This window comes from Cupressus sempervirens, chromosome 10 (genome assembly GCF_028749045.1).
Source record: "Cupressus sempervirens isolate cs-2001-9-10 chromosome 10, ASM2874904v1, whole genome shotgun sequence".
Lineage (NCBI taxonomy): Eukaryota > Viridiplantae > Streptophyta > Pinopsida > Cupressales > Cupressaceae > Cupressus > Cupressus sempervirens.
The window spans coordinates 841,934,759-842,006,847 of NC_143127.1; the positions used below are offsets into that span (position 1 = coordinate 841,934,759).

General features: G+C 34.7%; 1 protein-coding gene across 1 annotated transcript; it reads right to left on the reverse strand.

Moving 5' to 3' along the window:
• Positions 1–8,196: 8,196 nt before the first annotated feature.
• On the reverse strand, positions 8,197–37,323 carry LOC149536613 (uncharacterized). Its single transcript, XM_089804370.1, has 3 exons — positions 36,830–37,323; positions 10,036–10,265; positions 8,197–8,765 (listed from the first exon to the last, which is right to left on the reverse strand). The coding sequence occupies exons 1-3, from the start codon at positions 37,143–37,145 to the stop codon at positions 8,487–8,489; spliced, it is 825 nt and encodes a 274-aa protein (XP_089660496.1). The 5' UTR covers positions 37,146–37,323; the 3' UTR covers positions 8,197–8,486.
• Between the last annotated feature and the right edge of the window lie 34,766 nt (positions 37,324–72,089).

Below are 72,089 nucleotides of genomic sequence, written 5' to 3' on the forward strand. Positions count from 1 at the left end.
TTTGAAAGATACCAAAAAGAAAGATATCTTGGACTCTTTTAATAAGTTGTATAGTAACTTCAAACATCAGCAAGCCAAATGATGCATATTCATAGTTGGAATATGAGGGTTCTTGAAATGCCTAACAAGAAATATCTAGTAAGTAGATGGTGTAACAATGTGAAACTCAAAGATATTATTCATTTGCAGGAGATTAAGGTTTTAGTGTTTCAAGCTTATACCATTCTTAAATTCCTTTGAGCCAATCCACTTGGTTTTATTCCAAACATCTCAGAGGTAAGGGGGGTGTTTCTACTTTGGCTAGGCCTCAATGGTCAGATAAGATCTCTGCTAATGATATATCTCCTTGTTAGAGAGCTATATGGGTCATTGTGACATTTAATGACTCCACCATTGGCATATGTAACATTTGTGCCCCAAATGACTATAAGGACATAGCCAAACTATGGGACTGGTTAGTCAGAGGGCTCTCCAAAGCCCATTGGATTTTTATAGGAGATTTTAATATGGTTGAGGGTAAAGAGGAAAAGGGTGGGGGTAATCAGCACAATTGGAAAGGGAATGAATTTTTCTTTTGGTCTAATCTTATAAGGTTTTTGTTGGTAAGAAAAAAATTTTAATGACATTTGGTATACCTGGTGCAATAATCTAAGGGGTCAGTAGAGAGTGTGTTGTCAGTTGGATAGAATCTATATTGATAATTCTACTTTATGTTGTTCTTCAAAAGCAGGCCCTACCTATGTCAAAGTGTCTTATGTGCCTATGTTTGATCATTACCATATCTCCTCTTGTGTTTGTTTAGAGAGTTTCAGTGATGATATCAATAAAAGAATGAGAAAAAGTCTTTTTAAACTCAATACCCCACTTATGAATAATGTAGATAGTAGTGATGCTATTAGGATGGTCTCTACTTTAAAATTTTGCAATCAATATAAGAATCCTAAAGAGAGATGGGGAGGTTTGGTGGCTGCTTGGAGAAAAGTATACCAGATGATTGGAAAAAAGAAAGCATCAGACAAGGTTAAGGAAGAAGGTGAACTTCAAAATAATATAAACTTTATAGAAAAGGAGTTGTAACTATAAAGCTTTGATCACCATTTGGAGAATCAGTTCGTGTATATCAAAGGTAACTTAAGAAGGATCCAATAGTTTAAGATCAAGGCTCAGAAGAGTAGGGCCAGGATGAATTGGTTAAAGGAATGAGATAAAAGCACTAAATAATTTTTTAATATCATTAGAGAAAAACAGAGAAGGGAGAGAATTGAAGGAATTCAAATTGATGGACAATTTTTGATGCAGGAGCATCCACAGGTATAAGGGCAATCCTGTGTCACCCAAAAAAATGTACTTTGACTTAGTCTCTGTTTCATGTCTTTACATTTTTGGATACCCATTTGGCTCAAATAAAGGTTCCAACTCTCATAGTTCAACTATTAGTGCATTTGAAAATCCCAAAAAAATAGGAGCATGCAATTTGGCCATCATTTTGGTGACCTAGAAGGTGTGACTTGGCCAGATGAATGTAATTGAGATTTAGAGCATTCTCGAAAAAGAATCAGGTCAAAAGGCCCCACGGTTTGAAAGTTATTGCAGTTTTTCGGGTTTTGGAGACCTCCTAAGAATGCTTCAAAGTCAAGTTTGGGGCATTAAATGACCTTGAAAAGGGTCAAAAAATGGGGGACGAGCAAAGCTTTTCCATAGGGCTATAGAGCACTTTGAGAGCTTTCCGAAAATGTAAACGGTTCGTCAATCGGAGCTATGGTTCAAAAGTTATGCCTCCCGGAAGTTCGGCTACCATTTCTGGATTCTTCTAGATTTGCACCGACTTCTAACGCGGCTTCTGGAACCTTTTATTTTTCGGTGGATGCCTACTAGCACTTTCTAGAATGTACTCCTAGTCCTTAACCCTCCGGGGTCTATTTAAGGAGATTTTTGGCATTGTAAAAGGCAGTTCGGATTGGAGCTTGAGGGAAGGTGCTAAAAGGAGAAATATTCTCTAGATTTATGCTATTGTAAGCCCATAGGGCATGTTTTGAAGTTTGTTTTCCCTGCACTGTTTGTACTAGCTTATTTTCTCATTTAATATAATTCCCCCTTTCTATTGTGTCTATTCTGTTGTTGGGTTGTGTCCCCATCAATTTTTTGGTGATCTTAATAGTATAAAGGATGCTTTCTTTAACTTTAACAAAATGTTTCTTACATCTGAATATAAGGAATAGAACAGAAGTGCGTTGAAAGAATGCCTAGGCCTCATTCCTAGGAAAATTTCACTAGAAGATGCTAAGAGATTAGACTCCCCTATTAAGTTGGAAGAAATTGAGAGTGTCATCAATTCTTTGGCTAATGATAAATCCCCAAGACTCAATGGATTCCTAGTTGAATTCTATAAACATAATAAGGATTGGATAAGGACTGAACTAAGGGAACTTTATGAAGATGTTTTTGAAAAAGGATCCTTAGGACCTGAGATTAATCAAGGGATTATTAAGCTTCTCCTTAAAGGAGGAGATAAAACTCAGGTGAAGAATTGGAGGCCTATTACCCTATTGAATCTCTCATTTAACATTATTGCCAAAGTTCTTGCTAGAAGAATTGACGGCTTGTTGAATGACTTTATTTCCCCCACTCAAGTTGGTTTTATCAAGGGAAAATTCATACTAGAGAATGTCATTACTACTTGGGAAGCAATGCACTGGGCCAAGTATGAAGACCAAAAAGCAATTATGGTGCTTTTGGATTTTGAAAAGGCCTATGATAGAATTGAAAGGCCATTTTTTTTGGATATGCTTCAAGCTTTTGGATTCCCCCCTTACTTTTTCAATTTGATCAATATCCTCCTTCAAGATGACTCCACTATTATATATAAATATCAATGGTGACCTTTCAGACACCATCTAGCTCCAAAGCTCTATCAGGAAAGGATACCCCATTGCTCCTGCCTTATTTGTCATTGTTGCAAATGCATTACACTATATTCTCAAAGCTTGACACTTAGGTCCTCCTGTTAAGGGTATTATTCTTCCTAATAAAGAGACTCTCCTTAATGCTCAATTTACAGATGATACTGCCCTATTCATTGTTTTCAAGCAAGAGAATTTTGATAATATGTTTAATAGATTGTGGTTCTTTTGTTTGGTCTCAGGATCTAAGGTGGCCACCCACAAATCCTCTATTCTTGGTTGGCAGCTTGAACCTCTGGATTGGATTGTTAGTAATGGTTGGCAGTGGTTGAGCCCTTGCTCTATTGTTAGCTAAATGGGGATTCCTTTTTCTATTGATCCTTCTTTAAAGGAAATGTGGACCTGGTTATTTTCCAAGATTGAAAAAAATATTTGAAATGGTAGACCAATCTTTTTTCCATGGCTAGTAGGATTCAAGTTGTGCAAAAGGTGCTTTCTAGTCACCATATTTTTTTCTCTTCGACATGGTTATTTTCCAATTATCAATCTAATATACTACAGAAAATCATGAGAGATTTCCTATGGTATGATGATTTAGGTAATTAAAAGATATATAGTGTTAAATGGGAATGGTGTTGTATCCTAAACAAACAAGGGGGCATGGGTATTAAGGATCTAAAGGAACATGGTATTGCTTTGGCCGCCAAATGGATTGTTCAATCTCTTTTGGGTGATGAACCTTGGAAAGTTCTAATCAAAAATAATATAGCTAATTTCTCTAATAAGAAAGGAAAGAGTTGGAATAATGTTTCTCTCTGTGATAAGATCTTTGGCAACTTTTAGTTAGTTATGCTTGGGTCTAATGTTTTTCAATCTCTGTGGAAAGTGTGGTCTTATGTTAGGGATTTCATTAAATCTAGGGGGATTTTTGGTGGCTATCCTACATACTCTGTTATAGATAGATCATTATGGTAGGGAGTGGAGGCTAATGGGAAACCTTTAGCCCTTACTCAGAGTTGCTCTGTGAAAAATTGGCATAAACTTGGGATCTCTAAGGTGCAAGACATCTTGATTGAAAATCAGTTAGGGACTTGAGAAGAAATTGTTGACAAGTTGAATATTCCTCATACCCAAAAAAGGACTTTTTCTATTGTGTCTAAAGCAGTTGGTAGTTGCTTTCCTGGTTGGACTATTAATATTGATCTTTTCTTGTAGAAGATTAAATGGAAGGATGGATCTGATTTTGTCAAAATTTCCACTAAACAGATATATGATACGTTGAAAGGAAATCGTTCTTCCTTTGGCAGAGTGAACCATGGTTGGGGGTTGGGTTGGTTTGATTCTAAATGGCATTTTATCTTTGTCATTTTTTGGCATTCCCCATGTGAACCAAAAAAATCCCGTTTTAGATGGATGCTTTTGCTTAAAAATATTGTTGTTGGTTTATTCATTTCTCATGACACAAAGAGTGTTATTATGTGTGAGTTATTTTCAGTTTCTAAAACTTATGAACATTTGTTTTTGAGTGTTCCTATGCCTGGGGCATTTGGTCTCCTATACTTGGAATAGTGGGCCTGGCTTGTCTTGGAGTGAAATCCTTGCAAGATATGTTAATTCATTTTATTTTAGCACTAATATCTTTTGGTTTCTACTAACTTGTGAGATCCTATGGCTTCTTTGGAAGGATAGAAATGGGGAGATAATCAAAGGTGAAGGAGGCAGCATACTAAGTTTGGTTGTAAACTCACACATGTTCACATTATGATACAAGTTTCTACAACATTGGAGATTTCCAAGGTCAAATTCATGGTGTTGATGAGAGAAGGATAACTCTTGATTCACAAGAAGGCCTTGGTATCTTGCCAATATTTCTAAGTTCGCAAAGAAATGCTCAACCAAAGGGAGCTTGATAATCAAAACCAGTTTATAAAGAACCTCAAGATCAATGACAGAATTACTGATGATGGGGACACTCCTTGATCCTAGTAGTACTATTCAAATATAGCTGGTTCTAGTTATCTTTTTTTTGTAATATATATCCATCGAGCTATAAAAACTTGGTCTTTTTTGGGGTTTGTAATCCATATGATACAAGTTGATATGTAAGTTTAAAATTTGAACAACATAGCAATATAGGTTTGTCCCAACATTGGACTATATTGATGTAAATGTGGCTGATGTATAACTAGTTCTTTAACTTTTGTAATATCAAATTGCATAGGCTTTGCCAAAAGTACAAGAATTACCTTCATGTCAATCAAGCTCAAAATTTGGCTTTTCCTTCATTGAAAATACAAGATTTTTTTGGCATTGTTCTTTAAGTGTAGATATCATCTACAAGTTACAATAACATATTAGAGAGAACCTATTTCTATTCTACAAAATAGTTTCCAACCAATGTTCCTCTGAAGCCATTATCTTGTCAAAGAACAATTGGCTCATATAAGTAAAGGCTTGTGTGCAATGTTTCTAATGCTCATTGTTATTTTCATATGCATTCTACTTTGCCCAGTATGACTCTCTATTTATATCTTTCTCATCTTGGACCCTATATTCACTCTCAAATGCACAATCATCCTAATCCTATTGTTTCATTCAAATTTTGATGTGTTCTCTCTCTCAAATCCATTGTCTTACTATCATCGATATTTGACATCCCAAAAACAAGAATTAATTACCTACAACAATTAATATAATGTCCTATTGATTTCATCACTAGTCTATCTATTTTAGCAGAAAATGGTGGTATTTTCATTGCCTTAGCTTGAAAAAGAAAACATTGGGTTACGCACTTCCCAAACTAACTCAATGCTTTTTGTAGCCGATTATGAAGGAGAAGGGTAGGCTGAGCTATGTGACATATGGAGAGATATAAAAGGTGCCCACAATTGGAACAATTTGCTTGATCCCATCCACCCCTTTCTCAAAGTCGAAGTTCTCAAATATGGAGATTTGGAACAACTTTGTTACGACGCATTTGATGGCCAAAGCTATTCTATTAACTATGAGATGTTTTATCACAGTAAAAGAGATATGTTTGATAAGATTGGCATGTTTGAAAATGGCTACATATGCACAAATAAGGCTGAAAATTGCTACATTGGGAATTTTCAAGATGAAAACATAAAACCCTTCACAAACATAAAATCAAACCTCCAAGCCCAACAAGCTACCTTGCAAGCACCCAATTTTAAGGACACACTTCATGCAAAAACTCTTCCTCGCTCCTTTTCTGAGGCAAAATTCCTTGAGAATGATAACCAACTTAGCTAGAATGTATGCAAAATGTAAAAGCACAAAACAAGGCACCTAGACTATTCATGCAATTGTTAGGCCTTCCCTTGTCTTGACACTTTCCTTGCCTCGACTACAACACACTGCCAACTTTACAATGTGTCGACAATGACATAGTTTCTTGTGGCTTCTCTTGCGTTGGGGTTTACAAATAGTTTTTTCCACCGTCTGTAGCACCAATCATAGATGAACAAAATTATTGCCATTAAAAGATGGGGTGAAAAATATTATGACAATAAATAGTTTCTATTATCTTTGTTTGGTATCTAATGATTATCTATTGTAATTTTCTGTAAATATTAGAATGTTTCTAATATTTGGTTTTCTATTTCTAGAAAAGAATGTTTCTATTATTTACAATTGTTTCTTAAGGAAACATTGTTCAGTCTCTTGTATAAAGTGATCTCTTGATCACTATTAATATCAAACAAATATTTTTCAATTACTTCGTAATATAGTATTAGAGCCAATACTATAATTTTTTTTGAAAATAATTATAATTTCTTGGTTGAAATTATCTGTCTTTTATTTTCAAAATTATTTACATGCATATTTGCTTCCAACTCTCTCTATAATCCAACTACAGTTTCTATTCTGAGAAATCTAAATCCACCTACTTCTAGTTTAGTTCTACAACCTATTTCTATTCAGATTTTCTTTTGTTTTTTGCACATTTTTGCCATTTTTGTGGCTTGTTTTGCAGTAGTGTCGTTTATGTTCAAAACCCTCGTTTTTTGTATCAATCAATTTTTGTTCTTAGATTCTCGATTTTTTGAGATCTCAACTGGGTTGTCATATGTTCTTTTGGGTGCCTCAATTTTTGTGCCTCAATTTTTTAGCCAATCGATCTAGAAACTGACAACATATTCTTTTTAAGTTTTTTGAGCTCTCTTCTAAGCCACCCTTCAAATTTTCTTGGTCTCTACTTTTTGAGGGTTGCATATTTATTACATGTACTTGCATGTTGTTTGTATATGTTGTTTTACCATGCAAAATATTGTGTTTTCCCTCCCTTAAAAATTATGGTGGGTTTTCATAATTTATTTTTTCAAAAAAATTATGATTGGTTTTCATATTTTTTCTCTATAAAAAAAATATATATATCTTATGGATTTCTATAAATTCTCCCTTAAAAATATTTGATTACGTAATTCACTAAGTTGTGTGAAATTCCATGATGGGTTTGTAATTTTTTTCCTCAAAAATTATCTATTGGGTTTTATTGTATTTCCTAAAAGAAACAACACTTTGTATTGTCAAATTTTGATTGTTTTTTCACTTCAAAAATCATGTTAGGTTTTGATCGATTTTTCTCCCAAAAAACTGTGTTCGATTTTTTCAATTTTCTCCTAAAAATCATAAATTTTTGCAATTTGTTTTGGACATCATGCTCATCTGCAAAGTTTTGGAGCATTATCCAAAGCCTTATCGAGAGACATCCTCTATTCCAGATTCAAAAGGCTCCTGGAAGAAAAGCATTCAATACAACTATTGCCTTTAGTATGGGCACATGAAGGTTGAATGTCGGAAGCACTTAGCTACCTTATCTACACAATCTGGTTTGCAGCCAACAACGAACAATGTGGAGCCCCTTGAGAAGACAAAATCTATCTTTTATACTTTTTGACAGCTTCGTGCTTTGGATAGATTAACCATTAAGAAAGAGTATTATGATAATAGATAGTTTATATTATCTTTGTTTAATATCTAATGGTTATCTATTGTATTCTTCTATAAATATTAGAATGTTTATAATATTTAGTTTCTTGTTTCTAGAATAGAATGTTTCTATTATTTACAATTGTTTCTTAAGGAAACACTATTCAGTCTCTAGTATAAATTGATCTCTTGATCATTATTAATATCAAGAAAATATTTTCCAATTACTTAGTAATAAAAAATGTGCAACTTCATATTTAGAAAGTGTTGAATAATGCTGAATGGTGATTGGTTGTTAATGTTAACTTCTCTTATGTAGTAAATATAAATGGTGATCTCAAAATGTCGATCAATAGCAAAGTGATTAAATTTTTCAATTTTCAATGTCACATTCCCATGAGGAAATACTGTTTCTACCACATGATACTCCTATTTTTGCATGGGTACATGTATGTCTTTGCTTTCAATTATTAAAATCTTTTCACAAAGATGTACAAATACTTGAAAGATAATTTTTACATAATATTTTAACAACCTTAATAATTAATTTTATCTCGAGTCTGATTAAAGAGAGGTGCCTGCACAAAAACATATTTTTTCAAAAAGAACCGAGGAAATGGCATGAATCCTACATCAGAGTGATGACCATAAAGGAAATCCGGGGATGGTGTGACCACCATCAACAATGAAAATATTTCCCGTGACATAAGAAGATGAGTCGCTAGCAAGCAAAAGCAAGAGACTTGTCAAGTCAGGATCTGTACTTCCCCATCTCTGCAATGGGACAATCCTTTCTGCAACCTTATAAAACCAATCATTCTCAAAAACATCTTTTGTTATCTCAGACTTGAACAATCCTGCAGCAATTGAATTCACTCGAATATTATATCTGCCAAGCTCCAGTGCCATAGCCTGCGATACACAAATGGATTATGTATCAATTTATTTATCATAAAAAAATATAACAGATTAAAACAATGCTTCACTTTGAGAAGTTGCATTACAGACATGATAACCCACAATACTTTGTTACTATATTACAAGCAAAGATAGACATCACAAGCTCCAATCTATCTTAGAATTTAATTCACTCCAAGTCTAATTGAAATCAAATAAGATGATTATAGATGCAGAAAGTATCCAATCAAACTATCATTTCAGTTATGTGCATACCTAAACTACAAGAACACTGCAAAATATTGATGTATTTATACAATATGTTACTACATGAATACCAACAAACATATATTTTACTATTTCAAGCGGTAAGCACATTCAACTGTATATGCATGTATGTGTACAACTTGAATATTACAAAACAAACATCTGACCATTTCAAATGGCAAGCATGTTTGATTTAATATATATAAATGTCAAGTATTAATATGGATTAATATGTAGGCACATGGACAAGTATCGTAATAGTGCTAATATGTGCATCGAGTCATGCAAACCTGAAATCTCGGTTTAGTTCTAAACTTATGTATTAGGGTTTTATGCTGTATATGATGGATCTATTACCAATGTGATTGAAAATTCCAATACATGTCAAGTCACATACTTTTTAATAGCCATCCCCTATCACACATACCCTTAAAATGGCCTCCCAAAAAGTTACTCCAGGATACACATCCCCCAGTCCCCTGCCACCGTAACTTGGAAACTTGATGTAACATGGTTATGATAGACAGCTTTTTGCCAAGTGGAGAGTTCATGATCTATTTATCGTGGCTGAGTGTCACTATGAAATTTGGGTTCAACTATGGGCAACTTAGATCTGTGTATGGGACAGAAAAGGAGTTGACCAGTTAACTATCTCGGAAATTAAAAACATGACATTTCCAGTCAAGATGGGTGATTGACAGAGGTTCTGATACAAACTGAATATATGTTTTTGAATCAATATTTTAGATCACAATCTGTGACTCATCATCAAGAAAAGGAAAAAATTTGATATCTTGGTCATTATTTATTCATGGCCACTATTTATTTATGGATCACATCATCAACTCTTTAAACCCATAGTAGTTTACACCTACCAAATTCTAATGTGTTGCACAGTTGATAATAAAGGATAATACCTAGCAAAACTAGAAGCTCAAATTTTTTCATCCAAAAACAGTGAAAATTATAACAATTTAATTACAAGCAGTTGAAAAAGAGAAGCTTGAGCTGCAGGTACCTTTGTGAGGTGGTTGAGCCCAACCTTGGAGATTGCATAGATCATGGAGCGTGGAAGGTTGCCCCGGTTGACACTGGCAGTAGAAGAGATGTTTATGATGGAGCCCTTTCTTCCTGCATCTCGCATACGAGTCCCAATGGCCTTAGAAACAAGCCAGGCTCCTCTCAAATTGGTGTTCATCACAGTGTTCCATTCTTCCTCTTGATACTGCAGTGGCGATTTTACGCTACCTACCAAAAACCTTTCAAATCGTTAAAATGTTAAATATTATTAGAGAGATGTGATCAATAATAGATAAAAGATAAAGGTTGTTTTAATAGATATAGCCAACACGGCATCAATTGGATTTATGTTTTATCCACTTAAATAGTGTTGTATTCAAATTCTACACCCGTAGACATCAACCTCATTGCAACCAGTAGGAATCAATCAAAACCTCTGAATCCATCTGAACCAGTGATGGCACGGGGACTTGACTTAATGTTTCAGGATCCAGGTTCTTGATTCAATGGTATTCATTGCATAAAAAATGAATAAAATGAACAGATGGGATGTATTGAATTGAAAAACCCAATGCAGAAGCATTAGGTAGGACTGGGCTCATTTTCTTTGAACAACGTTAGTAACATATTTATATAAAATGACTGGTTGATTATCCAACTATGGTATCTAGATACAATTTAGATAATTAAGCAATGTGTCAAGGAGCAGCAGTGTGTGTTGGACTGGAAGAAGGTGATGAATTGGCAGTAAATTAAGGGGAAGCAAAAGAAAAGGTTGGTGAGAGTAAAGGAGTGGGTGGATGTCATTGTCCCATTGCAAATGGGGACCCCCTCTTTTCACTTGTAGTTGTTAGGTTCAGTCAAGTTGCAATGGGTTGAGATAAAATTCCTAAGTTCTATTGTGAGGTTTTCACACTATTGCCCAAAATTTTTGAGGACCCCCTTTTTCGGGTAAGCCTTGGCAATTTTCGCATTGTTGAAAATATTTCGGTTGCTTTCGCAAAATTTGGAGTTGTGCAGAGGTTTTTGAATTGGCAATTTTTACACCTTGGACACCTTCGGGCCAGGAGGAATTCAGGTTTTTTTTTTTCACCCGGTGCAAAACTTGATTTTTCCGGAACACATAATTTTGTCCTTAGGCCAAATAGAATTCAACAACATTTTTTCGATGGTTAAAACGATATCTGGCAGGATAAATGTGCAAATTTTGGACTTAGATTTTTTCTTTGAAAATTTAAAATAATTGTATAAACTTCAGCATTTTCAAAATGAATCTGTTAGATTTAGTCGTTTTGGAAAATCTTGAATATTTTTGGTGAAAAGGAAGGTTTTGATAGTGAAATTGAAATTGGAGTTTGAATTTTGACTGCCAAGAAAATGATTTATTTTATTAAAAAATTGAAATTGTATTGCAAAATTGAAATTGGATTAAATTGCAAAATCTCATTAATTTGGTTGAAATTTTGCCTAGAGGATTTTAGAAATGTTAAAGGAAATTGGTAATTTGGAATTGAAACTTGATTTTGGCTTGCTACATTCGATTTTAATGATATTTTAACTGCCAAAACGTTGTTAAATGAAAATTTTGACATTTCCTAGGCTTACCTTGTTTCTATTTTACAATTCTGGATCAAACTAGCAATTAAATGGGCCAATTTCACTATAGGGCTAAGTAATTTTAATTTTGCATTTAAATTTGGGCCATTAATTGAGGGACTAACTTAATTTTGTTTCCCTCCAGGGAAGTCGGCCCGCTCTAGAGGCAAAAAGTTTGGTATAAGAGGGGCTTTCCCTACTCTTATTTCCTCATTCCTTTTTTCCTCATCCTTGGATGTGCGAATTTTTTCTTCAAGTTGGGCGAATTTCCATTTTTTGGGGTCTTATTTTCCTTTGATTGGCAACGATTTTCTTCTCAGGGAGCAAATTTCTGCCCTAAGGCAATTTTTTGGGGTCTGATTTTCCTTTGCGTGGCAGTTATTTTTTCCTCCTTGGTTGTGCAATTTCTACCCTAGGGCGATTTGGAGAAGAGATCCAATTTTTGCAAGATTGAGCGATTTTTTAAGGTTTGAGATTTCCTTCTTTGGCAACAAATTCTTCCTCCAGCTATGCCGATTTTGTTTGGGGTGGAGGCAAGGCAATTTAAAGTCTGATTTAATTTTTGCAATTGTGGGCGATCTTCTAAGGTCGAAGTTTGATGAAAAGGGTAGATTTTGTGAGTACTTCATTTGCTAGGGCATCATATTTTGCAAAGACGACTGAAATTTCTAAGATCAAACCCGAATTTGAAGGGGCTCAATTGTTGGTAGAAGGCAAATTTAAGGTAAGATTTTCGTCCATTTTTAGAGGTGAAGATTGGTTTTAAAGGCAGATTTTATTCCTTGTTCTTGCTTGGTTCATTTCCCTTAACTTCTTGCACTACTCATCCACCACTTCATCATTTCCATTGATAGGCTGAAGTTGGGAGATATAAGTGTAGATTTCATGATAGGACACTTGGAGAAACAGAAATAAGCTAGACCACCTTAGGATTGAAGTTGGGAGATATAAGTGTAATCCCTCCTATGGTAACGAAGAGGCAGCAATAAGTAGTAATTTGACCCCTAGGAATGAAGTTTGGAGATTGATAAGTGTAGAGATAGGATTTGGAGAGGCAGAAATAAGCTAGATTCCATCGATAGAAAGAAGTTTGGAGATTGATAAGTGTAGTTCATATCATTTAGAATGAAGGGGCAGAACTAAGTGTTTAGGATGGTAGATATTAGTGTAAGAAAAAACCCAAAGGGAACGAATACCAAAAAGGACAAGGAAGACATGATGCCTAAGACCACCTTCTTCTCGAAAGTGAGGCGAATAAGTGATACCGATATCAGCACGGCGAACATGGTACAGTTAAAGGATAGATTGCCCCCATGGCAAGAAAGGTCTACAAGAGCGGAATTGTACATGTGGCGGCTTTCCCTCCTACTTTGCCTTGTGTGGAATTGGTAATGGAGTGTGCATCCCGGTTTGATATTGTGACCAAATTCATCATTTTTTATTAGGGGAAGAGAGTGTTGGCTAACATCAGCAGACAAGTGGTTGAAGAAGTATTCAATATTCCCCAACATAGAGGCATGGTGATGGTAACAATGGATCAGGCAGCCAAGTTCTTTCAAGATAATCAAGAGGCCTACTTCATTCATCTTGGTTACACGAAGGCAAGAAGGGAGATATCAAGTCATCAGAGCTCACTAAGTCAGATTTCAAATTGGAATACGGCGACCTTATTGTGCTTCTCAACTAGATCATGGGTGTGGCTCAAGGTATGCAATTCGAGAACTGAATATACTATTTTATTGATAAAATTGAAAATGGAAAGAGAAAATTTGATTGGGCTAGAATTATAATTTACAGGTGAAAATTTAGAGTTGCAACTAAGGACGATACAAATTCAAAAGCAATTCTACATGGGATCTTATCTTTTCTATCTGATTGCGAGACTATATGAAAATCCTAGACTTAAGACCTTAAGAGTGATTGGCAATGGGTTGGGGCAATGTTTGGTGCATGAGTGCTATCCACAGCTTCATTTGCACAACACCAAAGATTATAATATGTTTTATGAAATCTTTTCCATGAAGACGGTAAGGATATTACAAAGGACACTTGCTAGAAGGCTCTCAATGGAAGCGGAAGTAAAAGTTAAGAAGTATGGGAGTTGGTTCATCCAATTTCCACAATTCGCATATATTAGAGTAGCAGGAAGCACAATTTGTCCCAAGAGACTTCCAAGGTACCCACCAAATAAGATAGTTTTGATGGAGTTGGCTAGGCAACTTGAGCATTATGACAAGATGATGATACTTAAGGATGAGACAAGGATCACCTTCTCATTTGGAATAGGCAATGATACTTGCGCCAATCCTGTCACCTTTGCAGTAGTAGAGAGAGAGTTAGAGCGATATCATCTAGGATGGTACAGAGCAAGACAAGGATTCGATACTAATGGTCTTATTAGGGCATCTCACGGAAACACATTCAAACATATTCCTACTATAGAAGAGTTTTGGGCCAATGCACAGGTGACTTTCATATGAGGAAGCTAGCTTTCTCAAGATTGTCAGTGGGCATGATGAGGGCAATCAGATGGAGAGGCCTTGATATTCCCGATCAACTGGAAGATGATGAAAATGTGCTAAGGGAAGATTATGATACAGTGGATGGAACAGAGTTGGGTCCAGTTAGTTGGGATGATCATCAGGAACCTTCCTTAGAGGCGGTTACAAGGAGAATTGATCTACACATTGAGTCATGGTACAATGAGAAGTTAAGGCAATTACAAAGTCGGACTGTAAACCTTACTTATGAGAAGATGAGGAGTGTAAACCTTACTTATGAGAAGATGAAACTGGAGGAAGAAGGTCCAGTGGAGTCAATTAGATAGAAAGGTGGGGGCAATAGCCGGCAACAAAGAGCAATTAACAGCAAGAAGAGAAATTTGGAGGTTGAAAAAAGGTAAAGAACATCAAGAGCCTCCAACAAAGAGACAAAATGCAGCACCATCAAGGGAGAGCATAATTGAGGCTAGGAGCCAAGAGGTTAATACAAGTGGACAAAGGGTCTTGGTAGAACTGAGCTCTGATTCGGAATCAAATGGTTACAGTGACAGTACCGAGTACTCTCCTCTCTCAGAGGACCAACATGGAGATGGTATGACAGTCACTAGTGAAGAGGAGAACAAGCCAATTGATATTGAGGAAATAAGCCAGGCGCTTGAGGCTGTTGGTGATGCTTTGCTAGTTGAACCAAATCCAAATTTGGGGAGATGCACTGCACCACTATGGTTAAGACAAATGCTTATGCCAAGAGGCGAGGTGGTAACTGTCCAAACAGTTGAAGATATTCAAGGGTCAGTGGAAAAGGAAGACAGTGAGAAACAAAAACAAATTGCAAAAACGGTGGAAAAGGTAATCCGAAGCGATGATGAGGGTCATTGAAAAGTTCAGATTGCTATACCAAAGGTTAGCAAGGCAGTGGATGAGATTGTAGCCCAAGAGTATGAGATAATAAAGCATAACTTGGGAAGAATCATGGATGACATGGAATGTGAGAAGATCCAAGAAGGCATGGTTTCAATTACAGAAAGGTTGAGGAAGGCAAACAAGAGGATTGTGAAGTTGGAGGCTGAAAAAAAATATTGGAGAGATTGCCAGCCTATCCGACAGTTGCATCGGGCAACCCTTCTGCAAGACAGTGGGAGCAACATAGAAGAGATATCGGCTCAATTGCACGAAATCAAAGATTGGATCAGTGATATAATTCAAGATGGGCAAAATTTCTTGCCTTCCTTTATCTCAACATTTAGGTCATTAGTGGCTATTAGAGACAAATTCAAAACATTTGAAGAGGAGTGGAAGGATTTCCTTCCAATCAAGGACTTAGCCATTTCCAAGCTACGAGCATTTATTGGGCTACCGGAGAGATATTTGGAAAGAACCAAGTTGGTGGATGAAGTAGGAATGAGTACGATGGAGTCTTGGTATGTTGCCTTGACCATCAGATTGAGGATACTTGAAGAGATACAGAATGAGATTGTACAATATAGCCCAAGTGTTGGCACTTCCATTTCAACCATGTTGGGTGATGTTGGGGTTGTACTTGATTTTGAAGATATCAAAGAAGAGAATGTCAATGAGATAGAATTTGGATCAAGATGGGATGAGTTGAGGCAAGTTGTCATCACGAAGAAGCATTTGGGCACCCTTGCCTCCCTCAATGTCTTTATCGGATATGCGAGAGAGTATGAGAAGGATCATGAGAAGACACTGTAAGTAGCGAGCAACATGATGAATTTAGTTGAGCTCAAGATGAAGCACACGCCTTGCCCTCCCATGAAGGAAGTCAATGACAAGCTAGCCAAGTTCATTGCCTTGGCTAAAATGATGAAAGGAAAGGGTAGAATTATATTAGAGGATCATTTGATGTAAGCCCATGTGGCAAATTCTCCTTCTTCTTGGGTAGGATAGGTGTCTGATTCTGATTGGCTACCATTTTGGTGCCTTCTCATTGGTTGCCACTTTTCCTTTTTATTCATTGGTCCATTGATGAGGTGGTATCTTCTCATTGGCACATAGGGTGGCAACCCTAATTAGAGTTTCTGGGATTTGATCTAGATTGTTGATTTTGCCTCTTAATCTCTATCATTGGTTGTAATTTTGGCCCCTATATAAGGTCATTTGCTCTCATTTTTAAAGGGTTTAAGAAAATTGTTGCTTAAGATAATACCAAAATTGCTTCGCTTATCATTGTTGTGACTTGCATGGTGATTAGGGACACTTGGTGTTATTGCATAGTTTCTACTTCCAATAGTTAGAGTTAAATCTCATTGAAGTTGTTAAAGTAGATTTTATTTCAAGAAGTTGTTAAGTAACAGTAAAAGTAGATGGATAGTTGTATGGTGATACTAGTGGATGTTTGATAAGGATCTATAAACTAGGCCACTAGCATCCTAGAGGCTGGTTAGGAAGCCTTGCATGGTAATCTAGTCTTTTTTCCTTGAATCATTGCATCTGTGGAGGTAGAGTCCCTAGTAAGCTTTCATCAAATTTGATCTCCGTCCATTTGCTAATCTTTCCATTCATAGGAGTAGAGGTAAAGCAACAAGTAGTTTAATAGTTGGAGTTCAATCAAGAAGAAAGTCAGAAATCAAAGCGTTATTAGCAGACACACTCTCCATCACCATCACCATCACCCTCAACATCATTTGGCACTAGTATACATTGCAAAGCTAGATTCATCACCATCACAGGAAAAGTCCAACATCCTTAAATGAATAATGTAAGCCCACCTATGTGATTAACCAGTAAATCACATTACTATAATTGAGTTAGTATCTACAGGTGTAAGGAACCTTGGAGTTTTTCTCATGTTCTTCATGAGTATTTACTTTTCAAGAGAGGGTTGAGTGTTTGATAGTTCATATCAAGTATTCAATTGCTATATGTTATGTAGTGGTACAACACTGACATCAACAAGTTCATTAATATTTTGGCTAGTCAAATAGTCCAAAATACATTATAAAGGCATATTTTATACATAAGGGCTCTAATATCCTAATAAAAAATAATTTTCATACATGGAATGTGAAAAAAACCTATGAAAATCAGTTTTTCTTAATAAAATTGTATAAAATCCATATGGAAATAGAATTTCCCAACTAAAATTGCATTTTGTCCCAATGGAAATAGAACTTTCCCTCCAAAATTGCACTTTGTCCCAATGGAAATATAGTTTCCTCTCTAAAAATACATTAAAACTAGATGGGTGAAGAATTTCCCTAACCACAAGATAGGAAAATCCTAATGGAAGAAGAATTTCCCTCTATCCAGATGAACATAGAATCTCCCCAAATTTAGATAGTGGTTAGTTTTCCCCTTGAAGGCTATTGTGGATAAATGAAAAATATAATTCAATTTTCCTCTTATGGATAATAAAATAATGTGAATTGGAGCCCAAATGGGGGTCAAATATCCCCTTTATAGATACATCAAGTTGAAAATGCTAAGTAAAAGAGTGGACTTTAATCCATATGAGGGTCGAATTTCCATCTTTGAAATAAAATAAAAAATAATAACAGCTAAGTGTAGGCTTGAGGTTTTATCCCCAAGGGAATCGATTTTCCCTTAATGACATAAAATAAAATAAAAGGGAAATAAATGAAATGCAATGTGCACAAGTTTTCAAGTGACTTTTTAAATCCCACATATGTTGTGATCAGAGAGACCGGCCCAATATTATTTTAGAAGTGCATGCAACAGCAATATAGAAATGCAAGATAGATGAAAGGTTGATTTTAGAGGTCAAAAGTGATCAAAGCAAAAGTCAAGGAGCTAATGGGGAAATCACCCAAGCATAAGGAGCTGAAAATTGAACCATGGGAGGACATCAAAAATGATCAAAAAGTCTGGTATAGTAAGGTTGCTGGGGTAATAATCAGAGTTTCCTTCAACTCCCAAGGAAGAAATCCACTAATGTGAGTTGACAAAGTCTATGAGAATTCAGATTAAAATCCAAAAATTTCCCATGAGGATTTAGAATATTTTCGTCCATCAAATCAACCCAAGATTGGTTGCAGGTTAATTAGAGGGCAGAAATCTCAGTTCCACGACCGAGTTGGGGGCACCAAGAGGCTGTTGATTGGAGAATAAATTCTGAGTTTTAGGACCAAGCTTAAGTATTCATGGGAGCTGAAAATGCATTAGTCCTCAGACTTAAATCTGAAACTTGATAATTGGGCAATTTTTTTAAAATTCATCAAAAAATTAAAAGCCCTTCAATCACGCCAAGGGTTATACTGAGTGTTAAGGTTATGCTGAGTGTTGAGGGGCTGTCCTTGCACCAAAAACATCAAGTTTAGAGGGAAAAATAGTCCAAAAGAGATATGTTTTACTATTTGTCCTCAGAAATCATAAATCATAATTTCTCATGGTGGTTAACTGTGATTTGTTTTTCATGCTTGGCCTATAATCAGATTTTTGACTCATGTTGAAACCTTAAATCATAAATTAAAAAGCATTAAGGTTGTAGCTTCTATCAGATTGATTTTTACATGAGATACCTTGCTGATGGTAAATCATCTTTAAATAAATATCTTATATATAATATATATTATATTACATATATAATATATTATATATGTAATATAATATATTATACATTATATATTATTATATAATAATATAATAATATATTTCATCTATGGCTAACATATTAATATTAAATATATGCTTAAGATGAGTTACATATATGGTTATTTATATTGCTATTATATTAATATAACTAGTGATGTTTAATTGTAGAGACATGTCTCCTCCTCTCATATTTATAAGCCTTCATTTGCATTTGGAACACAATCAATACAATGGCAACTGTTATTACATTTGCAGCGATCCTAGAACTTAACATGGCATCAAAGCCAGGCTGCAAATGTAAGAAATGATAGAAAAATAGGAAGAAAGAAAGATAATAAGCGGACTTGAAAAGGAAGGCTAAGAGAAAGAATATTTGAAGGGATTTTAATAAAACAAAAGAGATACCATATAAATTGAATGGCAGTGTAATTACATTTGTAAAGAACGATCCATATGATCTCAACATGGCAAGTATCGACAAGTCTGAAGGGATGTGATTTAATCAAAAACAAAATTATACAGAAACCACGAATGATGTTGCAAGCATGGCAGATTCATCAATAACAGATGTTTACGGAAATGATGTTTTATTTATCTAGCAAACAATTAACTGCAGAAGGTCATCACCATACACAACCTGTGGCGTTAAACACAAGCGGTGAGAGACAAACCTTAAGCGTGAGCTATGGTGATTGAGAAGACACACTTTATCATTGAGTTTAGTGTAATGTCATGAGTCATCTCTTTAGAGTCAATTCAAATACTTCTAGAGCCAGAGCTTGTTTGAGCGGCCAAGGTGAGAGCAATCCCAGTCCATTCGAGGACAACTACGAAAATCATAAGGCAACCTATTTTGTGTGTATTTTTAGCATATGCCATGACGTCAATGACTAATTGTGGCCTCAAACATTCTAGATTCAGTTATATTAGTTTTGATTCGTGTCTAGTTACATTTTGTGATTCATGAAATGAGATGAAAGAAAATCGAAGCTGATATATCTGGATTAAGTTGCTTTTGATTTGCATCGATATTTCGTTTCAGATCACTTTTGTAATCTGTCACAAGATGAAAGAGAAATGACACATTAATCAAAACCTCCCATCTATAAGAACTTCTCTATTAAGAAGCATGAGGAGCATATAAGGGAGCAATCAGTGCCCACAAGGAGTGACTTCTTAGTACATACATGCATTTTTCTACGGCCTTTCCTAGATCCAGGCCTATATGTTGTACTGAAATTCTTATCAGTTGGGAATCATCACATTTTGTGTAGATACGCATATATCTTTGATTTGAGGGCAGATATTACTAATCGCCAGAGTACAATTTCTCAATGTTTTTTGGTGGCGGCATTTGTTTTTGGGACGACCGATTGTTATATAGAGTGTAACTCATCATTTCGATTGAAGGAGAACATTCAAGAGGTATATATACGGCCAAAACAAAATGGTCAAAGGATAGATATAATACCCACGACAACAGGAAGATTATGCAGCCATGTTTATTACCCACTATAGCTACATCACTGATTTCTTCATGGATGGGAGAAGATAATGTTGGGAATTAAATAATATATTTTCTTAGCGCCAATTTATTACCATTATGGAAACGATTGATATTTCGTCATGGGCTCAATAGTCAACTAGAATGAGGCATTTTCTCTCATGGTCATGGTTGAATATTAATATCTGAATGTCTTAAATGGTTAATGGAAAGTCACATTGGAAAGTTAGATTGATGGCAGTTTGCAGTTAGGAATTGGTTGAAACTTCCTAATATCCTATAGTCAGCCAAAAATCTCTTAGAGATATTATGCATTCTATTAGTAAACAGATTTGTCCCTCCAAAATTAAATACAAAGGATGACTCAAAATGCCTGAAAAGAACAAAACGTACTAACAATTGGATAGATTATCATTTCATTGATAATTTTCCTCTGAATTGAGAGGTATAGCTCCCTCAAAAAAGATATTCAATGAATGTAATATCTGGTTATGTCTTTAACCTAAAGACACGAAAGGATTTCTAACATTCGCCCATCAACATAGGATGAATATGATTACCAAATTTATGAATAAAGAGAGAAGAAAAATAAATAACCCTATGATCACCTATTCAACTTCCCGCATTACAAAAGAGATACGAGGGGTTACAGATATCATTGTGCAAAAATGTGAGTACACGAACCATAAGATTACATGCATCACAAATCTGGCATAATAACACAGGACTATATCTAAAACAGAAAATAAAAGACCACAAGATCTTTTTAAACTAGAAATATGAGTGCACAAACCATAGGATCAAACACACGCATATCCTTTTATCTCAGAAACATAACAGAAAAACAACAGTATTATTTTGCCCCTGCTATTACAATCAGACTGCAAAACAAGTCTCTCTTTCCCCTGTTACAAATAGTACTCCTCTGCAATCACAACTTCAAAACTTACAGACCCCAAAAAGAAGAACTCGGGCTTTTGCTTTCAATTGGGTGTTTATCTTTTTCCGGTCAACTTCTCCTTTGGTTGGAATAACTGATTCTTGTACATAAATTGTCTCATCTTTTGCTAACTGACTCTAAAGGGCAATTAGAAATTCCCCAACCGTTTAATGTTATGTCAAACATTAAGGTCATATGTAAGGTATATGGTCTTTAACTAAGAGTAAGACACTCTTATAATTGCCCATACATGATGAATGTCATCGGGCTGCTTTAGACAATTGACCTTATTTACATCCAATAAGGATTTTGAGGCTCTGTAATTTGCAATTGTAATCAAAATGACTCAATATTGTGAAGCAATATCATTCATTCTTCCTCTCTAGGGCTCGATGTGGAGTCCATGTTTTGTGTGTCTTATTATAGAATCTGCCTCCATAATGGTATTCATGTTCTATCAGCCAATCAAACCGTTTGCATGGGATCTGGTCAGTCAACAAGATCATTCATTTTTCACTGAGTGCTCTGTGTGTTGGTGCTTGTATTTACACACCATGACATAATGCCTTCAAAACCATGATTATGCCCAAATCATGCCCTTTGCTGTCAGTGTTTAGTCAAACAATTAACCTGCATTCCTAACCATTCAATGATGGCGCCTCCTTAACATACTCGGTGAGCTCAACCTTTGGTGGAACTGTCAGTTTCAATAAAGGTATACCGTGTCAAACAGTCCACTTGCACCTTGGGTATACGTGATGGCTTGGTTTGAAGGTTCATATCAGCATATGCATACCTGAATTATGTCAAACACTTAGTAGCTGTCTTTGGCAATCCAAAACCAAAAACAATTTTCATTGTTGCTCATCGGGTCTATGCAGTCAATCCTACCTACGGTCTTTAATATTAGAAATGGCTGGATTTAGAGGTGCTCATTGGGCCTATGTAAGCATTTGAAAGTGACGCCTAGCACTATCAATGTCCCAAGCGTATTTATGACAGGGCTCTTATTGTGTCAAACAGTTGGCAACTGACCTCTTCATATTACCATCATGGCTCGATAATTAATATTACCATCTTTGAAAGGTGGATCTTCTTTCTCTTTTTCGCTTGTAACCCAATAATCATTGTCATGAACTCCTATGTGGCCATTGTAGAACAATGCCCCACCTTTTGCCGAACATGTTACACATCTGATGTGTTCTTCCGTGTGTAACAATAATTGGTTTTGATCCCAAATAGTCGGGTATATGGAAAGAGCATTGGGTGTTTCATTATGAATTATTCTGTGAGACTCATTGATAACTAATTCATAGAGTTTGAACATGAGAGTCTTTGATTCTAAATGAAATTTTAAAGGAGGTCTCCAGCTAGTTTGGCACCGAGAATCATGGACTCCAGAAACTTGTCTTTGTTTGCCACTGGTTGTACCAGATTGTGTCATCGGATTGTGCCTCTTAATTTGTCGAATCTGCCCTTTGGTATTGAATCGTGAAACTAGACCTCTGATTTTGAACTTCCAAACCAATGATTCTGTATTTGCATCTTGAACTTGTCTAAATTTGCAATTTGGGGACCTGTTGTGTTGAGGTCAAAGCACCAGATCATATCATCAACCTGATTTGTTAATCACAACATCATCCCTCGAGCTTATATTTTTCACCTTTACATTAAATTTGTACTTTAGACTGAACTTTGAACTTGAAGTTAAATTATGATTCTGCAAACTAAAGCTCTAACTCAAACTTGAACTTGAAGTTAAATTATGATTCTGCAAACTAAAGCTCTAACTCGAACTTGAACTTGAAACCTTTGGTTCAAGTTCGAGTTCAACTTAGTATCGAGATGCTGCACCCTTCACAAAATGAACTTTACAAGGACAATGTTAGCCATAAAAACCGTCAAGGCACTGAAACAATCAAGAAACTTTACCAGGAAGACTTCCTCTGAAAGTTTAAATCTCGGATGTTGAAAGCAGGCTAACACATTCCTTGATTCGAATGAGTGGAATTGAGATATGTAGAATGAAAGTAATGAAAAGAATATAATAGAAGTGGAAAAAAAAAATTTAAAAGGAAATTAGAAGACCATTTAGAAAGAAGAAAAATTATATATATATATATATATATTTGTGTGTGAGAGAGTGAAGAAAATATGGTTCATCACAAGAGCATGCAAAGCATCAATACACAATAGGGAAGTAGAGTTTCAGCAGTGGAAATATATTGGAGTCTCTATGAGGAGCCAAAGTATGAGTAATCCAAGTGCCTCGTGAAGAGAAGCCATTTCTAGAGATACTAACTCTAAAGGATATTAAGTGCAACTCAAGACAAGGAGGGAGATAAGTATTTTTTGATTAATATATCTTGAGATCTACCTTTATTTACTTTTTGTAGTTAATCTCTTATTTGTATCCATGAATGTACTATTAAAGTTATTTACCTTTTCATTCTTTTCTTCGAACCATGGGGATGATCTTGCAGCAAAAGAAGTATGGTGCATTAGGAGTGTTACTCAAGCACTTGTGTGGGTGATGGTACATTTTGGATTATGAAACAATGTCAAGAAAAAGGGAGCTCCTCCATTGAAAGGGAGTTGACTGCAAGGAAATTTTGTTCAAACCTCAAGATGATCGTAACAGTAGGTCTAAGGTAGTATTAGATCTAGCACTTTTAGCCACATTTGATGATCATGGTAGATTAAGTGAGGCTCTTGAAGTGAATATCCTTGGTGATTGAGATAATGAGTATGCTTCTATATAAAGAGGGAGTATAACACTTCTTCAAAGACAATGTAGAGCTTAGAAGATTGATATTCATAGGGAGTCTAAAAACACATATATGTGAGTGCATGATTTTGATGGGCCTATCCTTGTGTACCTTATGAGGAAGTAACGACTTATCACTAGAGAGTCATATCAAGTTCAGAGGGAGTCCGACAATTTATCATAGGCACCCTTGGACAAAGAGAGCCTCTAAGGTAGTAGCTAGAGGATATAAATTCCCGTGATATTCGTTCAGAAGGAGAAATTTTGAGATGCAATCCTTTGTGGATAATATATTTTCTATGAGGAGAAGTTTCTAAGTGAAATTCTTTGTAATGTGCTCTCCTCTATGAGAGAGAAGTCTAAGGTGAAAATCCTTGTTCCAGCCTCTAGTTGCAGCTATGGAGGTTCATGGTGGATATCATGTAAGTTACTACATGATGTTGTTATGATATGTAATGAAAGGTGACGATTTTTCATCGACATATATAAACAGAAGGTAACCATTGTAAGGTGACGATCTTATAAATGGTAGACCTGTTATCTTGACAGACTTCATTAAATTGTTGTCCCAGAGTGCAAGAAGTCATGATAACGTAGAGACAGAAGGTAACCATTGTAAGGTGGTTATCTTATAAATGGTAGACCTATTATCATGGTTCTTTAATCCGGATTTTGCCGGACACCATAATAATCAACCTGTTATGGTTCTTTGGACCAGATCTTGCCGGACACCATGACATAGTTACTACTATAGACCACACTTAAGGTGGTGTTTTAAAGTTATGGAAATTGCTTCAATTGTGTGTTATGAATGGTGAGAAATTTAGCCTCATAGTAAGTTGAATATCATACTAAAATGATATTTCTTCATATTCTTGAGAGCATAATGTGTTAATGAATCCTCCCTAGCTAAGAGGGAGTGTTAAGGTTGTAGCTTCTATCGGATTGATTTTTACATGAGATACCTTGTTGATGGTAAATCATCTTTAAATAAATATCTTATATATACAATACATATTATATATATATAATCTATATTATACATTATATATTATTATCTAATAATATAATAATATATTTTATATATGGTTAACATGTTAATATTACATATATGCTTAAGATGAGTTACATATATAGTTATTTATATTAATATTATAAAATATAACTAGTGATGTTTAACCGCAGTGACATGTCTCTTCATGAGACATGTCTCTTCCTCTCATATTTATACGCCTTCATTTGCATTTGGAACACAATCAATACAATGGCAATTGTTATTACATTTGCAGCGATCCTAGAACTTAACATTAACATGGTATTAGAACAGATTCAAAGACATTTTCAGACTTATTATATGTAGTCCTCAAAAAAAAAGAGTCTACTTTTATGAGAGGTCTGATTTTTTACATTTAAAAGTCAATTTTTGGTCATTTCAGGGCGTCGTTTACAAGATATTGAAGTCTACTTATACGTAGTTGCAGACTAAGTCCTCAGACTTAGTTTTTAAACTTTGTGTTCAGAAGTTGATGAATTCAAAGTTTTGATTTTCTTTATGGATTCAATACATTTAAGGATTAACTATCTCATTTTGGTAGTGTTGAATTTCATGGAGGATCAATGCAGTTGTATTAAGCACTACTATTGTGTTTGGAATGTGTGTTCCAAATGCAAAATCCTCTTAGATTTATATATAGAGAATAGAGCATAAATAGAGATGCCCCTTCATAGGACATGTCTTTTCATTAATCAGATAATTAATATCATAACTATAAATATATATATTTCTCATATAACAATTGTTAAAGCATGTAGCTTTGGTCGGGCAATAACTATAATCAAAGATCTATATACATATGTATATATACCCATATGATTTACATACTGATATATATAAGTACATATATACGTAATCCCATTGAATGCCATCCTGCTATGATCACTACATCTAAAACCGATGTACATATATATACTTTCATCTGAGATCATATCTCAATCATGATCAAGACATATTCCAATCCCTATTGATTTAGATCATTATCGATCTGTGTAAATATCAGTATCGGGTTGTATATGAAACGAGTTCATTATGATCATTGATATAAGTTTAGACTTGTGCTATGTCTAACTAACTCCGAACAGGCATGATAATCAAACACCGAATAGGTGTGACAGTGAATGGTCATGTCTCCATTTGGAGACATGCCCATTCACTCTCGCACCCTTCCTTGATATATATATACTCGATCTGCCCAATATTGCTAGGCATCGAAATCTATTAATGCAAGCATATCAAAGGAACATAAGCATCACATTTACAAGAATATCTCTGTTATTACTATAGTGCTATACACAAATTCTGAAGTAAATCATATCCATTGGCATCAGTTTTTTGAACTTGCAAACAAAATCGTGCATCAGTCAACGTTATATTGAAATCTGATTAGAAACTTTACAACAATAACCTTAAATCTCAAATATAAAGAATACACACACACACACACACACACACACACACACACACACACACACACACACACACACACATATAAATAAATTATATCTTATGTATAATAGGTTTATCCGACTGAAGCTATCAAACAAGCTTAGAAGGATAACCACATAAAAATATTTATTACTTCAACGTCATATTACAAATAACTATTTTAAGGATATCTCAGAAGATTGCCACCATTTAATATCGCATTTGAAACAATGAGTATTGGTCTTCTAGAATATCAACACATAATATTCACCAAGTACTCAAAATAAGGTCATTGAGATTATAGAATTGTGCCCCAAATCAATATCAAGATATTACAGAGTAGTGTTATTTTCTCGTACATTAACTGGGCTTTGATACCATGTTGAATTTCATGGAGGATTGATGCAGTTGTACTAAGCATTGCCATTGTGTTTGGTATGTGTGTTCCAAATGCAAAATCCTCTTAGATTTATGTATAGAGAATAGACCATGAATAGAAACATCCCTTCATAGGACATGTCTATTCATTAATCAGATAATTAATATCATAACTAATTTAATCATATATGTATATATATAATATTAATTTTTCTAATATAACAATAACCTTATATCTCAAATATAAAGAACACACATATATATAAATTATATCTTATGTATAATAGGTTTATCCGACTGAAGCCATCAAACATCAACAGGTAGTGCACTCAAATATGTCGTTTGGAGCCAAGAAGAGTAATTTTCTAAACCTTGGAATTGAATTTAAGGATAAAATCAAAAGTTTAATGGTTTGAGATCTATCTCTTTATTTAAAACACTTGAGCTATGATGACTTCGAGCTTTGAACAAGGATATGGAAGAGAACAAATGGATAGCAACAAGGAAGGTGTTGATAAAGAAGTTATCAAGGGTGTTATATCCAAACTCCATGACAAGGACATTCTATACGAGTTCCTAGGTGATCTATCTACTAGCAAGAAACATAAGTACCCAAGTCTTATATGCAAGGGCATAATAGGAAATGATAAGGGACAATTTAAGGTGTATAATTGTCATCCAAAGTTAGACCTACATGAAAAAGCAAGCCATAGGAGAGTTAATGATATTTTCACCATGAATAATACATGCACGCTACATAGTGAACTGCATAACGAGGTTAACCAAGTAGGTTGTGACATTGATCGAGAAGTATGGATATTGGTACATCCAGTTCCCCACTTTTACTTGCATAAGGATCCAAGGATTCTTTTCAAAACCTTACAAACTTCCTAAGTATCCTATAGATATAATGGTCTTGTTGGAGGTGGTAAGACAATTGTTAGGTTTTAAAATATGTTGAAGGAGAAGCATAAACATGGAATGCCTTCCTCTATCGCATTGGAGAAAATGCTTGAGACATGCACTTCACTATAGGCAATAGAGACGGTTAATATGGAGTTACAGATCTATCATCTTGGAGGCTATAAGGCAAGGAAACAGTTTAATCTATTCTAGACAATCCATACTTATAAAAAAAGAGATACAAACATAAGATAGACCTTGAGGATTATAGGAAAAATCTAGTGGATGAATATGCTATAAAGAGTATGATGGGATCCAAAATGTCAGTTGATCTCATGAGGAAGCGTAGTATTTCCCTATTCCTGATTAGGTCAAGGATGATGGAAATCATATTCACCCCCATTATGAACATAAAAAGACAAGCCAATCCAACTGCCTAATTGGTCATGTGTTGATGAGCTTATAGAACTGAGCATCTTGATGAGAGAGGCAATGGATAGGTCAAGAGCATGGGTTGACGAGCAGATGAGTAAGTTGAGGAAACAAGGTGTCACCTTCACATATGGAAGGATGCAGAGTGAGGAGTCTTCATCAAAAAGAGATGAAAGGGCTATCAACACTTCAGGACTGCCTACTGAGGATGAGGGACAAACCTCAAGGAAAAGGGACAATACGGTGAGGTATCAAAAGCAACAAGTGAGAGAACTAACAATAAGGAACCTAGAAGCAAAAGGCACATGCCTACCACACCTACTTTCAATACCAGTTCTTCATCAATAAGGGAAGTAGAGATGTAGGATAAGAAGCACAGTTTAAAACAAGGTCGAGATACACAAATTCTACCTCAAGAGGATCAAGGAGCAGCATCATCCAAACAGTTAGTACACAAGGGGCACAGATATTGTCAACATCTCCTACTATGCAGTTCGTAGTTGATTTGGGAGATGATATGAGATAGCCTAGTATCAACACACATGAGGTGGATGATGAGATCTTTATAGATTTGAAAGGACTTGATGAGGATAAGCAGTTAGATGATGGCATAGATTTGTCCATGGTTCTTGATTGGCTAAGGAGAGCATGGAGAAAAGGAGATGAGTAGAGGAATTACTCTTGATGGATGGCATTGACACATTCCTATACAATATTGGCAAAGTGAAGGAGCCTAAAAAGACAAAGAAATCCATAAGATTTCTAGAGATGCATCAAGATCTCGCACTTTGCATATGGGCCTAAGGCAGTCCCTGTTGGTGACAAGATTATAGATGAGATTACTCCAAGTGACTACACATCATCTCATTCAACAATGGGCAAACCACTTGTTGGTTCCCAAAACCGCAGATTGGAATCCTACGAGTCTTGCCAACTTGATGTTGGGATATCCAACCGGTTATGGGCAACTTGACAGGATTGATTGATGCGATCCAAATCCCTTGCACTTCTAGCTCTGCAAAACTAAGGCGTGTGTACCTAATCTTGGACAAAATACTTAGATCCAAGACACTTATAGCAAATTGATCAAAATGTGAATGTATTGAAAGTTTTTCAAACGACAAGGATTATAGAAAACTTTAAACTTGCAAATTATGAACTGAGAATGAATATATGAATGATTTCAAAATAAGAATAAGTATAGATTAATGCAACAAATGAATATATTAACTCTTCAAAGGAAAGATATGAAATAATTGCCAGCATATGGATTGCGAATTATGAAAATTATAAAGACCAGTGTCGAAGGGTGATAGAATCAGGATTATAATTTTAAAACATACAACTTTATAAAATTCTACGCACATCAGTTATAAACAATTTAGTAATCAAGATGTGACAGATCAAATATATGGACGCAATCTTAAAACAGTCTAGAATGTATTTTAACTCCTGTGATTCGGAGACAAACCAGACATAGATTTGGAAATAATTAAATATTTTACAATATCTATGATGTTTGATTTTGAAATGCTATAGTTGATCTTGTCCACTTATCTATCATATAAATTATTTAAATAATAATTATAAAGGACGAAACTATATAATATTTTAACTCTAAAGCTTCCCGCAAATAAAATAAATATTTCTTACTGATCATGCCAGAAATAAAATTACACTGGAGACACTCCTTACAAATGATCCATCCAATGCAGTTTGACTCCAAAATCGCATAAGAATTTATTCAATAATCCAAATTCACGAGCTTAGTTCAAAATTTCATTTCTTCGCCAATAAAAAAATATAATATATCACAATGCATATAGTATGCCAATTTTTAGAAAGTATATATGAATGTGAATTGTATGATTTTACATCTTATATTTATAAATGTGAAAAAGGTGCCAATATGAACCGGCAAATCTCTCCGCATTTCCTAAGCACAACTGCCTAAACGATAATAATAACTTAATGCTTTACAATATGAAATAAAGGCGACTAGGAATATAGAATAAGTTTTCACGGATTTTTCGATGGAACAAATCCATATTTTGAGAAAGGCCTCCCACGGCATATCCAAGACACAGGAATTTCTTCATTTTATTTTCTCTATGTATTTCTAGCCCATGGCTAATCTGAACGGGAGATGAACTCACGAATTCTTGGACGCAATGGCGGACTGGGCGGCATGTGGTGTGTGAAGACATTATACTCCCGTCATATCTTTGTCTGAAGCTGGCTTGCGATGTAATTGTTGGACCATGTTTCTCCTCTCTCGTCCATACTCAAGCTTCTAGGTGACTTCTGTTTCGATTGGCGCCTTATATTGGTGATGCTCCTTCTAATCGCTCATCACATGGACCTGCAATAAAAACAAAACATCATTAGATACTAATTATCAAATAATGATTTGTGGTAGCGAATGTTTCCAGCGGCTTTGCAGGACGTGGAAATTAGAAAACTCCGATAGTCTAGCAAATTGTTTCGAATGGCACTCAATTTGTGTGGACCAGATGACTGCCATGGTTGTAAGTAAAGTATTGAATATTTTCATGGCTCAAATTCCTTGTTCCCTCATTGGTGTACTTCGCTCAGAGACCATAGCCATGGATATTTGTTACCATTGGCCTGTTTTCTAAAGATCAATAATTTAGTGCTCCTGAATATGTGTTGACAAACAGACCATAAACTCATGGTTCGAATTTCATATCCACACCCATGTTTATTTTGTATGTATTTTTGCTTTACACTATACTGACCACACTTATTTCCTCATTTGGATATGTATGATAATCATATTGTGATTATATATGCAGATCACTATCTGATGATAATATCATCACCGTTCTGGGAGATATGAAGGATATAGTTGTCGTGTCCCCAATTATATTTTGCTTCATATTTTACAATTTCTTCATTGGTGCTAAAGATTGTCATTTGATTGATTGTGTTTGACTTGGTCTTTCATCATATTCCTTTGAATAAAACAAACACATCATTCATACACCCTAATTGAATTCAATCTTCAAAATCTGTCTCCATTATAACTCACGTTCCAGAAATCTGATGTCATGTAAGTTCTATCTACAGGTTAGACATCACACCTTCAGACTTCTAAACTTCACGACTTTTTCTTTTGTATACATGACCCCATATGTCTGTCAGAAATGTGATTTGTAATTAAAGTGCTATATATTTTGCCAGTCCCAACAAGCATTTGATTAGATCTTGGTCTGGAATCCTTAGGACAAGATATTTCCTTGAAGAGAACATATGTTTCACTGACTGAGTAAACCTCTATATGTTGTAGAATATTTTACCATTTGCTGAGTATATCCATGTATCACTATTTCTATGTAGACATTATGCAAGCTGCCAATGCTTTACTCACCTTTGCCAATAGTATTATTTCAATTTATATTCATAGTATTTCAACAAGTTTGGCAAATTGAAGGTAATTTCCACTTCATTCAAACAGTGAGTTTGGCTCCTCATACTTCCAATATTGGTAATGGTTACCTTAGCAATCTTGTTCATGCTTATAAATCCTTTGATATCATTAATTTTCAACATCATTTCACAAACGGAGACCTAAATTTTTAGGCTCCATCACCACTAAGAAGCAGGAATTTCAAGAATTAATGGATATGACAAAAGCAATTGACGAAAGGATGGATAAGTTGAAAAAGAAGAAAGAAGTGCTAGAATTGGAGAATATGATGTTGAAGGAGTACATAAACAAGCAAGCATATCAATCCATCAGTTAATGAGTGTTGTACTTGTTCTATAAATCTTCATGTCTTAGGTGTCACAAGATACTAATAATGTAATGAGGAACACATATCAGGAGGTAAGGTTATGGGCAAGTAATATCAAAAAACAAATAGACGATTTCCTTACTAGGATGGTTCGAGCATATGTGAGGACCACAATATTGATGGATAAGGTCCATGAATTGTAGGGAATATGGCAAAAATTTCAACCAATTGGAGACAAGATGATTCGTTATCCTAAGGCATCGAAGGGTGTCCCTGTATCAATATTGATACAAGGAGGAGTAATTGGTAGAGGTGGTGCATATGATTTTGATCACTGGTATTATCGTTCACTGTCTATGAGGTGGTCTACATTTAAGCATGCACAGACTGATTGTCTTGATATTGAAGGTCCTTCCTTGGAGATAAATTAGAAGGTCCTTGTTACAATCAAGGAATTACTTTGCCTTGACATTGATGCTTCCAGTGAGTTGGATTTGGAGAAGTTAAAGGAAGGGATGGAACCAGTTTAATTCAGGGGTCTAAAGTCCATTGAGAAGAGTCATTTGAATGGTTTTCTTTCCCTTTTGATTTCAGTTAATGATTTGCATAAGCATACTTCAGATTGGAACAAAAAAATTGATACCTGCATGGAAGGTTGGAGTTCAGCATAACAGCCTTCCCAGTATTGCATACATGAACATTAGTGCAATTATGGTTAAATTCATTGAATTTGCTACAAAGGAAAAAGAAAAAGGGGTGCATCTTTTGGATGATGAGTTGTACGATGACTAGGCATCCTCCTTTTCTCTTATTGGTCCTCAAGCCATTAAATTTTCTCATTGGCTCATTTTGTGGTGCTTCATTCTCATTGGGTATTTGAGGTTCCCCTAATTAGGCTTTTCCATAGATTAATATTTCCCATTGGTTTTAATTTAATCTTGGTCCTTCATTGTAGTTGAGGCTCCTGTACAAACCCCACTCCTCTCATTTGTAAAGGGGAGATTGTTGGAGAATTGTTGACAATATAGTGCCAAATTTTCTCTACTATCTATCATTGTGTTTCGCTTAGTGAACAACTGTGATCCTTGTTAAAGTATTGGCATGGTGATCCACAATCTTCACTTGGAATAGATTTGATTTCAAGTATTAAGTTAGAAATTACTTTGAGTAGAATAGTTAGATAAGAGTAATTGTGTCTGCATCCTTGCTTGGCTTGATCATAGACCAAACCACTAGCTTCTTACTGATTGTAAGTCATGCCTTGCATGGTTGAATGACATTATTATGAATTTACCTTCAATTAGTACTTGCTAAATGATTTGCATCCATAGATAGATTAATGAAACGGTAGTAATTTGAACATCTTTCACACACCTTAAAAGATTGCACTAGGTGAGTGGATCTAGTAGAGTCCAAGGGTATTCACTCTTACTTGCATCCTTGTTTGTAAACAGAAGTCACTTAGAATCGTAAGTTTAATTGCATTTCATAAGTTGGAAGCTGAGATATATTTTTATTGCACATTGTGAAGCCATACCATCCAAAGCCCAGTTGACAAGTCCTAAGTGAACAAGCGTAAGTCACTCATGATACCAGCATATTACATTAATGTCGTTGTGAGAGTATCCACCACTAAGAAGGAACCTTGGAGTCACCTTTACGATCTTTCATTGCAATATTTAGCATATATATTGTCTATATTCAAGAGAGGATACAACATTTGAGAGTTTCATCCTACATGTTGTAAGGGTATAAAACTTACATCGACAAGTTGGTTTAAAACCCTCACATTGCAAAAGATTTGGTTGAAAATAAATTATTAAAACCATCATCACTTGAGGATAAGAAATCTTGGGGAGGGCAGACTGTAATGCCCCTTTCCGAACATGATACATCACAAAGCAATCACAGCCTTAAATAGAAACTAAACGTAGGTTAGCAAATAGTGCTGACTAGTACCAAAAAAACATGATATAAAAAAATTTGTTTCTGGACCCGATTGTGTGTGTGTGTTTTTTAGCATCAAAATTTCAGTTCACACTCTGTGATTCATCATCAGGATGGGAGAATGCAAGAATCATGGAGTGTGATCCGAAACGTTGATGCTAAAAAAAACACACATAATTGAATCCAAAAACAAAAAATCTCTTGCCAAATGGATTGTGGAAATCTAATACGGTTAAATGATAAAAATTACTGAACAAAATATAATAATAATATTTATTGAAGAAAGCCAACTGATACCTGAAAATAATAATAAATATTAGCAGTTTATTGTGAGAGGCCGATTAGCCCAGAAAAAAAAATGTCTGAAGTTCAAGTGGCCAAATGAATATGGTTATTTAACAGTATTACAATGGCAGCGGTTGGCAAAGGTGGCTATAAGCAAAAAGAAGGGATGTAAATCTTAGATGAGTTTTGTCCTTTGTAATGAATGGGTATGAACTGATTGACTCTTCATCCCTCAATAATGATTCTAAATAGAGGAAACCTGATTGTGGAAAGGCAATGACGAAAGCAAGTCTGATTTGGAAATAAGGAAAACAACAACAAAAGGGAATGAATGATAAAACATGAATCAATCAATCAAGGAATCGAAGTGAATGAGAGATTATATGCAAGCCGTTGAATGGGAATAAGAACAGATCATCAATTCAGATCATTTATTCAAGGATAAATTAAGAAAATCGTGTGTTGAATCAGGAAAGTCTGAAAAGTAATCAGTACATATGTGTAATTTTGGCAATTGACTCAAGAATCAATTAATTAGATTATTCAAGGAATTGGCTGCCAATTCAACAAGAATCTTAGGAATGGTAATTATTCATTTGAATCTCCTACATGCAGTCATATATGGGATTAGTGAGGAAACGGGTTAGGGATCTCCAGCAGTACTGGTTCCCACATTAAGTAGGTCACCCCAAGTTGGTTTGCTTGTGGAACAAGGGGTAGCATTGACTTGGATGGTTGTTCTGTGCTTTTGGGCTTAACTGTAGGGGATAGTCTCTGGGCGTCCTACTGTGCTTTCTCATCCAATTACTGGTATGGTTGGCTGTTGGAAATATGCTATGAAATAGATCCAATGCATTTGAAAGACTGTTTTCAACAGGGATTATTTATGATCGTAATGCTTGATGCTAATTAATTAGAACTTTCTCTAAGCTTACTTGGCATTGTGTAATTTCTTTATAGAATACTCTTTGTAAATACATTGCTTTGTCGGAATTGTTATTTTTGGGAGAAAATATGGTATGTCCCAAAAGGGGACATTACAATTATCGTAGAAAGTTTGTTCAGCAAGATTTATGTCTCTATTTCTCAATTAATCAATATTTCTTCCTTATTCCCTGAAAGAAGAAGATCATAGTCCAATGGCAAAATGGACAAAAGTAAGCCCCGCCTCCATTAAAAGGAAACTGCAATGAATACTTAAGGTCATCAGGTCCAGGGTGAAGGTGAGGTAGCATCCTCCTATTCCATCTAGGTTGAAGTTTAATTTTGACAGAGCCTCTAGATGCAACCCAAGCAGACCTGGGACTGGGTGTATCTTTAGAGACAAAGAATCATGAAGGTAAAATGACTATAGTCTCTTTCATGTTCATCCCCCATGGAATGAACAATAAAGCAGAAGCACAGGCATTGACAATGCTTAAAGTTAGCTTATGACTTCACATCAGATTCTCAGAAATTAGCTTATGACTCCAAGATCTTTATCTTGGAAAAGAAAAAGTCTCCACTCCTAAGTGTGATGAAATTGGATTCTTTGGAAGAGAAGTGTTGGCAGGAAAATTTCACCATGTAAGTTTGCACCCACTGCTTCTAAGAGGTCAACTAACCTGCGAACTTCCTTGCAAACTTTGAAGCCACTCAAATACTTTATCCTCAGTTTCTAACTCTGATGTCAATGATCATTTTCATCTGATTGGATAGTCAATACAAATGCTTCTAGCTACCTGACAATCGAAGGCCCACTCAATCTAAGGTTGAAGGCTTGTGAACTGATGACATCATCTCACACAATAAGGTTTAAGGGATGTAGCGTAGCGCAAGGAGTTCTTTAGCCTCCAGTTATAGGCTACAAGTTAGAAATAAATCATGGAGTGTGATGTTGAAGAGCTGACGCTCCCCTGCCTTCTCTCGTCTACCTCTATATCAGGCATTCGTCCATTGCACTACATCTAACTCTATGAATTCTTGTGCCCCACTTCACATTAAGCCCATGACCTGTTTTATTTTTAAGTAGAAGGAAGTTTACTTTTAAAAATTACATTGATTTTAGTTAGCTGTGCCTGAGCAATCAATTTGGATTATATTCGGAATATATTAGGGTTGGATGGCTAATGTGGTCATGGCTGTGGTGGTCGTATTAGGACAGATTGCGAAGTTGCTGCTGGTCTGGCAGACTTGGAATACGATATACGCGTTCCTATTGGAGACACTCATCCCACCTGTTCTGAGTAGAGGCCGGCTGAATGGATACCAACATTTTCCATGTAAACCAATTTTTATATTTTATAGGCCATTATTTAGCATCCAGTGTTATCAGAAGTTACAATTTATCCAACCTGCAAATGTCCCGTATAAAACTGGTCTTTTATCTATAAACTAAAGACTTGATGGCATCCAAATGTATAAGATGCAATAGATGGATTGCGTTGAATTTGAATATTCACCTCAGAGGCATTGGGAAGTATTGTGCTGACATGTTTGTACCATGGTAGCACCATTTTTTTAAATAAATGTCTACCGTAAATGTGTTTCAGTGATTGTACAGAAGTTAATCCATATTATCCATGTAACTCAGTTTTCTGGTATTCCTATGTGGCGAAGCAGAATTGGTTTTCAACATTTATCAAACCCTGGAAATTATATTTTGATAAAGCTTATAACTAACTTAGATAAATTATTATATACAGTCAATCGAATATGTAAAGAAAAGAAACCCACAAATATTCGTACCTCTGTAACCCGCATTGTTGACAAGAATGTCGATGGAACCAAAGGAATGCCAAGCTTTTTCTACAGCCAGATCAATAAGGGCCTCTGAGGAGCTAACATCCATCTCCACCGTAACAGCCTTTGAAGAGGAATTGAGCTGTTCAATTTCATTGCACAGAGAATGGAGGAGGTCCAACCTGCGAGCTGTGACAACAACATTACATCCCTGCTTTGCGAAGCTCAGTGCGAATTCTCTGCCCAGCCCAGATGATGCCCCTGTTATCAACACTGCCTTCCCTGCCAAATCTGCCAATCTGTTCTCTGTTTCCGATGCCATAGCCTTGAATCCTCTGGCCCCTTATAGCTTCATGAGCAGGGAGTCTCCCAAATAGTGGATTCTGTAAACAAGATATCTTACTCGAAGAATAGTGGATTCTGTAAACAAGATATCTTATGCGAAGGAACATTTATTATTACTCAGCTTTTCCATTTAATTGTTCAATCAGAGGAGTTCATTTTTCATAACATAACGACTTTTTCAACCTAGTATAGTTTTAATATAAACTTTTATAATTTATTAGGGGAAAAAATTATCTCTATTCGTTGAATCTATATCTATTACAAAAATAATTATAATTTCATTTTCTTTATTAATGCGGATACACATTCTACAATAGGGGAGTGGGATGATGTGAACGTGTTAATGTTAACTTTTATTCTTATACGTTAAATTTGACAACCATCTACATGTCAAAAGTTTAAATCTTATTATAAATAGAATGTGCTTTTAAAAATAATTTAATATCCGTTTAAATTATAATATTTTCATCCATTTTTTAAGAAATTAAAATAAAAAGATTAAGTTAGTAAAAACTAAATAAGTAGGGATAAAGAAAATATAAATAATTTTAGATGTAGTAAATTAAATTATAATTAGTAATAGATTTCCAATACAAATTAGTTACAATTTAATTTACTAGATCTAAAAAAAATTATATTTTTTTTATCTTTATTTATTTAGTTTTTACTAACTTAAGCTTTTTATTTTAATTTCTTAAAAAATGGATGATTTATATCTCCAAATATTATAATTTAAACGAATATTTTATGTGGTATTTATTAAATTATTTTTAAAAGTATATTCTATTTATAATAAGATTTAAACTTTTGACATGTAGATGGTTGTCAAATTTAATATATAAGAATAAAAGTTAACATTAACACGCTCACATCATCCCACTCCTCCATTCTTCATTGTAGAATGTATGTGGACATTAATTAGTTTGGAGTGGATATCTATTGGCATTTCTTTAGATAGATTTATGTAAGATATCTATACTAGTTTCTATTTATTTAGTTTTTTACTAACTTAAGCTTTTTATTTTAATTTCTAAAAAAATTCATGATTTGTATCTCTAAATATTATATTTAAAAGAATCGTTGAGTGGGATGGTGTGAACGTGTTAATGTTAACTTTTATTCTTCTAGGTTAAATTTAACAACCATCTGGTTGTTAAAAGTTTAAATCTTATTATAAATAGAAAATACTTTTAATAAAAAATTAATAAATACCACATAAAATATTTGTTTAAATTATAATATTTAGAGATACAGATCATCAATTTTTTTAGAAATAAAAATAAAAAGCTTAAGTTAGTAAAAAATTAAATAAATGGAAATCAAGGAAATATAAATAATTTTAGATGTAGTAAACTAAATTATAATTATTTTGCAGTAGATATTTGTCGACATTTCTTTATATAGATTTATTTAAGATATATATACTAATTATTCATTATTAGTTCTTGCCTTTATATACTAATTATTCATTATTAGTTCTTGCCTTACATAAGGCATGGAGCTTTGATTTAGTAATTTGTGGAAGGAAAAAACATATTTAAAAGTTTGAAAAAGTTCTATTTTTAAAATGGATTTCTATTCATTAATTTCAATTTTGTCATTGGTTAGAGATAATTTTATTGGGGATTAAGTTATTTTTACAATTTAAAAATATGTACTAAAATGTATGGATAACAAAATCATACAAAATAACTTATTTGATTTGCAGTTTTATTGTTTCTCTTTTAAATTTTAAATATGTTTTATTTGGTTTTCAGTGCATTCCATAGACTCCTTTTTAGAAGCACATTTTAAAAATATTTAACATTTATTTATCGGTATTTAGATACTTAATATTAATATTTGGGAAAAAAATGTTACATATTATGATGTGCCATAGGAGGCATCCATAGCCATTGATGGAACATGATCATGCCCAAACCAAATAAAACCCAACCCACCCCCCACCCCTCAAGAAGACATATAACGAAAATTGTTATAACACTTAATAAAAAAATGACCACCAACATAACATGACTGTGATCCATTAGCCAGCTCATCCATGATACAATAAAAAATGAACCCCCTCCCGCCCTCCCGCCCCCAAACCTACCTCACTTGTACCACTATGCATCTTATTTCAAGAAATTGGGGATGCAACGTGTAGCCCCACTTTTGTTTTCTAAGTTATTAGCAAAGTGAGTTCTATGTATTTTAGATGGAGTTAGTTTTGTTCCCATTAATATTTGAGTCTCGGTCTAATTTCCTAAGGCAAGGAAAAGGAGTAGTAGGAGTCGCTATTGTGCAAAAGGCTTTCTCCAATTACTTGGACAAGTTAATAGAAGGATCTTCTAGCCATCAAGATAGTGTGTCAGATCTCCAACAGCTCAATGGATGCATCCATGTGGCACTAGAGGAAACACAAGAATGGTTAAATGCAATCAAAAAACTTGGCAAGAGAACACTCCAAGTAGCTTATTAGATACACCAACATCCATGTCCCCAGACATGAGGAACTTATTCCAATCATTGTTGTTGCCAAGGCCTGTAAAGTGGAGCTAGAAATGGGAAAGAAAGTGAAATGATATTATTCCCGCTCTTTTATATTATGTCATGAAATTGTAACTAATAATTGGCTTCTTGCCATTTGTCATTTTTGAGAAAAAGATGAACTGATTCAGTCCCCTTCTTTTTAATGGTTCATCTCAGAATCCTATATGTATTCAATTGAAAATTAATGAAAAGGTCGGCTAAATTTTGGTGTGAAATGCTTTAGATTGCAGAGACAACTTGAATATGTTATGTGTAAATTATTTACTATTACATTACATGTCATAGTTAGAAACATTTCTTTGTGTTGAGTTAGACTAATGGACAAAAATAACTTTGTTCCCTTGTTTTAATACAACAAACTGAAGATAATCATGGTATTATGAGAAGTAAAAAGAGGCTCATTTAGTATTGTTTCCTAATTTATTTTTCTTCATTTAGAGTTAAAAATCTCTCTATTAAGCATATTAGTCATTTAAATAGAATTCATTATCGCATCACCAAATTTTTTGAGCTCATAACATGTGTGAATTTATAGATTTGGTTAGTATTGTGACCCAATTTCTAGCCTAAGTTAGTTCCTATATAGGCCTAACTTGGTTTTCCTTTCTTGTTCTTTGGTCAAGAACAAACCCCATCTTAGAATTAGGAACAAACGAATTCATTGCATATCACAAACCCAAGGGAGTTGCACCTATAAATTCGAAGGGAAACTAGTCATTTAGTTACAATTTCCCAACTGTTGTAATCAGACATCGTTCATGATTTTTGGGCATTTGAAGAGTTAATTAAAAAGGAACAATCTATTTACCAACATATTTTTGGCAAATCTACTAGGGAGATGAATAGTCGTTAGACCAGAAGAAGTATATGATGAGGGAAAATGGTGCTACCTCATGAGAATGGGTTTCTTGTACTCCAACCTAACCTTGGATTCCAAGACGAAAAGGAAAATATTATCTCATCCTTAAATACATTTGTCTGGAGCTATAGGAGGAACACAATACACTACAGAAATACCAACCAAGTACTGGAAGAAGAAGAAGCTAGAGTAGAGGCTCGGGAAAGAGTTGTTCAGAGGAGAGAGCTTCAAAGAGCACAAAGACAAGTAGAGCAAGAAAGTTAGAGATAAGATTAATTTGGAACCCTAGATTAAGAAAGATTCCTCAGGAGTGCCAAAGACCAAGGTTGACGAGAACTTATTTTTTACAGAACTTGGTTTTCTCATCCTAGAATGCCTATTGGGATTAACTAGAATAATAAAAGGTAAGATTTCTACAATGGCAGAATGGGTGGAGTGCATGGTGTGAACGTGTTAACTCTTATTCTTGTAGGTTAAATTTGACAACCATCTACATGTTAAAAGTTTAAATCTTATTATAAATAGAAAATAGTTTTAATAAAAATTTAATAAATAACACATAAAATATTCATTTAAATTATAATATTTGGAGATATAAATCATCCAATTTTTAGAAATTAAAATAAAAAGTTTAAGTTAGTAAAAAACTAAATAAATGGAAATAAAGGAAATATAAATAATTTGAGATATAGTAAATTAAATTATAATTATTTTGTAGTGGATATCTATGAGCATTTCTTCAGATAGATTTATTTAAGATATATATACTAGTCATTATTCATTGTTAGTTGTTGCCTTATATAAGGCATGGAGCTTTGTTTTAGTAATTTGTGGAAGGGAAAAAACATATTTAAAAGTTTGAAAAAGTTCTATTTTTAAAAATGAATTTATATTCATTATTTTAAATTTTGTGATTGCTTAGAGATAATATTGTTAGGAATTAAGTTATTTTTTCAATTTAAAAATATGTACTAAAATGCATGGATAGTAAAATCAAATAGAATAATTTATTTGATTCAAAGTTTTATTATTTTTCTCTTTTAAATTTTAAATATGTTTTATTTGGTTTTTAGTGCATTCCACAAACTCCTTTTTAGAAGCATGTTTTAAAAATATTTAACATTTATTTATTGGTATTAAGATACTTTATATTAAAATTTAGGAAAAAACTATTACATATTATGATGTGCCATAGGAGGCATCCATAGCCATTTATGGAACATGATCATGCCCAAACCAAATAAAACCCAACCCACCAAAATACCAAACAACGCCCACCCCCCCCCCCCCCCCCCCCCCCACCTGCTCCCCCACCCCCAAGAAGACACATATCGAAAATTGTTATAACACTTAATAAAAAATGACCACCAACATAACATGATTGTGATCCATTAGCTAGCCCATCCATGATATAATAAAAAATAACACACCCCGCCCCGCCTCCCCCACTACCCCCCCCCCCCCCCCCCCCCCAACCTAACTCACTTGTACCACTATGCATCCTATTTGGAGAAATTAGGGATGCAATGTGTTGGCCCACTTTTTGGTGTAGGAGCGCCTGCATAAAGTTATTTTGGACATCATTTCTGCACAAGCCGACTTAAGCAATTCATCCTAATTTCATCATTAGGATAAGATCTTTTCTTAGGATTTGTTCAGACCATTGTGGGGCCATTCTTCCCTATTCTATATCGATCTAGAATTTTCTATAAGTTGTATTGGTGGGAAGTCTCTTTGGGTCGATTTTCCTTTTTTTGTGATAATCTAGAATGTTCCATAGACCATCTTAGCAAGTATAAATAGAGTTTTTAGGTTTAGGTTTACGTCAAGTTTCTTGATACGAAGTTATAGGGAGAAGAAATCTGTAGGAGAGCAAGTGTATATATCTCTTTTTGGTGTTGGTTCCTTTTGTTTTTGCTTCCATTGAGTTTATCTCTACATCATTTTTAGTATCAGAGTTTGGGGAAAGCTCTTGAAGCAATTGGATTTTATGTTTAGATCAGAGTCAAAAGCTAAAATATCAAACATGGTCACCAATGCTGAATTGGCAAAGAAGATGTAAGAACATGAGAAAACCAATAAGTGGTTATTGGATGAATTTGAGAAGCTGAAGGGCCAGATTGGAGAAGAGAGTAAAGGTTTCCTTAGAGCAAGAGGAAGAAAGGGAAGAAGAGGATACCCCTGAGCAGGAGGTGGTCAACTTACCTACAAACCAGAGATACTTCATAGAAGCCCTTGAAAGAGTTGGCAAGAAGGATGCCAAAGGTGACCTACCCATCTTCTTGGGAAAGATGGATGTTGATGTTTTTGTGGATTGGATAGAAGCCTTGAACAACCATTTTGAGTGTGAAAATGTAGCAGAAAAGGACAAGGTAAAAATTGCCACGTCAAAGTTGAAGGGACCAGCCCTCACTTGGTGTAATTTCACCCAAGAGAAAGGGTCAAAGAAGGTAAGAACGTGATAACTTCATGGGAAAGGATGTGTGCCAAGGTGAGAGAAACATACTTACCTTCAAGGATTATGAAATCCAACTTCATCAAAGGAGACAATGTTTAAGACAAAAGGAGCTAGATGTCACAACCTATACTAAAGAATTCCAAAAATTAAGCCTAAGGGCAAAGTAGAGTGAATGTGAAAGTGTAAAAGTTGCTAGATATCTCAATGGATTGAGGTTGAACATTCAAGAGGAACTTAATTTATTGTGTCCTAATATAGTACAAAAATGTTATCAACTAGCATTAAAGGTGGAAGCCAAATTGAAAAGAAGGCAAGAAAAAAATAGAAAAGGAAGAGGAAGAAATCAAAGGGGAAGAGGAAATTTCCAAGGAAGAGGACAAAACCATGAAGATCATAAGGAGATAAAGCAAGAAACTAGTCAAAGTGAAGGAAATTTTAGAGGTAGAAGAGGCAATTCAAGAGGTGGATTTGGTGGTAGAAGGGCAAGTCTAATCATTTGTTTCAATTGCAATAAGGAGGGACATTATGCATCTAGGTGCCCGAATAGAGCTATTTCAAGTTCACAAGGTGAAAGAAGAACACATTTGGTACAAGATGATGAATACCAAGAGAAGGAGATGGTTGACTCAGATAGTGTACTTAAAAGAGGAGAAAGTTCCATGATGAAAAGAACACTTTTGAAAGTTCCTACTACCATGGAGCCACCACAAAGGAAAACTATCTTTAGGGCTACTTGCAAATCCAAAGGTAAGGTATGTAAAGTCATGATTGACTTAGGATCTACTGAGAATTTAGTTTCTCTTGAGATGGTTGAGAAGTTAAAACTTATGAGAATACCTCATCCTTTTCCTTATAAGGTTTCATGGCTATAAGGTTTTCCTCTCCTATTCTCTAGTCAAGAACAAACCCCTTCTTAGAATTAGGAACAAACAAATTCATTACATATCACAAACCCAAGGGAGTTGTACCTATAAATTCAAAGGGAAACTAGTCATTTAGTTACAATTTCCCAACTATTGTAATCAAACATTGTTCATGATTTTTGGGCATTTGAAGAGTTAATTAAAAAGGAACAATCTATTTACCAACATATTTTTGGCAACTCTACTAGGGAGATGAATAGTCATTAGACCATAAGAAGTATATCATGAGGAAAAATGGTGCTACCTCATGAGAACATGTTTCTTGTACTCCAACCTAACCTTGGATTCCAAGACGACAAGGAAAATATCATCTCATCCCTAAATACATTTGTCTACGGCTATAGGAGGAATGCAAAACACTACAAAAACACCAACCAAGTACTGGAAGAAGAAGAAGCTAGAGTAGAGGCTCGGGAAAGAGTTGTTCAGAGGAGAGAGCTTCGAAGAGCACAAAGACAAGTAGAGTGGAAAGTTAGAGATAAGATTAATTTGAAACCCTGGATCAAGAAGATTCCTCAGGAGTACCAAAGACCAAGGTTGATGAGACCTTATTTTTGAAAAACTTGCAGAACTTGGTTTTCTCATCCTAGAATGCCTATTGGGATTACCTAGAAGAAGAAAAGGTAACATTTCTACAAGGGCAGAATGGGTGGAGTGGCATAGTTTGAACATGTTAACTTTTATTCTTCTAGGTTAAATTTGACAACCATCTACATGTTAAAAGTTTAAATCTTAGTATAAATAGAAAATGCTTTTAATAAAAAATTAATAAATACCACATAAAATATTCGTTTAAATTATAATATTTGGAGATATAAATCATCCATTTTTTAGAAATTAATATAAAAAGCCTAAGTTAGTAAAAAACTAAATAAATGGAAATAAAGGAAATATAAATAATTTGAGATATAGTAAATTAAATTATAATTATTTTGTAGTGGATATCTATGAGCATTTCTTTAGATAGATTTATTTAAGATATATATACTAGTCATTATTCATTATTAGTTATTGTCTTATATAAGGCATGGAGCTTTGTTTTAATAATTTGTGGAAGGGAAAAAAATATATTTAAAAGTTTGAAAAAGTTCTATTTTTAAAAATGAATTTCTATTCATTATTTTCAATTTTGCAATTGGTTAGAGATAATTTTCTTGGGGATTAAGTTATTTTTTCAATTTAAACATATGTACTAAAATGCATGGATAGTAAAATCAAACAGAATAATTTATTTGATTCACAGTTTTATTATTTTTCTCTTTTAAATTTTAAATATGTTTTATTTGGTTTTCAGTGCATTCCACAAAATCCTTTTTAGAAGCACATTTTAAAAATATTTAACATTTATTTATTGGTATTAAGATGCTTTATATTAATATTTGGGAAAAAACTATTACATATTATGATGTGCCATAGGAGGCATCCATAGCCATTTATGGAACATGATCATTTTTGGTATCAGAGCTTGGGGAAAGCTCCTGAGGTAATTGGATTTTATGTCTAGATCAGAGTCAGAAGCTGAAACATCAAACATGGTCACCAATGCTGAACTGGCAAAGAAGATGCAAGAACATGAGAAAACCAATAAGTAGTTATTGGATGAATTTGAGAAGCTGAAGGGTCGGATGGAAAAGAGAGAAAAGATTTCCTCAGAGCAAGAGGAAGAAGGGGAAGAAGAGGATACCCCTGAGCAGGAGGTGGTTAACTTACTTGCAAACCAGAGATACTTCATAGAAGCCCTTGAAAGAGTTGGCAAGAAGGATGCCAAAGGTGACCTACCCATCTTCTTGGGAAAGATGGATGCTGATGCTATTTTGGATTGGATAGAAGCCTTGAAAAACCATTTTGAATGTGAAAATGTAGCAAAAAAGGACAAGGTAAAAATTACTAAGTCAAAGTTGAAGGGACTAGCCCTCACTTGGTGTAATTTCACCCAAGGAGAAAGGGTCAAAGAAGGTAAGAACATGATAACTTCATGGGAAAGGATGTGTGCCAATGTGAGAGAAACATACTTACCTGAGGATTATGAAATCCAACTTCATTGAAGGAGACAAAGTTTAAGACAAAAGGAGCTAGATGTCACAACTTATACTGAAGAATTCCTAAAATTAAGCCTAAGGGCAAAGCATAGTGAATTTAAAAGTGTAAAAGTTGCTAGATATCTCAATGAATTGAGGTTGAACATTCAAGAGGAAATTAATTTATTGTTTCCTAATATAGTATAGAAATGTTATCAACTAGCATTGAAGGTGGATGCCAAATTGAAAAGAAGGCAGGAACAAAATAGCAGCGGAAGAGGAAGAAATCAAAGGGGAAGAGGAAATTTCCAAGGAAGAGGACAAAACCATGAAGATCATAAGGAGATCAAGCAAGAAACCAGTCAAAGTGAAGGAAATTTCAAAGGTAGAAGAGGCAATTCAAGAGGTAGATTTTGTGGTAGAAGGGCAAGTCTGGTCATTTGTTTCAATTGCAATAAGGAGGGACATTATGCATCTAGGTGTCTGGATAGAGCTAGTTCAAGTTCACAAGGTGAAAGAAGAACACATTTGGTACAAGATGATGAATACCAAGAGAAGGAGATGGCTAACTCATATAGTGTACCTAAAAGAGGAGAAATTTTAATAATGAAAAGAACACTTTTGAAAGTGCCTACTACCATGGAGCTACCACAAAGGAAAACTATCTTTAGGACTACTTGCAAATCCAGAGATAAGGTATGTAAAGTCATTATTGACTTAGGATCTACTGAGAATTTAGTTTCTCTTGAGCTGGTTGAGAAGTTAAAACTTAGGAGAATACCTCATCCATTTCCTTATAAGGTTTCATGGCTAACAAAGTGTCAACAAGCTCTTGTAAATGATCAAGCATGGGTTGATTTTCAAATTGGAAACTATAAGGACATAATTTTGTGTGATATAGTTGATATGGATGCATGCCACTTTTTATTTGGTAGGCCCTGGCAGTATGCTTTGTAGGCACAACATGATGGAAAACTCAATATATACACCATCAAGAAGGATGGAAAGGTGATTAGATTGATTCCATTTTCTAATCATGAAGAAGTGGAAGAAAATAAAGAGAGGGAAGCCAAAATTATGATGGTTGATAAAAAGGAATTCTTAAGGGACATGAAGGATGAACCTAAGCCTTGTTTTCTTTTGATGCCTAACCCACAACTAGAAGAACCCATTGGAAATGACAGAAAGAAGACTGAAACAAATAATCCCTAATGAAGTGAAATTACTTTTGGATAAGTATGAAGGTTTGATTTCAAAAGGTATGCCAAAGTCTTTACCACCTATATGAGACATTAGTCATTGTATTGATTTCATTCCTAGAGCTACTTTACTCAATAAGGCTGCATACAAAATGATACCTCAACAAAATGAGGAGATTGCTAGACAAGTAAAGGAGTTACTCAATTCTGGCTTGATTGCAAAAAGCTTAAGCCCATGTGTTGTACCTACTGTTTTGGCACCCAAGAAGGCAGGAAATTGGAGGTTGTGCATTGCTTCTAGAGCCACTAATAAGATTACAATTAGATATAGGTTTAATTGAAGATTTTCTTAATTATTTGGGAGGTGCTAAGTATTGCTCTAAGATTGACTTAAAAAGTGGGTACCATCAAAGAAGGATAAGAGCTAGAGATGAGTGGAAGACAACATTCAAAACCAATGACAGATTATATGAATGGAAGGTAATGCCATTTGGACTCTTCAATGCTCCTAGTACCTTCATGAGACTTATGAATGAAATGCTTAAAGACTTCAATGGCAAGTTCATCATAGTATATTTAGATGACATATTAATTTTCAGCAAGGCAAAGGAAGAACACCTAGAGCACATTGACATGGTTTTGAGAAGACTTCATGAGGAGAAATTGGTAATAAACTTGGAAAAGTGTTTGTTCATGCAAGAGTAGCTAACATATCTTGGTTTTGTGATCTCCCAAGGTAGCTTGAAGATGGATAAAGATCAGGTAAGTGCTATACTATCTTGATCACCCCCAAAAATAGTTGGAGATGTTAGAAGCTTTCATGGTCTTACTATATTTTATAGGAAATTCATAAGAAATTTCAGTCCTATATGTGCTCCTATGATAGAAACTATTAAAGAAGGAAGGAAGTGTAAGTTTGCATGGAGTCAATCGACAAATGAAGCTTTTGAATTACTTAAGAAAAGGGTTAGTGAGCAACCAATTCTTTCTTTTCCTGATTTTAACAAAGTTTTCCAAGTAGAATGTGATGCTAGCAAGGTTTCTATAGGGGTAGTTCTTGGTCAAGAAGGAAAACCAGTGGCTTTCTCAAGTGAAAAACTCAATGAAGCCAAGCAAAAATTCTCTTCATATGACCTAGAAGTGTATGCATTGGTTCAAGCTCTAAAAAGGCGGAGACATTACTTGTTGCCAAAGGAGTTTGTTGTGTATATTGATAACCAAGCACTCAGTTTTTTGAATAGCCAAGACAAATTAAATCATAGGAACATGAAATGTGTGGAGAATTTATAGGCCTATACCTTCACCATCAAGCATAAGAAAGGCATATCAAACAAGGTTGTTGATGCTCTTAGTAGAAGAAATTTGACTGTCTCCCAGATATAGCTAGAAAGTGTGAGAATTGAAGTACTCAAGGACATGTATGTAGTAGATCTAGATTTTGGTGACATCTACAAGGTATGTATGGAGTTTGGTGAAAGATACCATGCTAATTTTCCTGATTTTTTGATACAAGATAGACTTCTTTTCAAAGGAGGACAACTATGTGTACCTAGGTGCTCTATGAGGACAAACATTATCAAAGAGAAGCATAGTGGAACAATGGGTGGACATTTTTGTTTGGGTAAAACCTTAGAATTGGTTAGAAGGTACTACTATTGGCCTAAACTTCAGACTGATGTTAGAAACTTTGTGGAAACATTTATGATTTGTCAAAGGGCCAAAGAAAGGACTACAAATGTAGTGCTCTATCAACCTTTGCCAATACCATCTAGACCTTGGGAAAGCATAACAATGGATTTTGTAATGGGGCTACCACTGACACAAAAGGGGTATGATAGCATATTTGTTGTAATAGATAGGTTCAGCAAAATGGCTCACTTCTTACAATGTAAGTCGACCAATGATGCTTCTCATATAACATATCTCTTTTTCAAGGAAGTCATAATGATTCACAGACTACCTTTGAACATAGCTTCAAATAGGGATGTAAACTTTGTAGGACACTTTTGGAGAACTTTATATTAGAAAGTTGGAACCAATTTATTATTCTCATCAGCCTACCAACCTCAAATTGATGGCCAAATAGAGGTAGTTAATAGAACATTGGGCAATTTGTTAAGAACACTCACAAGACAACATGCAGCAAAATGGGATGTAATCCTACCCCAAGTTGAATTTGCATATAATGACTCCATCAATAGAAGTATAGGAAAGTCACCATTTCAAGTGGTGTATGGAATTCATCCTAGAGGGATCTTCAAGTTAAGAGATATGAGTTCACAACAACAAGTTAGTGCCCAAGGAGAAGAATTTGCTACATCCATAAAAGAAATCCATGACGAAGTCAAAGCACAACTCCAACAAACCTCTGACAAGTATAAGAAGCATGCAGATCAGAAACAGACACTTAGAATTTGAAGTGGGAGATTTAGTATGGGAAAATCTCAAGAAAGAGAGGCTACCAAAAGGTAAATCTACCAAGCTCATGATGAGAAAACTAGGTCCTTGTCAAATATTGAAGAAGTTTGGAACCAATGCTTATGAGATTCGATTGCCACCTGATATTGGCATCTCTCTCATCTTCAACATAGTAGACCTCACACCATTCAAAACAACCAATGAAGAAATTGATACAGGATAGATTCTTGATACAAAAGACATTAAACATCTATCGTTTATGAAGACACCACAACTAGAAAGGATACTTGACACCAAAGTCATCAAGCAAACAAGAGGAAAGGAGTCGAAGCAGTATTTGGTAAAACTCAAAGGTTATTTGGATGTAGATGCTGTGTGGATGACCAGAAAAGATATCAAGAAGTAGGGTACCACTCTGTAAGAGCTCATCTCAAGTGGGTTTGAGATAAAATTTCTTGGGGAGTATGGTGCAGGAGCACCCACATAAAGTTATTTTGGATGTGATTTCTGCATGAGCTGACTTGAGGAATTCATCTTGATTTTGTCAATAGGATAAAATCTTTTCTTGGGATTTGTTCAGATCATTGTGGAGCCATTCTTCCCTATTCTATATTGATCTAGAATTTTCTATAAGCCGTATTGGTGGGAAGTCTCTTTGGGTTTGGTTTTCCTTTTTTTGTAATAATCTAGAATGTTCCATAGACCATCTTAGCAAGTATAAATAGAGTTTTTAGGTTTAGGTTTAGGTCAATTTTTTGGATACAAAGTTACAGAGAGAAGAAATCTGTAAGAGAGCAAGTGTATATACTATTCATTTGAATAATCAATTAGAAGAATATTATTATCTATCTCTTTCTGGTGCTAGTTCTTTTTGTTTTTGATTTTATTGAGTTTATCTTTGCATCACTTTTGTTTTCTAAGTTATTGGTAAAGTGAGTTCTGTGTATTTTAGATGGAGTCAATTTTATTCCCATTAATGTTTGAGTCTAGGTCTAATTTCCTAAGGCAAGGAAAAGGAGTAGTAGGAGTCACTATTATACAAAAGTCATTCTATAATTAATTGGACAAGTTAATAGAAATATCTTCTAGCCATTAGGATAGAGTGTTAGATCTCCAATGGCATAGAGGATGCATCCATGTAGCAGTAGAGGAAACATAAGAACAATTAAACACAATCAAATAATTGGCAAGAGAACACTCCAAGTGGCTTATTAGATACAACAACATCCACATCCCTAGGAACGAGAAACTTATTCCAATCATCATTGCTACCAAGGCCTGTAAAGTGGAGCTAGAAAAGGGAAAGAAAGTGAAATGATATTATTCCCGCTCTTCTATATTATGTCATGCAATTGTAACTAATAGTTGGCTTCTTACCATTTGTCATTTTTGAGAAAAAGATGAACTAATTTGGTTCCCTTTTTTTAATAGTTCATCTTGGAATCCTATATGTATTCAATTAAAAATTAATGAAAAGGTTGGCTAAATTTTGGTGTGAAATGCTTTAGATTGCAGAGATAACTTGAATATGTTTTGTGTCAATTATTTACTATTCAATTACATATCTTATTTAGAAACATCTCTTTGTGTTGAGTTAGACTAATGGACAAATAGAGCTTTATTCCCCTATTTTAATTCAACAAACCGAAGATAATCATAGTATTGTCAAAAGTAAAAAGAGTCTCGTTCAAAATTGTTTCCTAGTTTAATTTTCTTTCATTTAGATTTAAAAATCTCTCTATTAAGAATATTAGTCATTTAAATAGAGTTCATCATTGCATCAAAAAAAAATTTGAGCTTATAAGATGTGTGAATTTATAGATTTGGTTAGAATTTTGACGCAGTTTCTAGCCTGAGTTAGTTCTTGTCTAGGCCTAAATTGGTTTCTCTCTCATATTCTTTGGTCAAGAACAAACCCCATCTTAGAATTAGGAACAATCAAATTCATTGCAAATCACAAACCCAAGGGATTTGTACCTATAAATTCAAAGGGAAATTGGTTGTTTAGTTACAATTTGCCAAATGTTGTAATCTGACGTTGTTCATGATTTTTGGGCATTTGAAGAGTTAATTAAAGAGGAACAATTTGTTTACCAATAGATTTTTGGCAACTCTTCTTGGGAGACGAACACTCGCTAGACCAAAAGAAGTATATCATGAGGAAAAATGGCGCTACCTCATGAGAACGTGTTTCCCATACTCCAACCTAACCTTGGATTCCAAGATGACTAGGAAGATATCATCTCATCCCTAAATACATTTTTCTGGAGGCATAGGAGGAATGTGAAACACCATAGAAATGCCTGCCAAATACTGGAAGAATAAGAAGCTAGAGTAGAGGCTTGGGAAAGAGTTGTTCAGAGGAGAGAGCTTCAAAGAGCACAAAGGAAAGTAGAGTGGGAAGGTTAGAGATAAGATTAATTTGGAACCTTGGATCAAGAAAGATTCCCTAGGAGTACCAAAGGTCAAGGTTGATGAGACCCTATTTTTGAAAAACTTGTAGAGCTTGGTTTTCCCATCCTAGAAGCACCTTGATGAAAGGGTGACAAAAAGAGTAGAAGCATACCATCTTCCCCTCCCAAAAATAAAATCCCATCACTCACTATTTGTTAAGTATTAGCTTGACACTAAGTAGTTGCTCCTCTAGTTATAAACTTTCCACCATACCTTGCTAAGACAATTATGGCTACTCCATGGGTCGCAGCAACTGGTTCATTGTACCTCGCAGCATACCATCCACTCCCATCTAGTTCAAGATAGAAATTCCCCAAGTTTTCAGGTGATGGGAAGGTTACTACTAACAAACACATTAAAGCCTTCTTCATAGTAACCCATACTCAGGGGGTGGCACACGAAGATGTAGTCATAAGATTATTTGTGGAAAGTCTAATAGAAAGTGCAATAGATTGATTTTATCATTTGGATGATGCCTTAATTATGAGTTGGGATGTGATGAGAATGACCTTTGAAAGAAGATTCAAAACCATAGAAGATGAACATGTCCTACTGGCATAGTTGACGTCTATCAAAAAGAAAGCCTCTATAAGTATGAGGGATTTTGTTGCTAACTTCAACAAGATCACTACTAGAATCATTACTATTGATAGACCTACTATAATTAATTTAAAAACATTCTTCATAAGTGTGATGCCACTAGACACTAACTATGATCTAATGAGATCTCATTCCACATATTTGGGAGATGCCCAAAAGAAAGCAATCGAACAAGTCGAACAAGAAGATGACATGGTCTTTGTTAGAAAGTGGAAATGAGAGTTTCAAATCAAGGCAGGTACTAGTACCACCACTTCATCTGATGAAATGTTGCAAAAAATATCAAACGAACTAGTTTCCATAAAAAGGCAACTCCTCAAATTCAACAATCCCTACCAGCAAAACTTCGAAAACCAACTAGGGAGGAATATTGATGGGACAACTCTACAACTTACTGGCCCACAAAAGAGATTGGCTATTGAAGCCGCACCTAAAAAGAGGAATATGTGCATCTTACATTTAAATGGATCACGATAATGAAAATTGTCATGAGATAACCCGTATGATGCAATTATTGTCTACCAATGAATTGAATGATGTAGCTTCTGGCCCTAAGTCAAATTTGTACTCAAATGATGACTTTGGAAATTCATTTTTAGAGTAAGAGTCAAATTCAAAAGTGCAAGGTGAATGCCATGCTACTATTAATGAGACCTTGTATGTGGTGTTAACTAGAAGCCAAAAAAATAAAAACTAGTTTCCTGGTCATCTTCCAAGTGACAATGATGCTTCTCCTTCAAGTGCTAACCATGTCGATCAAGGAGCTAGAATTCCTCAATTAGGTAAGGAGAAGATCACTTTTGGTTTCATTCAATTCTGTAAAGGCTCCAGAATCCAAATTTCTCGTATAGACTACCTAAAATCCCATCCCTTTGAATTAAAAAGATTGATAGATCATTGCAAAGGAGATAATATGAACTTGAATCATAATGTTATGATTGGAGAAGAAAGTGAGTCTTTAACATCTAATCATTTTTATCAAGAAGAGTCTACATTTTTGACAACCTTTTTGGGGTAGAAGCCAGACCCATTTTATGTGTCACTATACATAAATAGGTGCAAACTAAGAAACTACATAATTGATTCTACTGCTTTAGAAAATGTGATGCCCTATCCCATGGAAAAGGCTCTAGGTCTCACTCTTACTAAGGTTCATGATAGATGTTACTCCATGGATGTTAAACAAGTCCTGCTACTTGGGCAAATCAAAGACACTCAAGTAGCATTAGCCACTCTCCTGAAAAGAAGCTATTGTTGACTATCTTGGTCATGGACATTCCAAACAGCTATGGTATGCTTCTGAGTAAAAGCTTTTGAAGAGGCCTAGGAGGAGAAATAAAATTGGGTTGGTCTCAAGAAGTGATACCCATAGGAAGAAAGAAAGTGAAATTGGAACCTGAAGAAAAAGCCAAGTTTACAGTTCTGAAATCAAATGACCCTATAGCCCAAATCACTTACCAAGAATTAGAATTTGGGAATTACGTGTTGTTCACTAAGGATGTCATGGATGACCAAACTAGAGATGAAAAGGGGAACCAAACTCCTATTGAAGAAGAAGGAACACCATCTATCTAGACATTGGAATTCAATGGGAGTTGTTCATCATCTAGATCTGATGCAAGGATGGTGTTGATATCACTCGAGGGAGAACCCAAAACCATAGCATTCAAATTAGAATTTGGAAATATGAATAACATAACATAATAAAAATCCCTTCTACTCAAGATAATAGTTGCAAAGGAAAGAGGTGTAAAGATATTGAAGGCCAGAGGTGATGCAGAGCTCATTGTGTGACAAATTAAAGGGCAATACTCTATAAAAAAACCACAAGATGAAAAACTATAAGAAGAGAGTATGGGATGAGATCAAAGGGCTAGATGTGTTCTCCATTGAATCCATACCAAGGGAAATGAACTTCAAAGCAGATTCATTGGAAACTTCTGCCTCCTTACTGCTTCCACACCCATAATTCAAAGATAAGAAGTATTAGGTGGAAATCATATACAAACCTTCAGTACCTGATAATGTAGAAGCCTGACAAGTATTCAAAGATGACAAAGGTTTACAATTATTTCTAGAGAATGCTAGGACTACTAATCAAAATGATTCAAGTGATTGTCAAGAAGATCATCCCAGAAAATGGAAGAAAAAGAAGTTTGGCCCCATCTAGTTACAAGCTAATATCATTCCTACCTACTTCATATCATTGGAAAAATTATTTAATTGCTATGATACTTATATCAAGAAGAAAAGAATGAAGAAAGGACCTACCACTGGTGAATATGAAGGAGTAAAAATCATATGCAAACAAATTCCTAACATGATAAACATTAGGAAGTGTTGCACACCTAAAGATTTGAAAAGTTTCATGAATTGTGAATTCAAGCATGAAATTCCCTTAAAACTAGATGTTGCTCCTTTTAGATAGAAACAAAGAAGCTATAATCCAAAGGTTGTTGATGCCATATTTAGAGAAGTGGATAAAATGCTCAAGGCAAGAATCATATACCCAATCCATCATTCCACCTAGATAGCTAACATAGTGCTAATTAGGAAGAAAAATGAAGAGATAAGGATATGCCTAGATTTTTGAAACTTGAATCAAGCATCACTAAAGGATAATTACATACTTCCTAATATGGATAATCTATTAGAAAAGGTGGTGGGAGAAGAGATGTTATCTATGCTCAATGGCTTCTTGGGATATAATCAGGTTGATGTGCAAAAGAAAGATCTACATAAAACCATGAATTTACACATATCATAGAATGTCTTTCAGCCTCATCAATGTCAGTGCCACTTTCCAATGAGGTATGGAACTTTATTTTAAAGATATGAAAGGTAAGATTATCGTCATATATTTAGATGACTTGACAATGTTTTCAAAAAAAAAAAAAGATCATATAGGATATTTGAGGAAGGTATTACAAAGATGTTGAGAACATGGGATTTCCTTAAACCCTAAAAAGTTAATCTTTTGTGTGACTGAAGGAAAACTACTTGGCTAGATAGTGTCTCAAGAAGGGATAAGAATCGACCTAGAATGAAGGTAAATAAGATTGGGATCAAATCTTTTTTTGGTCAAGCGAATTTTCTTAGAAGATTTCTTCCATACTTTTCTAAAGTCACCAAATGTATCGTGGATATGATGAAAGGAAATCTAACTTTTAGGTGGAATGACTCTAGAAAATATGCTTTTAATGATCTTAAAGAATCTATAGCTAACACTCTTATTTTATCCTACCCAAATCATAAGAAAGACTTCATAATCTATTGTTATGCTTCTAAATATACCTTGTCAGCCATTCTCATACAAGACAACATAGAAGGGGTACATGCCTCTATTGCTTTCATGAGCATACCCATGAAGAACCATGAGCTGAAATACTCTCATATCAAGAAGCAAACTTTTGCCATTGTAAAAGCCCTGAAATTTTTTAGATTTTATATCTTGTACTCTTATTCTATGGTTTATGTAACTGATGTTGTAGTAAAGAGTGTGCTGACTCAAAAAGACATAGGATGCAATAATAGAGGAAGTGGGTAGCTAAGACACATGAATATGACATTGAAATAAAACCCACAAAATTGGTAAGAGGTAATGCATTATGTATAATCATAGGAGAAAATGGAAATAACAAAGAACGAGAAGAAAAACTATTAGTTTTGGCTGTGAGTTTATAGGATCCCAAGTTCAAAAACATCACATATTTCTTAACATATGGATAATTCCCTAAAGGATTGACAGTGAAACAAAAAAGAGATTTTAATTTGAAAGCTGCCAAGTATGTGATCTAGGATGATAAACTATACAAAAGAGCCATCGACGATGTTGGTGTTTTGAAACAAAAATGGTTCCAAATTACCCTGATGAGAACAAGATACATATAGGGGCAGCTAACTCCCATTTTCAACATACCATTTTAGACATCAGGCCAACTATAAGGCTAGACCCTTCTTCTACTTCAGGCTCTGCAAGACCTAGGTGGGTGTACCTCAGATTCAATTTATATGGTACCAATGCTAAACATATTCTTGAATCTATTAACAGTAGAGAAAACCTTTATTTCTCCTATTGATTTATGTAATAACATAGATCTACAATAGCTAAATGCAAGACAATGCAATTCATAAGCTGAGTGAGGGCATTCTATTTTGGCTCTTCAAACATAAAATATAAAGATGATTTGAATTTGATTTTATTTTATGTGGGTGTGGAAAGTGGATGAAAACCAAGTATGGACAAAAAACTAATAATCTTGTAGTTGATCAGTGCCTCATTCATTGGAAAAATTCATAAATCTTTCTCATACATTTTGGATATCTAAAACACATATGCTATGGTAAGACTCTAGATCTATCCATTTACCTTGTAAAATGGATATCAATGTTCAATCTAAATCTCATTCTTACATGATATCCTCCTTAAGAAACTTGCAACCCTGTTGATTTCCCTAAAGCATTTACATAACTTATTGAATTATAAACAACAATGAAACAACATACAACTTTAAGGGACTACAACTATGATTTAGACTCTTTGTTCAAAGATCATAAAATATTGCAAATCACTAATAAAGGAGACAAGATCTAAAATGAAACTTAACACCTGTTATTCTTTGTATTGATTTCCTTGAAAAAATACATAAAAATTCATGAAATTGACTCACAAGATATCTAATAAACCAAACTATACAATAAACATCTGTTGTCATACAAGAGAGAAAATGGTGGGAATGAGAACCTAATGGGATGGGAAGGGGGTATCATAGCCAAAGCATAGCTTCATGGTCTAGAACCAACACATCCCAATTATTTTCCATTCAAACTTCATCAATTCCATAAGACCATTTCTGCTTCAATTTCTAACTCCTAACTTTTCCCTAACTTTTTTCCAAACTACAATGGTCTCATAGTGAAAAACTGGAACCTCCACAAAGAATGAGAAAGAGAATGATATAGAGGAGAGTGAATTCTTGGATCTACTATGCAAGTAACATGTGTCCACTTAGAAAACATCTCCTAGAAGTGAAAAAAAATCTCTCTAATCTCTCTCTACAATTGGTAAATCAAATCCTCTATCATTTGGCCTCCCAAAAGCATAAAAATATCTTAGGTACTTGATGGAACAATAAGTGCTTTTGATGCCAGATCTAGAATCTTGGCAAGGGTAAAAAATCAGTTAAAAATGACCTCTAGAAGCCAAGAAAACCTTTTAGAATTCATTTAGGCTTCAAAAAACTTCAATATTTTCCCTCAAACTAGTTTTGATACTTAATGATGAAATCTACCTGTTTCGTTGAGAATGCCCCGAAAAATACAAATATGTTTATAGAGCGAACTGATGAATATTTGTGCAAAATCTGACCTCATATTTGGAAAATTCATCTTGTCTTGGTTCCAACAATATATTGGAGTTCACATTTTGGGCAAAAAACATGCCTTTAACAACCATTTGAAGTTTCAGGTCCCCAACCATGATAGAGCAATTAAAAAGATAAATTTGAAAAAATTAAAATATTTCTATAGTTCAAACTATAGAAAATCCATTGTTTAAAACCAAAAATTTCAACTGCAAATTTGGACGAGCACAAAGCGAGAAAGATATTTAACATTTTAAAATGAAAGCTTATATCTCCCTCCACCACTTAGACAATGCCATGTGTTGAAATCTAACTAGCCTGGAATGACATGTGTCGAATGGTGATAGGCCATCTATACCTGAGCAGGCCCCATAGCCTTTACAATCCCTCGCCAAATTTATCAACTTTCTGGGAGGTCACTACATTGCTTATCAGAAAACCTCCTATTTTCTAGTGGCGACATAGCGAACACCAGTTTCTAACGATTTTTCTAACAAACTCCTTCCTTGTCCATTCAAATGCTGCCACTTGGCAAATTTTGGCTCGTCCACCTCAACCCAACAAATCACTACCACAACACTTGCTTGCCATGTCATTAAGCCACCTAGCCCCACACTACTCACCGAATTTCTAATTTATTGGGAGGTTTCCATGTCACTACTGGCGAGATCCTCACATTTTTTGGTGGCAACATGGCGACCACCAGAATCTTCAAACTTTTTTGGTACCTCCTGATCATGCTAACATCATCAATTTTGTTCAAAACATATCTTCTTTCCTAGATTTTGATGTCCTCTAGCCAACCACACACCGCACATTATGCAACTCGCAGCTTCCAAAATCCAATGTCTTTTTAAACATTTTCATATGTTGAGTGGAATAGTATTTCTAAAGCTTAAGTTTTTATCACCCATTTAATGTGTGATAAACTTTTCATGGTTTTCCCTTGCTTTGTGGGCTATGGCCATGATGGCACCTCCTGCCTCTTCTACTACTTGTCCATGATGCTGATATGACATTCTGTCGGACTTATTTGAATATGGAGGTCCAATATTAGGGTTGTCCTTGATGTGAGAAGAACTCCCCTCAAATTTCTGCCCACCTTTAAGCTTAGAAAATTGATTATCAGAGATAGGCTTTTCTTCCTTAGAATTTTGATGACAAGAACCCATGCGGGAAGGGCTTCTAGACTTGGAATGATACCTTTGTAAGGAAAAATACTATTTTGGAGTTGCACTAGATGTATTTTCATCATTAAGCCCTTGGTAAGTGGGAGACAAAGGGAGCCCTACCTCCAAGTCTGCTACCTTATTTTTCTTTCTTATTATTTAACCCATCCCTAGAAAATTTCCATGGAATCCCCTAATGCCAAGCCATCCTCAAGATGAAGCTCAGAAAGGCATCGAGGCAAATGGTATTGTTGAGCTCTCTTGCTCGAGCTGTTCTACCCAATCTCCAAAAAAATTGAGCATTTTGCTTCCATTAGGACCCATTCGAGCAAACTTCATGCTCAAAAATGCCCCTACAATCTGTCTAGGGCCCTCATGTTCACATTTAAATAAGACCGTGTTGTGATTGGCAGAGTGATAACTTAGGTTGACATCCTCATGCAATTTAGTACAATTGTCTCCCTTTCCTTTATGGTACTTGTATCTTGATTGATTTAATCTACCACATGAAATGGATAGTTTGTAAGGTCTCGTAGTGAATCAAGACACAATATCATTGATACTAATCATTCCCCTCCTGACTAATGATGAACACTAAGAACATGCGGCTGTTTGGTTTGCCTGAACTTTACTTTTATTAAAATACCATATTTTTTGAATTCCATAGCATGCTCATCAAGTGTAACTTCTCTAGCCACTTAAAAGTATTTTTCATCATTGCCTTAGGCAACAACCATAATTTCACCTTCATTTTTTAGTGCAAAATCATTACATGGATTTGGGAAAATTGTTCCACCTTGGCCTTCGAGTTTACTTGCATAGGGAAATACATTTGGAAGGAAGTTGAGATGTCTTTAAATTGCATACCATCCAAGATGTGAACGAAAAAATCTTCTTTTCATAATATGGATACTGATAGGGAAAATGACATCCTTTTAATCACTCATTTTTATTAATCTAGTGCAATTAGTCAGGCCCCAAAGTGGGTCTGGCTAAAGTTTTTTTCATTTTCAAACACTTGATTTCTCACACTGATCCACTGAACATTTGATACTGAATGGGATTAATTTTGAGCACTAATTTATCATTAAAACTCATTTCACATCTTATCTGCCGACTGTGATTTTTTGCTAACATGGCATGTCGGATTTCTGCACACTCTTACCCTATCAAATCTAGTCTCATGATGAATTCCCAATCAAAAGATATTGACTGTCAAAGTTGCTCTTTCCGAACTACCTGGAAGAAAACATGTTAGAAAACCATAAAACACATTCAGATTTGGCTTTGAAAACTGGGCAAACTGATGCTTGGGGAAACAAAAATTAGGGAATAGGTTGACCGTCATGAGGAAAACATAAATTTGTGATTAAGGCTCATGATGAATAACTAGGCAAAAATGGTGAGTGATCAAAGTGAGCTATTCAGATTCGCAAACTAGAAACAATGGTAGAAAAACATTTTTTGCAAATGGAATTGACTTGGGAAAGTATGCAGATGGATTCGTCAAGATTTGAAAAATGGTGCACTCAAATTATTTTTAGAGTAGAAAATAGTTGTACAATCCATTTGATCTCACCTATCATGGATTTAGATTTATGACATTGCGAATAGGGGTATTGACCAATCTGCATTTGCTGACACCAGTAAGAAGTTAAAAATTGCATTTGGAATCACGTTTGAAAACTGATCAAATAGATTCATCATAAGCTCAAAACTAAAACATAGTAAGTCTCTAACCTCTAAAATACAATGAAAAAGGATTTTTTTCATTTTGGTCAACTTGATTAATGTTATAACAAGTCAAACAAGGCTTCCCAGAATTCTAAACAATTCACATAAGCATGACATCAATAAACAACCAACTTTGAGGGATTCAAAACTTAGTCAAATGGATTCAAAATGACTCAAAATCTGAAACATGGGTTCTCTAGTATTAACGCTAAACACTCCCAAAGTTAAAAGTCATTAAACATTACTAGGTGCAAGATATTCAATTGCAAACACAACCTCCTATCATTATTTGACACTTAAGCAAAAATGTAGAATTGGAAATTGCTCAAAACGAGACTTCATGGAATGGCTCAAGATGGAAATTTACCTTCATGGGATGCATAAAAAACTAAATGCAAGGTGGTAGAAATATTAAACACCTCTTAGGACTCACAAGTATAGCCGAGTACACATGCATCAAGAAGTGCTTATAGGGCTTAATTTTTCAATGGTACTCAAAATCGAGGCTTCAATTTTGAGCCCCAACAGTGGCTCTATCTGGGGGATGCATGTATCTTGTTATCATGACAAGAATTTAGATATTTAGAAGAAGTATACTACACACCTAACAACAAAAAATTCTCTTGAACAACTTTATTGAAAACAAGAAACAACTACTCCTACTATGTACAAACGATGGCCCCAGGCCACCATAAAGTTTTAAAAACTCCTTACCTCTATCATATACCTGATTCTCATTGAAATTTTCTTGAGGTAAACTAAAATTATCATTCTCCTTTATTTCACCCAACATATCAACACTTTCGATCACTTCGTTAGGCAAAACAAAACTATTATCTTCATCTTCATAGTGCATGTACAAGTCAACATTAACTTCCACATCATGCTCACTGTGAAAGTATGAATCAACATGATCATAACTACTGATATCAAATTGAGATTGATTATTTGAATCATGGAAACCTTCAAATGAAAACACAAAAGTTCAGTACTCTACTTCATTCAACGAGTTACATGAATCAAATTGTAACTCACCTTGTGCATCCAGATATGACGAAAATGTAAAATCTGATTCTCCTCATTTGTAATATCAATACTCCATAAATCAGACTAAACATTTTCTACAACCTCTTCACACTCAAATGATTGATTAGATACCAAATCACAAGAATCATCATGAAATTGCATGTTCACAATATGTTGATCTGTATCAAAGTTTTCTTCAAATAACTCATTAGAGTGAACTGCTTCACTACTATTACATTCCTCATCATATGAGAAATCAAAATGTATCTTAGCCTTATGAAATTAAGAAGAAAATGAAATAGAAAAAAATAATATCTCTACATCTTTCTTCTCAATATAGAATTCATCATGTGTATTGATGTATGAACTACCATCACATACACCTCTAAAATTTGACATAGCATATTCTGAAACTATATCTTCTTCAGCATCAAATTTAGGGGAAATGAATTCATCATATGAAAAGGAAAAATGTGGCAAAAAGCACAAATATAATTGGATATATTTTCATGCCTTTCAAAATCATGAGCCAACAAATCTAAAATTTCATCAACACTTAACAAGACTTCATTACTAGTTTCTTTTCCTTGGCCATGATTATTATCTGAATAGCTTGACACATTTATAATAATAGACTCATTAGTAATACATTATGAAAAATAAAAAATCTAATCGTCCCATACATCTTCTTCTTTAGACAATACCTCAATAACTGGTATCTTAGAACATTCACATTCATCACTAGAAGAAAGATTCTTACTGCAATTACACTTTTCCTCTTCTTTACAATCATCATCATAACAAGATGAATCCATATTATGCATGTCATCAAATTGTTGATTACTATCCTCTGATTCATAAAATTGAGACTCTTCATCTTCAATATCATTTTCAACAGATTCATTGCATTCATTAACATTAGATTCATTAGCATTCAAAGCACCTTCAATCTCCATGATAAAATCTTGGAATTCAAAAATCTTATCTAACCTTGACTTTGCTGACCAATCAATTGAATGTGACATAAAAACTTCTAAGAGTACCATTGTTCATGAAAACTCCTCATGTCTGATATGCCCATCAAGATTTATAACTACTGATTTAAACTTCATGTAAATTTGAAATCCACTAAGACCATTAATATTACCAATTGTATTTCTTATCATTATGATAGTCTTATCATGAATCTTTCTTTTCAGCATAGCAATATTTGCATGAACACTTTCAAAAGTTAGCACATCACTTTCAGACCTAGACTCTGAATCCATCTTATAACATATTAAACTCCTAACTCTGTTTTCTTAGTGTTGAAAACACTAGATGAAGGCAACCATTTTGTTCATTCAACTTTCATGAAGGACAAATACATGAAAATTGAAAATACCTTTATGTGTTGTTTCATAAAACCTCTTATTTGTTGATTGACACTATGTAAACATGAAATCCTTCACACCATAGATAAAATCTTTATAGAGTTGCCACCTCCTTGAAGAGGAAAATGAAATCACAGCAGTGATTCACCTTTTGAAATCAACTACTTCATCAGATAAAAACAACCACAAACTATCAATCAAGAAACTTATACTTCCTCTTTCCCAACAAACTAGATCTGCCCACAAATACTGAAAGCCTCTAATATTAAAATAAACCATGCACTAGCATAGAGATTTAGACTAGAGTCACCACTCACACTTAGTGAGAAAAGATTTGAAACAATTTACCTCTTATAAATTTTGAACTAGACTTTCAATATGAAAAACTTGCAGATCATTAACACCTTGAAAAGAGAATACACTTCATAAATCAATTCTTGACTCTGAACTTTTCTCAACAACACTTGCAAAAACTGAACTAATTGAAAAAAGACTTATAATAGTCATAGAACACAATTTACATCCAATATTACAACATATTGCTGTCCATAAATAAAGCTTAACTGGGGAACACAAAATTTAGCAAGGATATGAAAAGAACACCACAATTCCTCACTGTTGTAGCAAATTTTTCATGCTGTATTGAATCTTTCCTTTTCAAATTCTCAAGGTTTGTGTATCATACAGATTCAATACAATCCCCAGTAGAGTTTCCATTTTTCTGATGTTTTGAAACAAAGACGGTTCCAAATTACCTTGATGAGAAAAAGATACATCTAGGGGTAGCTAACTACCATCTTCAACATACCATTTCAAACATTGGGCCAACTATAAGGCTAGACCCTTCTTCTACTTCAGGCTCTACAAGACCTAGGTAGGTGTACCTCATATTCAATTTATATGGTACTAGTGCTAAACATATTCTTGAATCTATTAATAGTAGATAAAATCCTTATTTCTCCTATTGACTTATGCAATAACATAGATCTGCAATAGCTAAATGCAAGACAATGCAATTCATAAGCTAAGTGAAGGCATTCTATTTTGGCTCTTCAAACATAAAATATAAAGATTATTTGAATTTGATTTTATTTTATGTGGGTGGGGAAAGTGGATGAAAACCAAGTATGGACAACAAACTAATAATCCTATAGTTGATCAATGCCTCATCCATTGGGAAAATTCATAAATATTTCTCATACATTTTGGATATCTAAAACACATATGCTATGCTAAGACTCCATATCTATTCATTTACCTTGTAAATTAGATATCAATGTTCAATCTAAATCCCATTCTTACATGATATCCTCTTCAATAAACTTGCAACCCTATTGATTTCCTTGAAGCATTTACATAACTCATTGAATTATAAGCAACAATGGAACAACATACAACCTTAAGGGACTACAACTATGATCTAGACTCTTTCTTCAAAGATCATAAAACATTGCAAATCACTGATAAAGGAGACAAGATCTAAAATGAAACTCAACACATGTTGTTCTTTGTATTGATTTCCTTGAAATAATACATAAAAAGGCATGAAATTGACTCACAAGATACCTGATAGACTAGACTATACAATTAATATATGCTATCATACAAGAGAGAAAATAGTGGGAATGAGAAACTAATGGGATGGAAAGGGGGCATCACAGCCAAAGAAAGCTTCGTGGTCTACAACTGACACATCCCAATTAATTTCCATTTAGACTTCATCAATTCCATGAGACCATTTTTGCTTCAATTTCCAACTCCTAACTTTTCCCTAACTTTCTTCCAACCTATAGTGGTCTCACAATGAAAAACTAGAACCCCCACAAAGAATGAGAAAGAGAATGATATAGAGGAGAGTGAATTCTTGGATCTATTATGTAACTAACATGTGTCCACTTAGAAAACATCTCCTAAAAGTGAAAAAAATTCTCTCTAATCTCTCTCTACAACTGGTAAATCAAATCCTCTATCATTTGGCCTCCTAAAAGCATAAAAATATCTCAGATACTTGATGGAACAATAACTACTTTTTAATGCCAGATTTAGAATCAAGGAAAGGGTAAAAAATTATTTAAAAATGACCGCTAGAAGCCAAGAAAACCTTTTAGAATTCATTTAGGTTTTGATACTCGATGATGAAATTTTCCCATTTTGCTAAGAATAGCCCAAAAAATACAAATCTACTTATAGAGCAAATTGATGAATATATGTGCAAAATTTGACCTCATATTTGGAAAATTCATCTTGTCCCAATTCCAACGGTATATTGAAGTCCACATTTCTAACAAAAAATGTGCCTCTGGCAACCATTTGAAGTTTTAGGCTCCCAACACAGAGCAATTAAAAAGATAAATTTAAAAAATTTAAAATAAATCCATTGTTTAAAACCAAAATTTTCAACTACAAATTTGGATGAGCACAAACTGAGAAAGATATTTAATATTTTAAATTGAAACCTTATATCTCCCTCCACCACTCAGATAGTGCCATGTGTTGAATTTTGACTGGCTTGGAATGACACATGTCGAATGGTGATAGGCCATCTATACCTGAGCAGGCCCCACAACCTTTACAACTCCTTGCCATATTTCTCAACTTTCTAGGAGGTCACCATGTCACTTGTTAGAAAACCTCCTATTTTTTGGTAGCAACATGGTGACCACTAGATTTTGGCCATTTTTCTGACAAACTCCTTCCTTGTCCATTCAAATGCTACCACTTGGTAGATTTTGGTTCATCCATCTTAGCCCAACACATCACTACCACAACACCTAGTTGCCACATCATTGAGCCACCTAGCCCCACATTTCTTGCCACATTTTTGATTTTTTGGGAGCTCTGATACCATGTAAGAATTTGGCTTAGGCCAGAATTCACCCAAGAACAAAAGAACTCAACAATAGCACACAGTAGACCAAAATAGGCTGAGTATGATCAGAATGATGATATTCATTCAATAATGGATAAAACCAACATATTATGAGTACACTAGGAGTGCCTGAATATAAAGGCCCCACGAGAGCTTCTAGAATGCCTAGAAGTTAGCACCATGACATGTCATACAACTAGGCACATGTCCACCAGATATGGATTATCCTCCATTAAGCACGGGAATAAGTGCGATGATGTGAGGATAAGACTACAATGGTGTAGCGCAGAAATTAGTGGAGTAGACAACATGTGCTAAATGAGGAGTGTGGAAAACTGTGTTGTCATCATGACAACTAAGTAAATGATGCATACTCCTGTGTTGTAGACACCATGTGCCTAATTAGAGTTGCGTAACTCAATGAGAGTTCACAAACTCCTAAGTGTCTCACCTAAAATAATAATAAAATAATGCAAAATAATTAAATAATGCATTAACCTAAGTAAGACTTAAGTAAGTGTAATAAGTAAATACTTATTTACACCAACAGTTGCCATGTCACTACCAGTGAGATCCTCCCATTTTTTAGTGGCGACATGGTGACCACAGAATCTTCAAACTTTTCTGGCACCTCCTTATCATGCTAACATCATCAATTTTGTTCAAAAAGTATCTTCTTTCCTAGATTTCAAGGTCCTTTGGTTGACCACAGGCCCCACACCATGCAACTCGCAGCTTCTTGTCGCTACCAACGAGATCCTCCCATTTTCCAATGGTGACATGGCAACCACTGGAATCTTCAAACTTTTTCAGCACTTGCTAGTCATGTTGATGTCATCAGTTTTGTTCAAAATATTTCTTCTTTGCTAGATTTCATGGTCCTCTAGCTAACCACATGCCCCACACCATGCAACTCGTGGCTTCCAAAAGCCCATGTCTTTTTAGACATTTTTATATGCTGAGTGGAATAGTATTTATACAACTTAAGTTTTTATCATCCATTCAATGTGGGATAAACTTTTCATGGTTTTCCCTTGCTCTGTGGGCTATGGCCATGATGACACCTCCTGCATCTTCTACTGCTTGTCCATGATGCTGATACGAGCTTCTGTTAGACTTATTTGAATATGGAGGTCAAATATTAGGGTTGTCCTTGATGTGAGAAGAACTTCCCTAAAATTTCTACCCACCTTTAAGTTGAGAAAATCAATTATCAAAGATAGGATTTTCCTCCTTAGAATTTCGATGCCAAGAACCCATGTGGGAAGGGCTTCCAGACCTAGAAGGATGCCTTTGTGAGGAAAACTATTATTCTGGAGCTGCACTAGATGTATTTTCATCATTAAGCCCTCTGTAAGTGGGGGCCCTACCTCCAAGTTTTTTGCCTTATTTTGTTTTCTTTTTATTTAACCCATCCCCAAAAAATTGCCAAGGAATCCCCTAATGTTGAGCCATCCGCAAGATGAAGCTCAAAAAGGCATCGAGGCAAATGGTATTGTCGAGCTCTCTTGCCCAAGTTGTTCTACCCAATCTCCAAAAGTTTTGAGCATTTCACTTCCATTATAACTCATTCGATCAATCTCCATGCTTAAACAGGCCCCTACAATTTATCTAGGGCTCTCATGTTCACATTTAAATAACACCGTGCTATGGTTGGTAGAGTGATCACTTAGGTCGACATCCTCATGCAATTTAATACAACTATCTCCTTTTCCTTCATGGCATCTGTATCTTGATTGATTTCATCTACTAGATGAAATGGATAGTTTTTAAGGTCTCGTAGTGAATCAAGGTACAATATCATTGATATTGATCGTTCCCCTCCTAACTGATGATGAACACTAAGAACCTATGGCTGTCCAGTTTCCTTAAACTTTACTTTTATTAAAATACCATATTTTTTTAATCACACAGCATGCTTATCAAGTGTAAATTCTCCAGCCACTTAAAAGTATTTATCATCACTACCTTAGGCAACAACCATAATTTCACCTTCATTTTTTAGTGCAAAATCATTACAAGGATTCGGGAAAATCTTCCCACCTTGGCCTCTGAGTTTACTTGCACAGGGAAATACATTTGGAGGGAAGTTGAGATGTCTTCAAATTGCATACTATCCAAGATGTGAATGAAAAAATCTTCTTCTCATAATATGGATACTGATAGGGAAAATGACATCCTTTTAATCACTCATGTTTATTAATTTGGTGCAATTAATCGGGCCCCAAAGTGGGTCTGGCTATTTTTTTTTTTCATTTTCAAACACCTAATTTTTCAAACTGATCCACTGAACATTTGATACTAACTATGATTAATTTTGAGCACTAATTGATCATTAAAACTCATTTCACATCTTATCAGCCAACTGTGATTTTCTGCTAATAGGGCCTATTGCCTAGCTTTAAAAATTGACCCAAATAGGTAACTAGGCTCTAAAATTAAACATACTAATACTCTGTTCTGCACACTCTTACCCTATCAAATCTCATCTCATGAAAAATTCCTAGTAAAAACATATTGACTATTGAAGTTTCTCTTTTAGAACTACCTACAGGAAAACATGTCAGAAAACCATAAAACACGTTCGGATTTGGCTTTGAAAACTAGGCAAACTAATGCTTGGGGAAATGAAAACTAGGGAATAGGTTTACTGTAATGAAGAAAACATAAATATGTGATTAGGGCTAATGATGAATAATTGGGTGAAAATGGCGAGCAGTCAAAGTGAGCTATTTAGATTTGCAAACTGGAAACAATGGCAGAAAAACATTTTTTGCAAATGGAATTAACCTAGGAAAGTATGCAGACAGATTCGTCAAGATTTGAAAATTGGCATACTCAAAGTATTTTTAGAGTAGAAAATAGTTATATAGTCCATTTGATCTCACCTATCTTGGATTTAGAGTTATGACATCACGAACAGGAGTACTGACCAATCTGCATTTGTTGACACTAGTAAAAAGTTACAAATTGCATTTGGAATCGCATTTGAAAACTAATCAAACAAATTTGTCATAAGCTCAAACTAAAAGTAGTAAGTCTCTAACCTCTAAAATGCAATGAGAAATGAATTGTTTTATTTTGGTCAACTTGGTCAATGTTATAACAAGTCAAATTGGGCTTCCCAGAATTCAAAATAATTCACATCAGCATGACAACGATAAACAATGAACTTTGAGTGATTCAAAACCTAGTCAAATAGATTCAAAACAACTCAAAATTTGAAACTTAGGTTCTCTATTATGGAAACTAAACACTTCCAAAGCAACAAGTCATGAAACATTATTGGGTGCAAGATATACAATTGCAAACATAGCCTCCTGTCATTGTTTAACACAAGAAAAAATTGCAGAATTAGAAATTGCTCAAAATGGTACTTCACAGAATGGCTTGAAATGGCAATATAGCTTCATGGGACACATAGAGACACTAAATGCAAGCTGTTAGATACATTAAACACCTCTTATGCCTCACAAATACAATCGGGTACACATGCATCAAAAAGCGCTTATAGAGCTTAATTTTTCAATGGTACTCAAAATCGGGGCTTCAATTTTGAGTCCCAATAGATGAGACTTTCTTTAGGCATGTAGGAAAACAACAACATGAGAGACCGTTGAAGACATTTCATGATGAAGTGTGCAACAAACATTTCTCATCCTCAGTCATCACTTTCAAGATATTGTGAAAATGTTACTACTAGCCCAAAATGTTTAGAGACTCTTACCAATGGGTGTCAAAATGTGAAAAATGTGAAATGTTTACATGTAGACCCTAGTTAGTTACACTACCTCTCACACATGTAGAAATTGAAGGGATTTTTCAATAGTGGGGTATCGATTTCATTGGTCCCATTAATCCTACATCTAGTGTCGATCACATCTACATCATCACTATGACATATTACTTTACGAAGTGGGTAGAGGTGAAGGAAACCAAGAAAACTACTTTTGAAGTAGTTTGTAAATTCATAAAGGAGAACATTCTATCTAGGTTTGGTGTGCCTATTAAAATGGTAATGGACAATGCAACATATTTTTCTTCAATTAAAATTACTAAGTTTTGTTTTAAGTATGGCATAACTGTCAGTTACTCATCTGACTACTTTTTGCAAGGAAATGGTCAAGCCAAGTCCAGCAATAAGAACTTGGTGAACATCATGAAAAAAATGGTATCAAATAATCAAAAGATATGGCACAAAAGGATTCATGAAGCATTTTAGGTGGACAAAGTGACCCCTAAGAGGGTGATCAGAATTTCCCCCTTCAAACTAGTTTACATAGCAAAAACTAGTCTTCCCTTGCCACTGGAATTGGCCACCAATAGATTAAGAACAATGATAAAAAAATATATTTACAAATATGGTCTTGAGAAGAGGATCATGTATCTGAGAAATTTTGAAGAAGAAAGAGAAGAAATTGTAGATCATATTACACAACACCAAATCATGTAAAGAACTTATTTGACAAAAAGACTAGACCACAATAATTCATGGTGGGAGATATAGTACTGCTATGGGACAAACAAGAGGCATCAAAAGGTATGCACAAGAAATTTGACACACTCTGGAAAGGACCATTTATCATCCATCAAGCATTTGAAAACCATACATTTAAATTGGCATATCCTAATGGTGAATTGCTACCTTTGACCTATAATGGTTAGGGCTTGAAGCTCTATCAAACTTCAAATTGAAAATAGGTAACCCCTGTATTGTATCATAGTTATGTTTAGTTCCTACTTTATTTTTCTTTTAGTTAGGTTTCTTGGTTTTCCACTTTAGTTTTGTTGTGTAACCATTTTTTATATTTACAAAACTAGAGATATTGGATTCTTGCTTGGACATGAGAGTGTCCAAGTCCCTAGATAGGGCTAACTATTGCCCCACTTTTGTTTTCTAAGTTATTGGCAAAGTTAGTTCTATGTATTCTAGATGGAGTCAGTTTTGTTCCCATTAATGTTTGAGTCTAGGTCTAATTTCCTAAAGCTAGGTGGTCTTTATTAAATTTTCCCTTAATATCTTCTTTGTCTTCAAAGCCAAGTAAGTTGTTGCCTTTTTCTTGTAATTTGTCAGGTAGGTATATCACCCAATCCTATAGAGATCAATTTTCACTTATTATGCATGAATCATACTCATTACTTCATTCCCATGCTCATGAAAGCTCTCCAATTTTGCATTTCTCTATGACACTAGCATTGTAAAATCCATCACTATGTCTTTAGTAAAATTAGCAATCACAAGAGGCCATTTAATGTTATATCCATGGCTAGTCAAATAAGACATTAGCAAAAAACCTCAGTTTTTCTTCTCCTCAACATATTTCCAACCCATGAAGACAATTTTTTGTAGGAGCTCAATTGAAGATGTATTTAGCCTAATGATTTTTGAAAGTCACAGATTCCTTAGTAAATTGGTGTTTGAATTTGAGATCAAACTCCCAGAGACAACTTAGATGTACTAGTACTCAAATACAAAGTCTCAATGGAAAACCTCTATTCGTCTTCTCCTCGGTAGGTTTCCAACCAATGAAGATAGTTTTCCGTAAAACATATATAAGCAAAATATAAGATGCTAAGTGATATTTGAATGGGCCTACTTTCTTTAACTAAACATATTTAACAATAAAAAATGAAATAACTAGAGATTCAACTAATAAAGAAGCTTTGATGAAGAAATGAAGAATGCCTTCTCCTCTGTTAGTTCCCAACCCATGAAGGTAGTTTGTTGACTATGCAGATAGATTAAGCTAATGCGGAATATTTTGCTCCAGTGTTGAATCTAGTAAGTGTTAAGATGGTATTGGGGTGAAAAGAAATGTTACAAAAACAAGATATGATCAAGATCTCGCTTGGCAAATTTCCATCAACATAGTACTCTAGGGGTAGCTTTCTAAAACTCAAAGGAAAATGGAAAAGTAAATAATGA

Coding starts and splice junctions, on each gene's coding strand:
- LOC149536613 (XM_089804370.1), bottom strand. CDS start 37,145: ATGGCATCGGAAACAGAGAACAGATTGGCAGATTTGGCAGGGAAGGCA. Junction 10,266..36,829: donor CAACAATGCGGGTTACAGAG/GTACGAATATTT, acceptor GGTTTTTGGTAG/GTAGCGTAAAATCGCCACTG. Junction 8,766..10,035: donor GGCTCAACCACCTCACAAAG/GTACCTGCAGCT, acceptor TGTGTATCGCAG/GCTATGGCACTGGAGCTTGG.